We start from the raw sequence: 72,089 nt of genomic DNA on the forward strand, positions 1-72,089 counted from the left end.
ATCGGCTACTGCCGCCACAAACGCAAGTTATCAAGAATTAAGTGAGTTTGAACGTGGCGTTATAGGCGGCGGACGAGCGATGGGACACAGCATCTCCGGGGTAGCGATGAAGTGAGGATATTTCCGTACGACTATTTCATGTGTGTACCGTGAATATCACGAATCCGATAAAACACAGTTTCCGATATCACTGCGGCCGAAAAACATCCAGAAAAAATTGGACAAGCGACGACTATAGAGAATCGTTCAACGTGACAAAAGTGCAACGCTTTCGCAAAGTGCTGCAGATTTCAGTGCTGGGCCATCAACAGGTGTCAGCGTGCAAACCATTCAATGAAACGTCATCGATGTAGACTTTCGGAGTCGAAGGTCCACTCGTGTAACCTTGACGACTGTACGAAACAAAGCTTTACACCTCGGTTGGGCCTGTCAACACCGACATTGGACTGTTGATGACTGTAAACACGTTGCCTGGTAGGACGAGCTTAGTTTCGAGTAGTATCCAGTGGATGGACGTGTATGGGTATGGAGACATCTCATGACTCCATAGATCCTGCATGTCAGAGGGGACTGTTAAAACTGGTCGAGCTCAATCATAGTTGAGGCGTGTGCAGTTGGATTGAAATGAGACCCCTGACTCGTCTAGATACGACTCTGACAGTTGACACGTACGTAACCATCGTGTCTGATCGCTACATCCACTCATGTCCATTGTGCATTCCGACATACTTGGGCAATTCCAGCAGGACAATGCGCATCCCACACGCCCAGAATAGCTACAGAGTGGCTCTAGGAACACTCTTGTGAGTTAAAATACTTCATCTGGCCACCAAACTCCCCTTACATTAACATTATTTTTGAGGATATCATGGATGCCTCGCAACCTGCTGTTGCAAGAGATCTCCAACCCCTCGTCCTCTTACGGATTTATGGACCGCCCTGCAGGTTTCATGGTATCAGTTCCCTCCAGCAGTACTTCAGACTAGTCGAGTCAGTGCCATGTCGTGTTGCGGTGCTATTGCTTGTTCGCGGGGCCCCTACGCGATATTAGGCAGGTGTACCAAATTCTTTATCTCTTCATTGTAGTTCAGTTGCCCTATTATTATTGAAGATAGAAATTATCAATGTAGTTTTACGAAATTTTTAAATTACTTTCCCATGTTTGAAGTGTACTACAACCAAAAAAATTTCTTTGATCTCCATTCATTTTTTTGGTGAAGATGTGAGTAAATGGAATAATCGTCCACGGTAACTTTAAAATCCTAGACCATAGTTTTCGTTTCCTTCCTGGCCTTATCTCATGCCTCGACGTGGTCGGCATATTAATCTGGCTTTTTCTCACTATTTCTGTACTTGGCTTTCCTTAAATATTTCCTGGACAACTTCATCTTTCCTTATCAGTGAACACACGTTTCAGCACGTTTCTGTAACACGACATCTCATACGCTTCTATTACCATTTTATACGGTTTTCCCACAGTACGTGAGTTACTTCTATACAATGCTGTTCTCCAGAAGTACCTTTTCAGAAATTTATTTCCCTAATTAAAACATGTGTTGATGATTTTTACACGGAATTCCCGAGAGTGTTTCCGTTACACAAGACGTTAGCTACGATAACGATGAAAGAACACGACCTAATTAAGAGAATTACCAGAATTTAGTCAATGCGTTTGAGCCAAATGTCTGAGCAGCAAAAGTCAAATAGTCAAATTCATTTTCTCATCTTCCCCCAGGTGAAAAACTGGCGATCGGAGAAAGTGTAAGTAAATGCTTCTAGTTCTTAGACGTACAGCACAAATGAAAATGGTTTCAGTGATTTACGGTTCCGTGCTCTGTGACCGTATTCATGTAGTCCCGCATGGGACAGATTTTGTACGACTACATTGCGTAACACCCCTGATTAGTAATCTGAACGCAGGATTGGTGTTGGTCATAAAAGCGCTGCCTTCTTGCAGCAGCAAATACGTCTTTTATTGTCTGATGCAGTGTTCAGGTCATGTGGTGTTCTTATCACCGGACGTTATATAACAACATGCTCTTGACATACAATTCTCATTATTTCGAGTGTGGGAGTGTAAGTTGGAGGAACTGCTGATAACATACGCCAAGGTAAGGTCTGAGGAACAAGACAACATCATTAACTTTCTTGCTTAAGTCGGCATTTCAAATTTATATGTGGAGCTCACGTTCTTCATTTGCATTAAATAGACTTTTGACTTTGCATAGGATCCCAGCTCGTTCCTTTAACCAGACATGTTTCTCTCAATTTACAGATTCTTCCATGGGTTTTTATATTCTTTGTACTAAAAAGCAACAAATATGTTCATCACTACCCAGTATGTTAAAAAAGGTTATCACAAATTTCAAACACAGACAAGATTTAGTATTTAGAATTGCCACCACGTGCTGTGTTTCTTGTGTTTTGAATTGCAGTTATTTGCCTTACACAGTTAGTAATCTGCAGTCATGTAATAGAAAATATAGAACAGTTATTTACATCGAAAGTTTGTACTGGGAGCGTTACGTTTCGGCCTAAAATTAATTAATTCTATCTGGAGTATTCTGTGTGTGTTTATGTTTAGGTCTGTGTACTCAAACTGTTGCACTTAGGTTTCTGGTTTCCCATTTTCTTCACTGTCATTATATACAAAACGACGAAAACAACAGTCAGTGTTTTCAAAACTACAAACACAAGATTGTGGACAGCTAAAAATTTGAATGTATTCTGGATGGGATTTTTAAATCTTTCCGATGTGTGTCTCACACATTGTGTGTGTGTGTGTGTGTGTGTGTGTGTGCTTGTGTGAAGAAGACAAAAGTAATTAGCTATCCAAAGTGGCAATAAAAATTAATCCCACCAACCTTTACCATTATCCTCCCCTTCCATTACAACAGAATCATACGTAATTTGTATATAATGTTCGACAGCAGTGGTCTCAAGTGTTACATGCTCAAGTAATGGTATCCTTAAGCTGTTTCGTTTTTAATACATATACTTAGTTAAATTCCACAGTATCTTCCCATAAACTATTCAAAGTAGTCTATTGATTCAGTAAGCGGCAAAACAACGTTTTTTATTACGTTAAACCTTGCTGTTCACTCTTGGAGTTCAGTTATATACACTCCTGGAAATTGAAATAAGAACACCGTGAATTCATTGTCCCAGGAAGGGGAAACTTTATTGACACATTCCTGGGGTCAGATACATCACATGATCACACTGACAGAACCACAGGCACATAGACACAGGCAACAGAGCATGCACAATGTCGGCACTAGTACAGTGTATATCCACCTTTCGCAGCAATGCAGGCTGCTATTCTCCCATGGAGACGATCGTAGAGATGCTGGATGTAGTCCTGTGGAACGGCTTGTCATGCCATTTCCACCTCGCGCCTCAGTTGGACCAGCGTTCGTGCTGGACGTGCAGACCGCGTGAGACGACGCTTCATCCAGTCCCAAACATGCTCAATGGGGGACAGATCCGGAGATCTTGCTGGCCAGGGTATTTGACTTACACCTTCTAGAGCACGTTGGGTGGCTCGGGATACATGCGGACGTGCATTGTCCTGTTGGAACAGCAAGTTCCCTTTCCGGTCTAGGAATGGTAGAACGATGGGTTCGATGACGGTTTGGATGTACCGTGCTCTATTCAGTGTCCCCTCGACGATCACCAGTGGTGTACGGCCAGTGTAGGAGATCGCTCCCCACACCATGATGCCGGGTGTTGGCCCTGTGTGCCTCGGTCGTATGCAGTCCTGATTGTGGCGCTCACCTGCACGGCGCCAAACACGCATACGACCATCATTGGCACCAAGGCAGAAGCGACTCTCATCGCTGAAGACGACACGTCTCCATTCGTCCCTCCATTCACGCCTGTCGCGACACCACTGGAGGCGGGCTGCACGATGTTGGGGCGTGAGCGGAAGACGGCCTAACGGTGTGCGGGACCGTAGCCCAGCTTCATGGAGATGGTTGCGAATGGTCCTCGCCGATACCCCAGGAGCAACAGTGTCCCTAATTTGCTGGCAAGTGGCGGTGCGGTCCCCTACGGCACTGCGTAGGATCCTACGGTCTTGGCGTGCATCCGTGCGTCGCTGCGGTCCGGTCCCAGGTCGACGGGCACGTGCACCTTCCGCCGACCACTGGCGACAACATCGATGTACTGTGGAGACCTCACGCCCCACGTGTTGAGCAATTCGGCGGTATGTCCACCCGGCCTCCCGCATGCCCACTATACGCCCTCGCTCAAAGTCCGTCAACTGCACATACGGTTCACGTCCACGCTGTCGCGGCATGCTACCAGTGTTAAAGACTGCGATGGAGCTCCGTATGCCACGACAAACTGGCTGACACTGACGGCGGCGGTGCACAAATGCTGCGCAGCTAGCGCCATTCGACGCCCAACACCGCGGTTCCTGGTGTGTCCGCTGTGCCGTGCGTGTGATCATTGCTTGTACAGCCCTCTCGCAGTGTCCGGAGCAAGTATGGTGGGTCTTACACACCGGTGTCAATGTGTTCTTTTTTCCATTTCCAGGAGTGTATAATCCCTGGGAAAAACATGCAATATTCATTAAAAATATTTCGTTTTATTATAAGAATACTTACATAATTTATTCAATTAAAGGAATATCTCTTTTCTAGAATTTGAGGCTTCAATATTAAAACCAAGTTAACATAGTTTTCCTTTGTCTGTAGGATGACTTTTCACTTCGAGACGGTGAAGGACGTCAGTTTTTATCACTTAATCGAAAACTGTGACTCTTGTTACGAAAAGGGTTCAGTTCGTGTTTATCCTTCTGGGTGCATTCTACAGAAACATTTTAAACAATATGCAATGGAAATAAAAAATTTTAAAGTGTACCCTGATGATATATGGGTTATTTCTTATCCCAAATCAGGTCAGTCGCAAGAATAAGTTTTAACCACTACTTTAGAAGAATTACTATATCTATAACTCCCGAGAATTTATGTTTTTCACTGCACTTGTAAGGTCCACAAATGTTTCAGGAACGACGTGGACACAGGAGATGGTATGGCTCATAGAGAACAATTTGGATTTTGTGACAGCTAGGAGAACCTTGCAGCGCGACCGTTTCCCATTTTTTGAGTAAGTATTCTACGTTCTGAAGGTCGCTGCTGCTGAGCTTTCTGATTGTGACAAAGTTACAACTGTGCCTTTCGAAACTCTTGTTATGAAATTATAAGCTTTACGCAGTTCTTATTGTTGGAACGCCGTTCATTTTGATGGATCATCTGAAAAGGAGGGGGTGTAAATAGTACTTCAGTTTAAAACTTTCATTGTAATTGAAACGTGAAGCTACTTCCCATTATTATAAATCACAACATGCTTTTCTGATGACGCTTAATTGAGACACACAGCACCGCACCGGACTGGGAACAAATCGAGTGAGTATCCGAAATGGGAACTGCACGTGCATTGTGCGTTACAACACGCTTTCTCTTGTTATCTCTTATGTGGTGTGAGGAGGAGAATGATGTAGGCTGAGAAAATGTATTTCACTTCTCATTTAATCTCAGAACATGACAGAGCTTTAAATGTAGAAAGATGTGAGTTAATAACTATGAGTGGCAAAAATAAACCCATGACGTTCGAAAACTCTGATAGTAGCGTCCTGCTTGACAAAGTGACTTTGTTTTAAATATCTAAGGATATTGCTACAAAGAGATATGAAACGGAACGATCTCATAACAACTGTGGCGGGGGAAGCGAGTAATCGATTCCTGTTTATTGGAAGATTTTTTGGGAATGTGGTTAATCTGTGAAGGAGACCGCAGATACGACGTTAGTGCGACCTATTCTTAAGTACTGACTGATTGATTGGGGTTGTCATAAGTTGGTCTAAAGGAAGATGTCGAAGCAATTCAGAGGCTTTCCGTTACATTTGTTACCGGCAGTTTCGAATAACATTCAAGTATTACGGAGGGGCTTCGGGAACTTAAATGAGAGTCCCTAGACGAAAGGCGACATTCTTTTACGGGTACGCTGTTGACAAAATTTAGAGAATCGGTTTTTGAAGCTGACTGCAACACAGTTCTGAAACAGACGACATGGATTTTGTGCAAGGACCACGAAAATAAGTTACGAGAAATTAGGACTCCTACGGAGGCATGTAGACATTCGTTTTCCCTCTCAGTATTTGCGAGTGGAACGGGAAAGGAAATGACTAGCAATAGTGCAGGTTTACCTCCACCACACACCATATAGTGGCTCGCAGAATATGTGCGTCGATGTAGATGTAACTCTTGCTTCTTTTTTTCATTGTTGTTTCTTTGAAATCGTCCAACCGAAGAATTCCCGAAAACTGAAAGGGAAGCTCTTTCACGACGACCTGTAGTCTAAGCAGCTCTACTGTTACTGTGGTGATATGCTGCCGGGGGCGTAAATAATACTGATATGATTAACACGTGCACTTATACGTATACCCAATAGTAATAAAGCAGTACAGAAGGTAATGAATCACTTGGCTTTTAAATTTCTGTGGAAGGGAAGTGAGTTTACGTATTATGCAGCAAGTTAATTATCTCGACGTGGCTATTCATTCGTTGTGCGTATTTTGAGTTGCTGGAGCAATATTTTTGTTAAGCTCTTTAGCGTCTTTCCTGCATTTACCATATGAGGGCAGCGCCGTACATAACCTGGACCCCTCGCCACTTCAACAGGCTAGCCCCTCTTCTCGCGCTCTGTGTGCTGAATTAAAAATGGCTCTTGATGAAGTTGTGGAAGTGGTTTACTTTATGAGATCATATTCTACCAACTCAAGACTTTTAATGCACTTGCGGAAACAAAAATAGACTTCACAAGTAGGTCCGCTCTCTGGTTGTAGGCACCTAAGGAAGATTAATAGTATTAGCCATCTAACATTCATCCTAGCATGTTTATTGCTGTACAGACTACAAACTAATAAGCGAAGGAAGCTGTCACATCTTTTACACTCTACGATATTTTTTAAAAAAATAAGTGGAATAATCGTTTCCTCTTTCGCGTCTTGGAAGAGATTGTTTAGTGAACATTAAAACCAGAGCGTAACAACAGTGTGTGTAATCCGAAGCATTGCAGGCAAAAGATAGCGACTTTTCTTTTGAAAATCGGTTAAGTTTGGTATAAACGCATAAATATGAAATAGCTTTTCTGTTTGATTAATTTCAACTTTCTGTACCAAACGTTTGGTGGTAATGTCTCGCTTTCGTTGTATAAGGCAACCGGGTTCCACTACGCCACGCAGTCAGCTCCAGAATATGTTAGGATAACTTGTGGTTCAGTGAGCTGACCAGTTAACGCAATAACGGCTGTAAGGCGTGGACATGAACGCTAAGTGCGGTCGTAATCAGACGGTACAAATAAAGAAAATGTATCACTGTAGGTATTAATATTAAGAGTTTCTTACGTTACTGAGATCGCGTTCTCCACGAATTTTCCATGATAAGTAACTCGAAATGCCATTCGATGTTTACCGTATTCTTTTATGGAGTTACAGTACTGATAATAGTAAGAACATGCCTAACGTTAACCCCAGTCACAAGTTCATGGGGTTCCGGAAATATAACAGAGTTTAAGAATACAGAGAAAACCGTTTTCCCTTATCACGTAGTCTACAAAAATATTGTAGCGATGAAGAACATATAGACTGGCGTTCAGTCATGGTTGAATAGTTAGGTCTTTAGTTATTTAATAAGATTATAACTAACAGTGTACACCAGAAAGAGCTAAACTGGACTCAGGACATCTGTATTTGACTTATCTATGACACTTATCACATTTAAATTCCAAAAACCTACCAAAATTTCAAGATCCATATTATAGGACTTACGATACATTTACAAGACAGTGAAACAAGAATTAAATCTTGGGTACAACATTTTTGTTCTAGTGCTAATGCTTCAAACGCATGCCTATAACGTGTTAACACTCTCATGAAACGAAGGTAACACCTATTTCTCTCGTAAATAAAACGAGTGTCAAACAAGCGAGAGATTACTGTATTTTGTAGATGTTGAAAGTTCTGCATTAAAAGTGCAGTACTTCTTTGAACAAATGTGTAGGGGAAATAAGAACAAGGCACATTGTAACGATTAATAAGAATTATTTAAACAAAAATTAATTTCTTATATAACACGTGTTTAATTCTGACTAAAAAGTGTAAAACAATTTCTCCTACACCCGTACAGATTCCGACTCCATTACAGGTAGTTCTAAAAAGCTCTGATTGCAAAGCTTCAATACTTATGAAAATACCCATAATATTTATATCGAAAAACGTGGAGTGCATGCAATAGAAAATAATCGGGAGGCGAACTATTCTTGCGTCAGCTATGAACTGAGTAATGTACATTTATTATGTTGTAGGTCTTACAGGTATTTTCAGTTTTCTTCAAAATTTACAATCACTAATTTTCATAAATATCTCTACTGGGTTAGGAATATGCATGGTTCTAGGACACTTCATTTAACAAAGTTTAATTTAGAAACGTCTTATATTTAAAATTTATTTTTGTTTAAGTAATTACTTTCTGCGTTTTGCATTGTGTGTCTGACAGTTATCAGTTGATTCTGAATATTATGATGGGATTGGAAGGGAGGCATTTGTTAAAATTCAAGTTTATTTAAGTGTCTTTCCACATGGGCATTTCCGAAATAATGATCCATCAAGGAAAATTGAAAAACTTGTTTTGCTCGCATTCTGTTTTAGGAAATTTAGAATGGCCTCCTTTGTGTGTGTGTGTATGTGTGTGTGTGTGTGTGTGTGTGTGTGTGTGTGTGTGTGTGTCTTTGTGTATATGTTTCTGTGTGCGTGTGTGATTTTGGTTAATTTTATATATGTGTACATAAACACAAGAATCAGTAGCAATCTTCATAATTTGATAGACAGATCTCTGGAACAGAATAATATGATTTTAAAGTCTACAATAACAGCTCTCTCAATATCATGGGCGTACATATTACGGGAGACTACTCTCATACTTCTACATGGATACCCCTCATTCATGAAATATGTCATGTATGACCAGCACTTTAGGTTCGGTCAGGACTTGGCCGTATCACTGCATTTATTCACACTTACTTACATCTGTAATCGGATGCTCATAGCAGTTTTAAACTCACTGTTCATTGGCAGTCGCAATGTATTCTGAACTAATTGCCTGTGTAACAACCATTGTATATATTTAGGCTTCGCATAGATCATTTAGAAACATAAGGTTTTTGGTACCTGTAGGAAAGTAACATTGAGAATGCAATATATGTCTTTCAACAGATACAATTTAATTGGAGATTCAGGACGGACGTCAGAAAGAAAACTATATTAACTGAAATTCAGTATTCGATGAACTTTCGAAATGTATTTGGATTCACAGAACTACCATGATATTAGGCAGCATTCTTCAAACATTAGTCCCGTAATAGTTGAATGTGACCTCAGCGTCATGTGCATCTGAAATTACTAATTTAAGAAACAATAACAAACATTAGATAGAAAACACCACCTCAGAATTTTGTACCGTGGTTACTTCTTTTGCTACATAAAACTGGTCACAGAAAACCACCACATAAAAATTTTTTTCTGGTCATCTATCTACTGTCTGGTTTGATGCGGCCCGCCACGAATTCCTTTCCTGTGCTAACCTCTTCATCTCAGAGTAGCACTTGCAACCTACTTCCTCAATTATTTGCTTGACGTATTCCAATCTCTGTCTTCCTCTACAGTTTTTGCCTTCAACAGCTCCCTCTAGTACCATGGAAGTCATTCCCTCATGTCTTAGCAGATGTCCTACCATCCTGTCCCTTCTCCTTATCAGTGTTTTCCACATATTCCTATCCTCTCCGATTCTGCGTAGAACCTCCTCATTTCTTAACTTATCAATCCACCTAATTTTAAACATTCGTCTATAGCACCACATCTCAAATGTTTCGATTCTCTTCTGTGTTCCGGTTTTCCCACAGTCCATGTTTTACGACCATACAATGCTGTACTCCAGACGTACCTCCTCAGAAATTTCTTCCTCAAATTAGGGCCGGTATTTGATATTAGTAGACTTCTCTTGGTCAGAAATGCCTTTTTTGCCATAGCGAGTCTGCTTTTGATGTCCTCCTTGCTCCGTCCGTCATTGGTTATTTTACTGCCTAGGTAGCAGAATTCCTTAACTTCATGGACTTCGTGACCATCAATCCTGATGTTAAGTTTCTTGCTGTTCTCATTTCTACTACTTTTCATTACCTTCGTCTTTCTCCGATTTGCTCTCAAACCATACTGTGTTCTCATTAGACTGTTCATTCCGTTCAGCAGATCATTTAATTCTTCTTCACTTTCACTCAGGATAGCAATGTCATCAGCGAATCGTATCATTGATATCCTTTCACCTTGTATTTTAATTCCACTCATGAACCTTTCTTTTATTTCCATCATTGCTTCCTCGATGTACAGATTGAAGAGTAGGGGCGAAAGGCTACAGCCTTGTCTTACACCCTTCTTAATACGAGCACTTCGTTCTTGATCGTCCACTCCTATTATTCCCTCTTGGTTGTTGTACATATTGTATATAACCCGTCTCTCCCTATAGCTTACCCCTACGTTTTTCAGAATCTCGAACAGCTTGCACCATTTTATATTGTCGAACGCTTTTTCCATGTCGACAAATCCTATGAAAGTGTCTTCATTTTTCTTTAGCCTTGCTTCCATTATTAGCCGTAACGTCAGATTTGCCTCCCTCGTTCCTTTACTTTTCCTAAAGCCAAACTGGTCGTCACCTAGCGCATTCTCAATTTTCTTTTCCATTCTTCTGTATATTATTCTTGGAAGCAGCTTCGATGCATGAGCTGTTAAGCTGATTGTGCGATAATTCTCGCACTTGTCAGCTCTTGCCGTCTTCGGAATTGTGTGGATGATACTTTTCCGAAAGTCAGATGGTATGTCGCCAGACTCATATATTCTACACACCAACGTGAATAGTCGTTTTGTTCCCACTTCCCCCAATGATTTTAGAAATTCTAATGGAATGTTATGTATCCCTTCTGTGTTATTTGACCGTAAGTCCTCGAAAGCACTTTTAAATTCCGATTTTAATACCGGATCCCCTATCTCTTCTATTTCGACTCCTGTTTCTTCTTCTATCACATCAGACAAATCTTCACCCTCATAGTGGCTTTCAATGTATTCTTTCCACCTATCTGCTCCCTCCTCTGCATTTAACAGTGGAATTCCCGTTGCACTCATAATGTTACCACCGTTGCTTTTAATGTCACCAAAAGTTGTTTTGACTTTCCTGTATGCTGAGTCTGTCATATCTTTTTCGATGTCTTCACATTTTTCCTGCAGCCACTTCGTCTTAGCTTCCCTGCACTTCCTATTTAATTCATTCCTCAGCGACTTGTATTTCTGTATTCCTGATTTTCCTGGAACATGTTTGTACTTCCTCCTTTCATCAATCAACTGAAGTATTTCTTCTGTTACACATGGTTTCTTCGCAGCTACCTTCTTTGTACCTATGTCTTTCTTCCCAACTTCTGTGATGGCCCTTTTTGGAGATGTCCATTCCTCTTCAACTGTACTGCCTACTGCGCTATTCCTTATTGCTGTATCTATAGCGTTAGAGAACTTCAAACGTATCTCGTCATTCGTTAGTACTTCCGTATTCCACTTCTTTGAGTATTGATTCTTCCTGACTAATGTCTCGAACTTTAGCCTACTCTTCATCACTACTATATTGTGATCTGAGTCTATATCTGCTCCTGGGTACGCCTTACAATCCAGTATCTGATTTCGGAACCTCTGTCTGACCATGATGTAATCTAATTGAAATCTTCCCGTATCTCCTGGCCTTTTCCAAGTATACGTCCTTCTCTTGTGATTCTTGAACAGGGTATTCGCTATTACTAGCTGAAACTTGTTACAGAACTCAATTAGTCTTTCTCCTCTTTCATTCCTTGTCCCAAGCCCATTTTCTCCTGTAACCTTTTCGTCTACTCCTTCCCCTACAACTGCATTCCAGTCGACCATGATTGTTAGATTTTCGTCCCCCTTTACATACCGCATTACCCTTTCAATATCCTCATACACTATCTCTATCTGTTCATCTTCAGCTTGCGACGTCAGCATGTATACCTGAACTATCGTTGTCGGTGTTGGTCTGCTGTCGATTCTGATTAGAACAAACCGGTCACTGAACTGTTCACAGTAACAGACCTTCTGCCCTACCTTCCTATTCATAACGAATCTTACACCTGTTATACCATTTTCTGCTGGTGTTGATAATACCCGATACTCATCTGACCAGATTGAGCCTTTGCATTTCCCTTTTCAGATTTTCTAGTTTCCCTACCACGTTCAAGCTTCTGCCATTCCACGACCCGACTCGTAGAACGTTATCCTTTCGTAGATTATTCAATCTTTTTCTCATGGTAACCTCCCCCTTGGCAGTCCCCTCCCGGAGATTCAAATGTGGGACTATTCCGGAATCTTTTGCCAATGGAGACATCATCATGACACTTCTTCAATTACAGGCCACATGTCTTGTGGATACACGTTACGTGTCTTTAATGCAGTGGTTTCCACTGCCTTCTGCATCCTCATGTCGTTGATCATTGCTGATTCTTCCGCCTTTACGCGCAGTTTCCCACCCCTAGGACAAGAGAGTGCCCTGAACCTCTATCCGCCCCTCCGCCCTCTTCGACAAGGCCGTTGGTAGAATGAGGCTGACTTCTTATGCCGGAAGTCTTAGGCCACCAATGCTGATTATTTATCAAAATTTAGGCAGTGGCGGGGATCGAACCCGGGACCGAAGACGTTTCGATTATGAATCAAAGACGCTACCCCTAGACCACGGGTACTTCCCCACCTGAAAGTAACTATAACAAATGAGTATATGGTGATTAACATCGGAATGGACATTAAGCCGAAATGCGTGTTGAAAAAGGCAGTAAGTAAAAGTAATGGCTAATGAATTCCACACCATTCTGTGTTACAAATGAGGATGTATTGTATAAAATAGTGAAAAGTTTCAAATTTAATCTAACAGTCAAAATTGAAATAAGGGCCACGAGAAAGATATTTCTTGATTTCGAGGGATTCGCCCAATGTTTACCACAGGTAAGATGTGAAACTATGTGTGGCGGCTGTGATATTTGCTCCGTACATGCTCGTTAGAATAAAAATTTTCAGTTGTAGTCATTTCTAGCCATTAATCCAGAAAGAGGCCACTTGGCGAATTACTCTTCCAAACACTAGCGACAGTGTAAACATATTTTAAACGTGTCACTGCGACACTTTTTGTGTGAAATTTGTAACATTTATAAAGAAGCTTTTGGAATGCAACTGTTAAACTTTTTGTGGGTTCCTGTATATGCATGAACGATTTTGCAGGATTATATTGAATCAAGGCACTAACTCAAACGATTTTCATTATGTGCAACCTAAGAGTTTCAGATTATGTTCTCTTCAGGTCCTTCAGTTTCACAAATAGTAGCATAACACTGCAAATAATATTCACTCTGCATACTTCGTTTAAAATGGGCAGCTCAGAACAAATTGAAGAATCATTAAAAAAAAATGAATCTCTGGTTGTGTCATGCTCGTGGGTGTAAAGTGAGCATTCTTTTTCTGCTAGCCCTTTCGATTTTGAGTTCTCTATGTGCCAATAGTAGTTGCTAGCCATTTCCTTCACAACAACGTACAAGATAAACTTGTTATCAACCTATGTTCCAGTTTAGTTAGACTCAGTAACTAATGAAATAAATCAATGACTTTTTGTGATCTGAGGCTTTTTTTTTCTCTATAGCACAAACAAGGATTTGTCTCCAGGTAATGAATTTTAACAGAACTGAACCACCAATGCATATCATTGGCGGAATCACTTTCGTTTTGAAAATAAAGTATTTTACCCTATCTCTTTTGCTGCTGCTAAACAAATTTTGCATTGAATGTTTGGTTTAGGATAACTGTCCACTGATAACAACGTTTGTTTCACGGTCATGTGAATTTGAAAACAGGGAATTCCCTTCAAATGCACAGGGTTAAATGCGCCTTGCTGAGGGATCAGAAGACGTCACATCCTCTGCAAATGATCGACTGCCTGAAGCGACCTCGGTTCATCAAGAGTCACCTGCCTGTGGATCTGCTGCCTGCTCAGCTGTGGACTGTGAAGCCGAAGGTAGATCGTTTCTTCACGACGCTGGTCATCTGAAGGCCATATATTGCAGATTGCGAGCTAACATTCCAAAGATGTTCGGGCTCACATGCGGTTCCCCTTTGTCGAAATTTCTTGGTTGAAACTCGTCTAGAGTTTGAACCGCATATGTCGCATTACACGCATTAATTAGACACTTGTGACGCTTTGGTTAAATTGTCTGGCTGACGTCAGGTTTGCGAAATACCAAGTTAACGTAACATATAATAACAGTAATAATAACGTCGGGAACTAAATTAACGACTCACAAATGATGTAGGCCACACAGTTGCGTTTTGATTAGAATAATGTTTATTCAGAAAGCAAACTAATAGCGAAGGTGGTCGTATTTAGAGTTACTGTTACAGATGAGCACATATCCATTTGACACTGTTCGATCATTAACAATCTAATCTCGAAATACAAGTTATCTACGTGTAAAGTTAAGAGTTCACACCAGGCGGTCGCTGCTCACCACTCAGAGACTAAGCCCCGCGATGCAACACGACGTGAAATTTTCTAAGTCGTTTCACTTCCTAGCTGCCTAAAGACGGACCGTCTGCTTTCGCATCTCCTTTGGTGTGTCCAGCCGAACTGTCCGATTTCGCGTCTCCTCCAGCACTGTCCCTCTGCCCGTTCACGGCCGCAATTCCCGCGCGCCGAATATCCTCGCTCAACTGACTAGGGCAGTTCCCTTTCCTGAAGCCGTCCATCCGATTGGGGGCAGATTATTCTACATCATTATACATTTTAACATATTTAAATAATCAAGACTTGACCATTGTCACTTTCTAAATAATGTGATAAAAAAAATGTGTGTCAAATCTTATTGGACTGAACTGCTAAGGTCATCAGTCCCTAAGCTTAAACACTACTTAACCTAAATTATCCTAAGGACAAACACACACACCCATGCCCGAGGGAGGACTCGAACCGCCGCCGGGACCAGCCGCACAGTCCATGATTGTAGTGCCCCCGACCGCTCGGGTAATCCCGCGCGGCATAAATTAACAACAATACCCATTACATAATAAACGTTAAATTCTTTTACATTAAACCAATACAGCTTCCCCTTAGATTTGAATGCCACGGCCAGTTGCCTTGCACCAATGTGTTTTCTGATAAATAAATAAAGAATGAAAGTAACTATTACGCACTACATTTAACAACAAATATTCTACTACCTAATGATTCAATAAGGTGTCATACTGCCATCGTTCAATGCGTTTTATGTGGAGGAAATGATGATCTTGTGCTTAGATGAAAATAATGATAGTTAAAATTTACTCTACCTTTCAAAGAATAAAGTTACAGTGTTGATATTTACAATATTTGTCATTTTCATGATCCGCTTCTATACGAAATGTAGATCGTTGAGATCGACCAAAGCGTTCGGATTTTAGCATTGAGGTCTTTGTTACAAAATTGCACTTTAACAGTAAATTTTAAACTATTATAGATATGATAATATTGAAGTTTTATTGGGATCACCATGAGAATTTATGAAGCGTGGAGCATTAAAATTACTGTGGCCTCATTCCCTGGATTACTACAGAATGAAATAATTTCCATAAATTTTGCCCTTTATGGCCGATGTTAGGTCCGCCATATTTACCAATGCTATGTTTCCTCGGCCACACACGGCTTCGTCTGCTTTTCCCTAGTACGTAGGTTCTCATCTGTCTTACTCGCACACTACAGTGTTTAGGCTTCAATAGACAATAGACGCTTGTGAGTTTCCCCATCTCGTGGTGAATCTGCACTCTTTGTGGCACGCTGTCCTGGACGACAGGGTTCGTTTCACAGTTCCTGAAAGCTGACTCTTTCGGCCATATACTTAAATGAGAGCGGAATGCTCTTTAACGCACAAGATATACGTTGAATTTAGGTACACGTGAAAAATGTTTGTAAATAAGGTAACTACAAAATGTTTTTTACGTGATTTCTCTTGTCACAAGCATATTATATGAAGCACAGCAAGTACTGCTAACTAATCAACTGTGACTGCAGCAAAGGTGCATTCCCAGTTGACACGGCCTCATCGGTAAAGAAATAAGCAAGTAAGATAAACCACTGTTGCGTTCGAACCCCGTTTTGATAGATGGATTACAACACTTCATTAGCTATGCCCAAAGTTCAAAGATGTTTTATAATATCATAGGTGCAATATTTTTCTAGAATGAGATTTAAAGCTAAGAAATATGTTTCTCTGCCAGCAGTTTTACGGCTTATTGTATCACTTGCGCAAACACACGGTCCAGTCACATAATGTGACTGCAGACTGTATTCGAATTCAAGGTGCAATAACCACTCACAAACAAAAGGTCCGAGGATTATTGGTGGAGGGTCTATGAACCGAGTCGCGGGACGTAGAAAAGAATGCAGTCTCTGTAGTCAAGTGCAAATTGGGCGATTTATCTGACGTCCAAACCGGCATGTTCTCTGGCGTTCAGGATAAGTGTGGAAGCAATTCCGAAACGGGTAAGTTTGTAAACCGTTCACGTACCGCCTAGGTTAATGTATACCGTGCATGGCAATGAAGCAACTGTGGTCAACTACGGCGAAACACGTGCCGTAGGTGACAGCACTGAACGACGGCCGTACAGATATGTACAGGCGAATGGACGAGCAACTACTGCCCATCTGAACTGACGGACTACCAATAGTGTCTCCTCAATGACAGTTCAGCGAACTTCGCTACGTGTGACTTTCTGTACAGGCGCATGGCTCATGCACGCATGTTGAACTGCTGTTCATTGGTGCTGCTGGAACTTACAGCCAATACGACAGCTGGAAGTCTACTGGGTGGCAACACGTTGTTTTTTGAGATGAATCACGTTCCGTGCTCCACCAGACAGATGGCCATGGGCGTGTACGTTGTCAGACGTCTTAAAGCAAACAGCCTGCAAGCGGGATGGAGTGTTACGGTGTGGGGTATTCTGTGGGGCCTCATAATTCTGGAAGGCACAATGAATCAACACATCTATCGTTGAGCACCAGATCAACTCCTATATGTTGTTTGATTTTACTTGGAAAGACGGCGCCTACCAGGAGGACAATGAAACGGGACAATGAGTGGTTCTTGGAGCACTGGGATGAGCTTATCGTACTCCACGGCCACGAGATTCCTTCGATTTAAAGACAAACGATAATCTATGGACCATGTCGTTAGGATTGTCAGAGTCATAGACCTCAAACGAGCAACCTAGAGCAGCTGGCCAAGCTAACATAGTCGGCAGGCCTCCGCAAACCTGTCTGTACATTTCAGGACCTCACTGACCCTCTTTCTGCACGTCTCATGCTGAAGAAGGTCATCATTCTTTCCACTCACAGGTGGTCACGTTATTGTGACTGGACAGTGTGTACTTCTGTTGTGAGGTGTACCTTAACGGTGTAATCTAACGCTTTTCCTCTTTCTTCCAGATAATTTACGTTGTCCGTAATCCAAAGGATGTAGCAATTTCTTACTACTATCATCATAGGCTGATGCACGGCTACAGAGGAAACATCAAAACCTTTGTTGAAATTTTTCTTTCAGGCAATGGTAGGTAATCAATATGTTGCCTAATACTCGTATCAGCTCTACAGGGCTATTACAAATGATTGAAGCGATTTCATAAATTCACTGTAGCTCCATTCATTGACATATGGTCACGACACACTACAGATACGTAGAAAAACTCATAAAGTTTTGATCAGCTGAAGCCACACTTCAGGTTTCTGACGCCAGAGTACTCGAGAGCGCAGTGAGACAAAATGGCGACAGGAACCGAGAAAGCGTATGTCGTGCTTCAAATGCACTCACATCAGTCAGTCATAACAGTGCAACGACACTTCAGGACAAAGTTCAACAAAGATCCACCAACTGCTAACTCCATTCGGCGATGGTATGCGCAGTTTAAAGCTTCTGGATGCCTCTGTAAGGGGAAATCAACGGGTCGGCCTGCAGTGAGCGAAGAAACGGTTGAACGCGTGCGGGCAAGTTTCACGCGTAGCCCGCGGAAGTCGACGAATAGAGCAAGCAGGGAGCTAAACGTACTACAGCCGACGGTTCGTAAAATCTTACGGAAAAGGCTAAAGCAGAAGCCTTACCGTTTACAATTGCTACAAGCCCTGACACCCGATGACAAAGTCAAACGCTTCGAATTTGCGGCGCGGGTGCAACAGCTCATGGAGGAGGATGCGTTCAGTGCAAAACTTGTTTTCAGTGATGAAGCAACATTTTTTCTTAATGGTGAAGTGAAAAGATACAATGTGCGAATCTGGGCGGTAGAGAATCCTCACGCATTCGTGCAGCAAATTCGCAATTCACCAAAAGTTAACGTGTTTTATGCAATCTCATGGTTTAAAGTTTACGGCCCCTTTTTCTTCTGCGAAAAAAACGTTACAGGACACGTGTATCTGGACATGCTGGAAAATAGGCTCATGCCACAACTAGAGACCGACAGCGTCGACTTCATCATTCAACAGGATGGTGCTCCACCGCACTTCCATCATGATGTTCGGCATTTCTTAAACAGGAGACTGGAAAACCGATGGATCGGTCGTGGTGGAGATCATGATCAGCAATTCATGTCATGGCCTCGACGCTCTCCCAACTTAACCCCATGCGATTTCTTTCTGTGGGGTTATGTGAAAGATTCAGTGTTTAAACCTCCTCTACCAAGAAACGTGCCAGAACTGCGAGCTCTCATCAACGATGCTTTCGAACTCATTGATGGGGACATGCTGCGCCGAGTGTGGGAGGAACTTCATTATCGGCTTGATGTCTGCCGAATCACTAAAGGGCCACATATCGAACATTTGTGAATGTCTAAAAAAACTTTTTGAGTTTTTGTATGTGTGTGCAAAGCATTGTGAAAATATCTCAAATAATAAAGTTATTGTAGAGCTATGAAATCGCTTCAATCATTTGTATTCACCCTGTATAATGTAGTTTTACATGTAATCACTTATTTTACTCATTCGGGCAACAGAGAGTCTTCCGACTCTCTGTGCTCTAGTTTATCCTGTAGATCTATAATTTTATCTCGCAATAAATTATAGTAATCTGACTGAATAAAAAATGAGGCTTGTAGGAAACGTGATCGGATGTCAATGTAACTTCGTACACGTAAGGATCATCAGCGGGTATGGGAATGATTAGAGTTGTAATTCTCTCTGACAACTAGAATGGCCACAAGAGTTCATTAGCTTTCCTCTGTTTGGTATTATTATCCGGCCAAGTAGGAAATACAGTACTCGCCATTAAAATTGCTACACGAAGAAGAAATGCAGATCATAAACGGGTATTCATTGGACAAATATATTATACCAGAACTGACATGTGATTATATTTTTACGCAATTTGGGTGCTAAAGACCCCGAGAAATCAGTACCCATAACAACCAACTCTGGCCGTAATAAAGGCCTTGGTACGCCAGGGCATTGAGACAAACAGAACTTGGATGGCGTGTACGGGTACAGCTGCCCATGCAGCTTCAACACGATACCACAGTTCATCAAGAGTAGCGACTGGCGTATTGTGACGAGTTAATCGGCCACCATTGACCAGACGTTTTCAGTTGGTGAGAGATGTGGAGAATGTGCTGGCCAGAGCAGCATTCGAACATTTTCTGTATCCAGAAAGGCCCGTACAGGACCTGCAACATGCGGTCGTGCAATATCCTGCTGAAATGTAGGGTTTCGCAGGGATCGAATGAAGGGTAGAACCACGGGTCGTAACACATCTGAAATGTCCACTGTTCAAAGTACCGTTAATGCGAACAAGAGGTGACCGAGACGTGTAACCAATGGCACCCCATATCATCACGCCGGGCGATACGCCACTATGGCGATGACGAATACACGCTTCCAATGTGCGTTCACCACGATGTCGCCAAACACAGATGCGACCATCATGATGTTGTTAACAGAACCTGGATTCATCCGAAAAAATAACGTTTTGCCATTCGTGCACCCAGGTTGGTCGTTGAATACACAATCGCAGGCGCTCCTGTCTGTGATGCAGCGTCATGGGTAACCGCAGCCATGATCTCCGAGTTGATAGTCCACGCTGCTGCAAACGTCGTCGTACTGTTCGTGCAGATGGTTGTTGTCTTGCAAACGTCCCCATCTGTTGAGTCTGGGGTCGAGACGTGGCTGCACGATCCGTTACAGCAATGCGGATAAGATGCCTGTCATCTCGACTGCTACTGATACGAGGCCGTTGGGATCCATCACGGCGTTCCGTATTACCCTCCTGAACCCACCGAATCCATATTCTGCTAACAGTCATTGGATCTCGACTAACGCGAGCAGCAATGTCACCATACAGTAGACCGCAATCGCGATAGGCTACAATCCGACCTTTATCAAAGTCGGAAACGTAATGGTACGCATTTCTGCTCCTTACACGAGGCTTCACGACAACGTTTCACCAGGCAACGCCGGTCAACTGCTGTTTGTATATGAAAAATCGGTTGGATACTTTCCTCATGTCAGCACGTTGCAGGTGTCGCCACCGGCGCCAATCTTGTGTGAATGCTCTGAAAAGCTAATGATTTGCATATCAGAGCATTTTCTTCCTGCCGGTTAAATTTCGCGTCTGTAGCACGTCATCTTCGTTGTGTAGCAATTTTAATGGTCAGTAGTGTATAACGACCGCTGACAGCAACGGATGCTGAGCAATCACTGTGCAATCACAGAGACGTACTCCAGCGGTAAAGCGTTATCAGCGATTCACACAGGCTTGAAATGCTTGACTATGAGTTTCCATTTGGTCGACTGATCAAAGCATGCACTTTTTTGAGGAATTGGAATGTGACGTGGTTTCGGACTACGGGGGAACGTAATGGCAGGCATTATTACTGTATGAGCCGCAAAAGGGAAGATCGCCATATCGGGCGCCAATTACATCGTAAACCCTTGCAGCTGGGCCTGCTATTTAAGAAGTAAGAACTTCTTGCTAATTCTGTGTCATCCTCTACCATTGGTCAGACACAGCCACCACCCGGACTAGGTGATTACCATCTCATGCGTAGTTTCCCGTTAACACAAAGCAAACGACTGCATTTCTGTTGGTGTCGTGAGCAGGAAGGACGAAATTCTGCTGAATGCCGTCGCATTGTGTTCAGTAATGCATGACTGTTTCGCACTGCCCCTGGAAACCATATCCAGCGAGTATGGTGGCAACCTGGGGAGAGGTCCCATTCTTTTAGTGTTTTGGAGAGACACAGCAGTGTTACTCCAGTCGTCAGGATAGGGCTGCATCGGGTATGACGTCACGTCTCGACTGGTAGTGACTGAAGAACTCTGATGGCACAACGGTATGGCGCAGACAGCGTGCTTCGTCATACGTTAACTAATTCGACAGTAACCTGAGGACGTTCTTCTACTGTACAATGTTCTACGACACAAGGCATGTGTTTCTGTGAATTTTTTCATGATGTTGAGACATTGAGGTGCCTATCAAGATCTCCGACGGACCCTGTGTTACACCACCTCAGATGTCACCTCGTTTCCAGTCCCAGTATCCAGGACTAGTTACAACATTTGTTCGACAGATTGTCTCCGGAGAGATTACAACAGATATATGCCAGAAGAGGTGCAACCTCTTACTCTTTAATAGAATCTGAATTTCACTCTCTTTGTATATCCGACTAGATTTTTATTCACTGAAAGAACATCACTTACACTCCCAAACAAATAACCGTCATTTCGTTTCTCCTCCCCTTCTGCGTGCTTCACTTTCTTATCTGCTCCTGTACGGAACTGAGTCACGTGAGACGTAACACCACTTTTATTTACACATATTGAAACGAATTTCGGCTGTTTTTGATGGTTTGTTTGCTTAATACTCTTAGCACAGGTATTAACATAAATACTGAAGCAAGAAGGCTTTTTTTTCAGTTTTTAAAGTGGAATAGTATACGTTTTATAGTTGCCTTCGAAAGCACCTGCGAAGAAAGTTACATTGATATAGCGTTTGTTAATGTTGAGAATGAAAGTTGTCTTAAAAAATTCGAGAAATGTCCCAGAGTGTGGCAGATCTATGGCCGAAACACCGCCAGCAGTGTTCTCATGCTACGCTGTGTCAGAAAGTCTACTCATTTGTCTGTTTACTTGTCAGCATTGCAGGCCGCTCATTTGTGCTTCAAGATTCGTTGCGTGCAGACATGTACGCCACTGAGTAGAGGTTGTATATACTACCTTTAATTGGTGAATGTACAAGAAATGCTGTAAAAACAGTACAGCGGTATAGAGCTGCATTCACGGATCGCCAGTGTCCGACCCGCCGTGCACACACACGAATTATTAAGACGCAATAGCGTCTTCAAAAAGAGGACAAGAAAGAAGACTGCAACTGACAGAGAACGCAAAGAAGCTGTTCTGGCTACTACGCTAATGAATCCACACCGTGGTACGAAACATACTGCCTAGGAATTTGTAATCAGCTCCCTCCAGTTCCATGATTGTCCTATTATGTCTCTGCAGATATCTTACCTTCCTGTCTCTTCTCCTAGTCAGTGTCTTCCACATATTCCTTTCCTCTCTTATTTTCAGCAGTGCCTTCTCATTCCTTACCTTATCAGTCCAACTAATTTTCAACATTCATCTGTCGTACCACATCTCAAATGTTTCGATTCTTTTCTGCTCCGGTTTTCCCACAGTCCATGTTTCACTACCATAGAATGTTGTGTGCAGATAAACATTCTCACAAATATCTTTCTTAAATTAAGGCCTCTATTTAGTGCTAATAGACCTCTCTTGGCCAGGAATGTACTTTTTGCCAGTGCTAGTCTTGTTTTAATGTCCTCCTCACCCCGTTCGTCAATGGTAATTTTGCTGCCTAGATAGCACAATTCCTTCACTTCATCTACTTCGTGACCATCAATGCTGATGTTAACTTTCCCGCAGTTCTCTTTTCTGCTACTTCTCACTACTTTCATCTTTCTTCAATTTAATCTCAATCCATATTCTGTACTCATTAGACTGTTCATTCCGTTCAGCAGATTATGCAACTCCTCTTCACTTTCAATCAGGATAGCAATGTTACCAGCGAATCGTATCATTAACATCCTGTCAACACGAATTTTATTCCCACTTCTAATCCTTTCATTTGTATCCATAATTGCTTCTTCGATGTAAAGATTGTACAGTTCGGTTGAAAGACTATGTCCCTGTGATAAACCCTTTCATATTAAACTGCTTTTAATCCGAGCACTTTGGTCTAGTTCATCCACTCTTATTATTCCACATTGTACGCTCTCCCTAAAGCTTATCCCTAGCTTTCTTAGAATGTCGAACACCCTCCATTATTTTACAATGTCGAACGCTTTTTCCAGGTCGACAAATCCAATGAAAGTGTCTTGATTTTTCTTTAGTCTTGGTTCCATTATCAGCGGCTACGTCACAACTGCCCACCTGGTGTTTTTACTTTACCTAAGGCCAAACTAATCATCGTCCAAGACATCCTCAATTTCCTTTTTCATTCTTCTGTATTTTATTCTTGGCTACTACTTGGATGCATGATGTGTTAAACTTATTGCGCTATAATTCTCGCACTTGTCAGCTCTTGCCATCTTCGGAACTGTGTGGATTACATTTTTCTGACAGTGAGATGTTAAGTCTCCATACTCATACATTCTACAGACCAACGATAATAGTCTTTTTGTTGCCACTACCCGAATGAGTTTAGAAATTCTGATAGAATGTCTTAGTTGACATTAAGTCCTCCAATCTTCGTTTAAATTCTTGTTCCAATACTGGATCCCATATCTCTTCTAAACTGACTCTTGTTCCTTTTTAAAGTACAGGTCAGATGTCCTGTAGATATATGTGTCTGTAAAGCTTTGGTTTCCATTGCCTTCCTTCTCTTTGAGACCGTCAGTGTACTCTTTCCATTTGCCCACTCTCTCCTCTGTGTGTAACAATGGAATTCACGTTGCATTTTTATTGTTACTATCCTTGCTTTTAATTTCACCGAAGATTGTAGTGAATTTCGTATATGCTGAGTCAATCCTTCCGACAATCATTTCTTTTTTGGTTTCTTCTCATTTTCATGCAGCCATCTCGTCTAAGCGTCCCTGCACTTCTTATTCATTTCATTCCTACTGAACTTGTGTTTCAGCATTCCTGAATTTCCCTTAACATTTTTGTACTTCCTTCTTCCATCGATTAACTGAAGTATTTCTTCTGTTACCCATATTTTCTTCGCAGTTAGCTCCTCTGCACCTACGTTTCCCTTTACAACTTTTGTGATTGATTTCTTTAGAGTTTTCCATTCCTCGTGAATTTCATTGTCTATTGAGCTATATCTTATTGCTGTGCCTATAGCCTTAGAGAACTTCAAGGTAACTCTTCATTCCTTAGTAGTTCCGTATCCCACTTCTTCGCCTATTGGTCCTTCCTGACTAATGTCTTAAACTTCAGCCTACTTCTTCATCACTACATTGTGATATGCTCCTGGGTAGACCTCACAATCTGTGATTTCGGAAGTTCTGTCTGACCACGAGGTAATCTAACTGAAATCTTCCTGCATCACACTGCCTTTTCCTAGAATACCTCCTCCTCTTGTGAATCTTGAACAGAGTATTCGCTACTACATGCTGAAATTTATTACAGAACCCAGACTTTCTCCCCTCTCATTCCTTGTCCAAAACTCATATTCTCCAGTCACTCTTCCTTCTGTTCCTTTCCTTATAACCTCATTCCAGTCCCCTCATGACTATTAGATTTTCATCGCACTTTACGTTCTGTATTACACTTTCAGTATGCGCATATACTTGCTTGTCTTCATTGTCGGCTTGCGACGTCGGCATGTACACCTGAACATTCTTTGTCGGTGTTGGTTTACCATTGATTGTGAAAAGAAGAACCCTATTACTGAACACTTCACAGTAACACACTCTCAGCCCTATTTTTCTATTCGTGACGAATACTACTACCGTTATACTATTTTGTGCTGCTGCTGACATTTAAGTTATAGCTTCCTTACCACGTTCAAGCCTGTGACTTTCCACGCCCCGTTTCTTAGAACGTTATCCTTCGGTTGGTTATTGAATTTTTTTCTCAAGATTACCTCTCCCTTGGCAGTACCCCGCCCCCCGTGGATGCGAATGGGGTACTATTTCGGAATCTTTTTCCCAATCGAGAGACCATCATGACGCTTTATAAAGTACAGGTCACATGCCCTGTAGATACATATGCCTTTAAAGCTTTGGTTTACATTGCCTTCCTCATCCTCATGCCGTTGACCACCCACATATACAGCAACCATTATTACAGTTTCGTTAGTTGCAACGATGTAGGACATCCAGCGAAACCATACTAAGTGCTGTATCTGAAAACTAAATACAATAAATACAGTGTGACGCAGATAAAAGTTGCCTAGATAAGTCTAAGAGAAATGCTGTGAAATTACAGAAACGAGGAGCGGAAATGGACTTCTAATTATTTACAATGAAAACTACAGTGAAAAATACCTTTATACAAAATGTTGAAAGTAACTCGCTACAATATCAATACGCAGCTGCACATATTCATATACACCCGGCGTAAGGTTCGGAAAACGATGGAGTTAACTTCACGTTTCAAGTTGCCTTAACGTTTCCATACTATGTGTGAATCTGTTTCACAGACGTCGCTCTTCAAGTGTTCCTACAGTAAAAAAAGACTTCTTGTTAGATCCGGCAATCGTGGTGGCCATAAACATTTGCTCACAGTTCGTTCCACAGTGAATACATCATGGGCTCTTCCCAGTGATACCTTAGAGGTGTAGCATATTGCACCATCTTGCTGGAAGAAGCAGCACTGTCTTTCTTATCCAATGTGCTGAGCACAAAATGTATCAAAAATACCCCTATATGCAGCCGCGTTTAGGACAGTGACGTGCGTTCCTGTTGCATCGTACGAAGCACCTACTTTTTTCATCGTGGAGAGGGTGCTGACACACAGTTTTGGGGTTCTCCGTTACCCAGTACCTCGTGTTATTCAATCCACATGAGCTGAACGGCGAAACCGTGCTTCATCGCTCATGATATAATGAAAAGGGTCTAACAAACCACCGTCAATATTCTTCAGAAACCACTTTCAGTAATCTGCACCTTTCTGATTGTCATAATCCAGTAATTGCTTCACATCCATCATATGATATGGCTTGAAATTAAGACTTTTCGATATCCACCGGGGACTCCCCCTACTTACATGCGCCTGCTGGGCCAAATTACGGGCAGTTTTTATCCAGACTCTGTATTGCTCTGTATGCTGATATTCCTCCATCTGGACCCTTGACCTGAAAAATATCGCTAGTTTCCTTCATCGAACTTGTTTTCGCATATCCTTCCAAAACCTCAATTCTTTCCTCTATCGAGGCAGTCATTTTGCAGAGTTCAAAGAAAAACGTCTAACCTCACTGATGAAATAAATTGAAAAGCTGACAGAAGAATGCTAACAATCGGTTATAGTATAAAAAACTGTCCATTGCTGCAGCTGTTGATTTCTGAGTCTAAGTATTGCATTCGCATTCAGAGGGGAGGGGGCTAGTTCTAAATGCGCCACCCTGTAGTTGGAAAGTCCACTCATGTCGAAGTGCATTTTATCTGATGGAAACATATTAAACTGACACCTCTGAGGGTATTAATATTGGCGCTGGTGACAGTGACAATGAGCAAAAAATGAATTTCGAAGAACAAAGGACAACTAAAAGTATCAGAGTTTACATATAGAATAAACTACGAGTGCATACAGCTTCAGCTGAGTCGTACATGAAAGTGTAACTTCGGACTTTCAGCTCTGAACATGACCATGTAGAAAAATTGGGGTTCAAGTCGAGGGAAGTGGTTGTCGAAGTAAGGGGCATCATGTATCTAGTAGAAGTGTTCATGATGCGGAAAAAAGGTCCACTAGTGAATCAATGAATAGTTATCGTACCAAAAACTTAACGAAATATTTCTCATGATGTGCAGATGGAAGCATCAAAGTATAAGTCACACAAGACGCTTCATCCCTTTTGTTCCGTGAACGAGGTTTTCGGCAAATGACAGTAGGCTAAGGGGTACGTATTTTGGTACGTGCTAAGGAATCTTAACTCGTTATCAGTCGAGAAGCAAGTATGATTTTATAAACAGAATGATATACTTTTCTAACGGCATACGAAAGCGCTTGAAAATTCGAGTACAATGATAAAAGGCTTGTTAATTTTGAAGATCATACTCTTCTCAAAAGAATTGAACAATCTCGAAAGAACAGACACCAAGCATTCATGTAACTGATACATCTTTCTGGGCAGTGGATCCACCTTCTTCAGTGTGGATGATCAAATACGTCCGATCTCCTGTGGGAATCTCAGAGTAGCAAATATGGAGTCAATATACAGAGACTGCGAACAGGTGGCATTCGGTGTGAATGTGCTTAGGCTGTGAGGCGCGTCGAGACAGTCCGCGCAGTTAAGGTAAAGCTGTATTGCGCACGGCACGGTGGTTAACGCATCTGCCTAGGAAGCAAGAGATCCCTGGCTCGAAACCTGGGCCGGTACCCATTTCCACTGGTCGTCGCTGATTCGTTTAATGTCCCACTGCAGCTGACAGCAGTAATCCCCATCAATTTACATATACTGTAGAACTAACAAGAATTTCCTCGTGTATCACCATGTCATTTCTGCTTCAACATTCCATGAATGAAAACGTATACACCAATGAAGAGGAGTTAGAGATGTATACTTTCATACTTTATCAAACAAAAGCTGTAGCCGGATACTGCCTGACGAAAACCTGGGAACGTATGCAAATTTGTCACAGTGTTCTGATGTCCGAGTAGCTAGCACATGTAGTAGTTCCATATAAAAAACTCGTAACTATTCCTGTATCTATTTCGTATAGGAAATTCGGTCTTACCGCACAAGAGAATATCCCTATCGCACCCTCCTCACATTTAGCGGTAAGATGGCCCAGTGGCCCGTAAAAAAAGATGGTTCAAATTACTCTGAACACTATGGGACTTAACATCTATGGTCATCAGTCCCCTAGAACTTAGAACTACTTAAACGTAACTAACCTAAGAACGTCACACAACACCCAGTCATCACGATGCCTGTCAAAAACTGAACACATCTCAAGCATGAAAACAGGAGAAAGGTATACTGAACCGTGAAAAAAGAACCGAAAAAGAAACAGTGAACGGTCCAAAGTCAAAAAGTGCAACATGGTGCTAATTTATGTAGCCATGGTGTTGTGGTTATGTGGTCACCATGTTGGATTGCGTAGCTGGAAATACGTTTTCAAATCTCGCTCACCTCCTTTTTTTTAGACATAATTGTGACGTTTCTGTTCATTGTATTCAAATTTGTGCCTGTGTCGTGGTATAACGTCCGTCTGCAACGGCGAGGTGTAAGAAAGGGACGCCGGCCGCGGTGGTCCAGCGGTTCTAGGCGCGCAGTCCGGAACCGCGCGACGGCTACGGTCGCAGGTTCGAATCCTGCCTCGGGCATGGATGTGTGTGATGTCCTTAGGTTAGTTAGATTTAAGTAGTTCTAAGTTCTAGGGGACTGATGACCACAGATGTTAAGTCCCATAGTGCTCAAAGCCATTTTAAGAAAGGGACCACCAGACGTTTGTACCTCCTAGTTGTTCTGCACAAGTACCACATCTTACGACTCTTGCGTTCCGTTTTGGAAGTTTTAAATTCCTTTGTTGTAACATAGTTCACACCCGTTTATTTGTTGTTTTCGCTTCTGTGAGAGTCTATGCGGTACCTCACCTGCTCTGTGTTCATCACATTACCACGTTCACTTGCGACGCTAATATATCCTGACTACACGACTCACATTCTCTAAGCAATGCATAGTGTGACACTTGGAACACTACAGAAGAATACCAGACACGTCAATGACCGGACGGGCGGTTCATAATTTTGTAACTAAAAAAATACAGGGATTTTAACAAGGATCTCCTGCTTTGTAGTCCAACGCCATGACAACTACGACTGGGTAATTTTTTGCAATTTCCTTAATGTTGCACGTCTTGAGCTTGGACCTTTCGCTGTATCTGTTCTCCTACCTTCCTCACAATTCAGTACACCTTCTTCCTGTTTTCATGCTTGAGATGTGTTTAATTTTTGACAGGCTATCCACTGGGCTGTCTCGCCATTAATTGTGCGGGGGATCCGATGAGGAGTTTCCCTTGTTAGCGGCGTAGACCTGTCTTCCTGCATCTAACGACGAGATGTGGAATGTGAGCTCCACGTGGAGGAGTTTACACTGCAGTGGATGGATCTGGCCACATTGTTTTCCAATATCAGCGGATTTCCCAGATTCTTTCGCGAAAGGTTTCAACGCCAATACTAACGAGCGCAGTACCACTGTAAATGTTTTGCAATAGCTGTAGAACGCTGTTATGAGAAATACACGCGCCCATTAAAAAACCCTACGTGTTCAATTGTCACTTAATACCAGAGTTCAGAGCTTTATCCATAGAAAACAAGCATATTTTCGATACCTGGAAAGGTTCAGCAAATAAAAGGGGTGATATGTCTTACGTTAATCGCTCTGTATAGAGGTTGTCATGAACGGCACAACACCGAAATTGTGATTACCAAATCAAATGCTAAATTTCTGATTCCATTATCTAACATTTCATTACTCCTAGGTCACGTACTTCTCCTGTTTAATTCACACACGATGAGTGACACGGATATTTATTTCAGTGCCTTTCGGAATCTGTTGGTCTGGTTAAGCTCGAATGTGGCCCTAGGGTCAGATAAAATTCCTGTCATCTTCTATAAATAATTTCCCGTTTAGATAGCCACTCTTTTAACCATAATATATCTTTTAATCTCTAAGACATAAGCGGCGTGTTCCCGGTGCTTGACAGAAAGCATACTTCACACCCGTCGTCAAGGACAACTGAAGTGATTCACAACAGTACCATCCAGTATCGTTGACATCCACCTGATGTACAACCTTAGAATATCATCTGAGCTCAAACATAACGTGGAACCTGAAGCAAAACTACTTTTATCACGTAACATCCTGAAAGTCATGGATTATGCCTGTCAAATGGATGCAGTAGTTCTTCCAAAAACATTTGACTGGGTATCACACCAATACTTATAAATTAAAATGCGATCGTATTCTGTTTCAGACGAAATGTGTAAATGGATTAACAATATTTTGGTGGTGCGAACGCTAAATTTTATTTACATCTACATGTACATCATACTCCTAATGGTGAGTGGTGGAGGGTACTTTCGGTACCACTATCTGCTCCCTCGAACCCTGTTCCACTCGTGAATAGTGCGTGAGTAGGATGAATGTCGGTAAGCCTCTGTATTGGTCCTAATTTCTAGACTTTTCTCCTCGTGGTCAATATGGGAGATATGTGTGGGGGGAAGTAATATGTTGTCCGGCTCCTCCTGAAAAGTGCTGTCCCGAAATTTCAATAGTGATTCTCTCCGTGATGCACAACGCCTCTCTTGTAACATCTCCCAGTGGAGTTTGTTTAGAATCTCCGTAACGTTCTCTCGTCAGCCAAACGGTCCCGTGACGAAACGCACCGCTCTTCGTTGGATCTTCTCTATCTCCTCTATCAGTCCTACCCGATAGGGATCCCAGATAGATGAACAATACTCAAGAATCGGGTGAACAAGCGTCTTATAAGCCAGTTCTTTCGCGGATGAGTTACAGTTCCTTAAGATTCTTCCGATAAATCTGTGTCTGGTGTCTGCTCTCTCCACTATCTATTTTATATGGTCATTCCACTTAAGGTCGCTCTGGATAGTTACGCCTCGATATTTTACGGCAGAAGCTGTGTCCTGCCGTTTGTCATAAATAGTGTACCTGTAGAGTAGTGGATTTCTTTTCCTATGTATGCACCATATGATACATTTATTCACGCTCAGGGTCAACTGCCAGAGCCTGCACCATTCATTTATTCTCTGCAGGTCGTTCTGAAAATTCTTACTGTCTTTTGGCTTTTCTGCTTTGGTATGCGAAACTGCATCATCTGCGAATAGCCTTAAAGTGTAGCCGGTGCTTTCTACTGTATCACCGAGCGAGGTGGCGCAGTGGTTAGCACACTGGACTCGCATTCGGGAGGACGACGGTTCAATCCCGTCTCCAGCCATCCTGATTTAGGTTTTCCGTGATTTCTCTAAATTGTTTCAGGCAAATGTCGGGATGGTTCCTTTGAAAGGGCACGGCCGATTTCCTTCCCAATCCTTCCCTAACCCGAGCTTGCGCTCTGTCTCTAATGACCTCGTTGTCGACGGGACGTTAAACACTGACCACTAATACTACTCTACTAGATCATTTATGTACATTGTAAACAGCAACGATTCTATCACACACCCTGTGGTATTCCGGGTATTACCTTTACAAATTGTCGATTTAGTTCCGTTAAGAACGACTTGTTCAGTTCTGTCTGCAAGAAAGTCTTGAATCCAGTCACAGGTCAGCTCCGATACTCCGCAATCTCGTATTTTTTTCATTAAACGGCAATGCGGGACGGTGTCAAATGTCTTACTGTAATGAAGGAACACACCATCAAACTGACCGCCGTTGTCCACAGCACTGTGTATCTCATGGAGGAGCAGAGCGAGCTTGTCCAAACAGTCATCGATTCATGTTGTCGTAGCTTCAGACGTGCACCTGCGAAGTCTGATCGGGCTCTTCCTGCTCTTGTTGTTAATTGTGATATGGCAAACATAGTCAATCATAATCTCACACCTTTTACAGGCGTTGCAGTTATGTGGTTATAATATGGAATGATCACATGGCGTAATTGGCAGGCAATGTAGGATGCGGTCTTCGGTTCTTTGGGAGGATACTGGCATAAAGCGAAGAGCTACATGGAACAATGCTTGTTGTTTTGTCCTGAGACTGGTTTGATGCAGCTCTCCATGCTACCCTATCCTGTGCAAGCTTCTTCTTCTCCCAGTTCTTACTGCAACCTACATCCTTCTGAATCTGCTTAGTGTATTCATCTCTTGGTCTCCCTCTACGATTTTTACTCTCCACGCTGCCTTCCAATGCTAAATTTGTGATCCCTTGATATCTCAGAACATGTCGTACCAACCGGTCCCTACTTCTTGTCAAGTTGTTCCACAAACTCCTCTTCTCCCCAATTCTATTCCATACCTCCTCATTAGTTATTTGGTCTACTCACCTAATCTTCAGCATTCTTCTGTAGCACCACATTTCTAAAGCTTCTATTCTCTTCTTGTCCAAACTATTTATCGTCCATGTTTCACTTCCATACATGGCTACACTCCATACAAATACTTTCAGAAAAACGACTTCCTGACACATAAATCTATACTCGATGTTAACAAATTTCTCTTCTTCAATAACGCTTTCCTTGCCATTGCTAGTCTACATTTTATATCCTCTCTACTTCGACCACCATGAGTTATTTTGCTCCCCAAATAGCAAAACTCCTCTACTACTTTAAGTGACTCATTTTCCAATCAAATTCCCGCAGCATCACCCGAGTTAACTCGACTACATTCCATTATCCTCGTTTTGCTTTTGTTGGTGTTCATTTTATATCCTCCTTTCAAGACACTGTCCATTCCGTTCAACTACCCCGAATTTTTCTTATGTTTCCTTTACTGCTTGCTCAATATACAGGTCGAATAACATCGGGGAGAGGCTAGAACCCTGTCTCACTCCCTTCCCAACCACTCTTTCCCTTTCGTGCCCCTCGATTCTTATAACTGCCATCTGGTTTCTGTACAATAGTCTAATAGAGTAAAAGAATACACGTGTGACTCAGTCGAGGATGTTGATCAAGTATGTGAGTCCCATACAAACAGAACTGACGGCGATTGTCAATGTACAAAAAGAATCAGAACGAAACGTCACAGTTGTGTTTGTCTCACGATGGGGCCTCATGAAATTGCCGCCTGGATATTCACATCAACAAACCCCGTTTCAGTGTAAACACCAATAACGGATCGTTTTAACGAATAATTCCTAACTATATGGTAGGTGCTCGGGTTACATTATGCATAAAAGATATTGCTTTGGTGGTGGCATGATGCTACGGACAAAATCAAGTGTTTAATACGAGTACGATTACACTACCATGAACGTTACAAGTGTAATAGTTTGATCTTCAAGACTAACGTTCCGTTGAAACATGACAGGGTATCCATTTCGTAAGGAGGAAGAGTTCGCCTGTATATAAGGCAGCGCGTATGGTAAGGCAAGAGAAGAAATGTGTACAACACCTCTTCGTACTTGAATATCTTCGTGCAATCGAGGCAAGATCCTTAGGACTGCAAACGATGGACTGAGATAGAGCTGACAATGTAGTAGGCACCCTGCAGTGTCTCAAAGTGTGTCGACGTATTTACCGAAGTATGTGACATCGCACAGTGTAGCATTGTGAATGCTTCACTAGCAGTCAGATTATCCATCTCTTCTTCAAAACGTGCAGGATTTTTAGTGTGTTGGTCAACGAACAACAAGAACTGATGCATCCTGATATACTCAGAGGAGAGATATTGAAGTATTTCCATGGAAACGTAGGAGTATATGGTGATGATAAAAGGTTTGAATGGACTTAAGTTGATAAAGTGATTTTTTAGTTGAACTGACTATATAGCAATGTAAATGCAAAAAGTCAAGAATATAAAAGCAAAGTAAATAAGAAGGTAGTCAAGCATGCAGTAAGTTTAATAACTGGCACTGCTAAACGGAGCAAGTATACCGATTCAAAAATCCAGATACTTCTGTGATGGAGAACAGCACATGTAAGCGAGAAAGAAGTATCAGAATATTAACGTCCAGGAAGCACTTTACACAAAGAGAAACAGTTCTGTGGATAACTGAACACTGAATATAATTATGGTCAATTGTTTCATGTGAAATATACTTTTTATGGGGAAGAGGCACGAGGTTGCTAAGAAAGGAGAACGGAAGTATATGACTTTGTCATTGGGTACGGGGGATATTGAAAAGGAGAGGATGTACAGAAAGAGATTAGAATGTGGAAGTAATAACAATGTTTAATATATATAGATAAACCACAGGATGTGAAACGACAGTCTCAGCTTTGGTACAATAGCCGCAGTTATCTCCCACAGGCACAACTAGGTTCTTGCCGGAGGTGGAAACCTGCCTGTATGAATCCTGCCCTGACAGTAACCCAAGAATCAGATTTTACTTCCTACTGCAAAGGTGAAGCTAAAGCCAACATGTTTTGATGTGGTTTAATCTACTATTACAATTACGGAACAGGCTGGAAGCTTGCAACACTACTCAAATAACAGTTGTACTTGCATTGGGATAAAACTAATATGATGTTTTAGCCGTATACACAGGAAGTACAAGGGGTCGAACACTTTAATCAAGTGAAATAGGTGGCATAGAGCTCTTACTTCACTTAACTTGTATACAAGAATAAATCTGGCACATAATGGTCTGATACAAAGTCAGCAGTAGATAAAAGCATTAAGTAGTAAAGTGAGCGGAGAAGTGATGTCGTCAATTAATGGCCTGAGTGGCAGAATGTACGAGCTCAGGCTTCGGATACTGTCAGACATTCGATGTACCATCGTTGAATTGGTCAACGATTATCGTGATTCAACGAGTAAGTGCAGGATTGATACTCCTACTCTTTGGTCCGATAGTCTTCCATATGCTTTTGAAGTTTCAGCATTCAGATAATAGTAGCAAAATGGGACGTAAAGAGTTAATCCGTGTGGTGCGGTGGCTGTGCTGATGGTGAAAGCGCCTGTAGTCCAGCCAAATCGTAGTCACCAACAGAACGCATGAAATTTCAGTTTTGATACGTAGTAACAATAAAGCTTCCTAATTAATTTAAGGCTACAATTAGTTCTGATATTTAATTGTTAGTTCTTGATTTTACATTCTGTATCGCCCCCACAGGAGCGCACACCATAGTAGGAAATTAATAAGAAGGAAACAAAATTCAGTTATGATATGTCTAAGAACAGAATGCATTAAAGACTAAATTCATAGAACTAGTAAATGGAATAATAAGAGAATAAATTGTGAGCTGTAAGACTAGAGGTAAGGCAAAATTGCACAATTGTTATATAGTAACACAAACGTGCTAAAAGTAGAGAATGGTGGAAAACGTCTATCGTGCAAGGAGGACTAGAACGTACACTATTTATATATATTTTCGCAAGATATCGGAGAATTGAAACGTTTGATATGTTAATTAAAATATTGAGCAATGATAATTATCTGTCAGAAGTTGCGCTGCAAGGAGGATAATATTAGTGGCAGACTGTACGTACCACGACGTCAGAGAATGTTTATGTGACAATGAAAGAAGCTGCTACCCTACAGAAGAAGACATTCGCCGTTTTTGCCTTCTAACAGTTTTACTCAGACAGTAATCGCTCATTCTTTTTCTCTCTTCCTCCGTTTTTTTATTTATTTATTTGTCTCTTTTTTGTATAAGTACTCTATATTCGAACATTTCACAAGCGGTTACTATACTACCAAAAACTCAAACTGGCATGTAGCATCACAATCTTGGGTCGATATCTTCTGCAGCTCGCGAAACATCAGAGGTAAACTGCTTAGGTAATGTCTTAAGCTCGCAGAAAAATACACTGCTGAACTAGGACGTACGTTAGTCTATCATTTACTTTGAAATACCAGCTAAATGTATTTTAACTAGTATAACCATCAAAGGAGTTTTACATGTCTGTAATATTCTTTCAGTGGCTTATGGTCCATACTGGAGACACGTCCTAGACTTCTGGAAGCTAAGGGATGAGCCTAATGTGTTAATTAATTCCTTCGAAGACATGAAAAAGGTAAAGTACAACTGAAACACGTTTTTACTAATTCCAAAGTTTATGTAAGGTATGAATATATCCGCCGGAGTTACTGTTCTTGTGTCCAAACCACAGAAATAATGATCCCATAAAAGTGCCTGTTCCAAATTTGATAAAAATTGATCAACATGTGGTAAGCACCTAATGACACAGAAAAAATTGTTTTCTTTTTGCTTGAAATTCGTCAGTAACAAGAAATTTGTCTTGCAATACTGTTGGTCACGTCATTCGATTGCCACTCATAAAGCCAATGTTTTAACTTCGTTTATTTCTTCACCTTTCCATCCGCAAACTGCTGTCTTGATGAGTTACTACTGTCTTTTGCAAACGAATGTTTACGCTTCTACGTTAAGGAGCTAAAGTATAAATCACTTCTAGTTCTAATAACTGACACTCTATAATGTGAATGTAACTAGCGGACATTTGCATTACTGTTATTGAATAATTTCAAATAATTATTTACTGAATGTTTTTTCAATTCACAGGATATCTGCTCTGTCATCAACAAAATGTCACGCTTCCTCGGTCGGACACTGAAAGAAGATCAGGTGACGGCTTTGGCACAGTATCTGTCCTTCGAGAGCATGAAGAACAACAGCTCAGTTAACTTTCATAACACAGGGCCAGACAATGAAGTCATCGACTTTATCCGTAAAGGCGAAGTTGGCCAAGCGCCCAATGAACTCGAGCCAGACCTTATCGAACGCTTCGACGCTTGGAGTAAACGGCATTTGCGGGACACTGAGTACCATGGCTCTCTGTGATATACTTCGGCCACATGTTTTTGTAAAAACTTTTGTAGAAATATTTTTGAGAAACCTACTACTTGTTCTTTTTTCCTCTACTTTTCATACTTCCACTAGACGCTATCTCCAGCCAATATGTAAGCAGTTAGTGGTGGCATCTATACCTCCAGAATAACCCGTTCACATCTTCTTGTTCTCTTAAAAGACGAGCGTCATGTAATCGTGCTTATCTTAACAGCAGACCATTATGAGAATAATGGATCCATTACTTTATGAACCTCGATCGCCTTTGATCTTACGACGAAAACTCTTTTCACATGACAGATATATTTTTGCAAAATTTCAAGAATTGGCTAATAATTACCTTCGTTTCGCTAAAACTCCACATGTTTGTTAATAGTGGTATAATATGCTTAGTTTTTTTTTAATTGATTTTCAATTTCCCCCGAAGGGGGCGGGCCGGCAGCAGCTTACTACGCTGCTCTACAGCCTACAGACTTTTTTTAAATAAAGGAAGAAGAAAGACACAAGGAAAAACAGGCGATAAAATGGCGAGTTAAAGCGTAAAATGGCGTATAATTGTGGAAAGTTAAAACAGAAAGCAAAAGGGGGTTGGCAATGTAGATAAAAGACACAGGAATCAGACAAGCAACACAGTAGACACACAATTAAAAAACATGGCGACAGTCTGGTTTCTGTTCGCAAGTAATAAAAAGCACACCCAGCGACATTATGATGGCTGTTCGCTACACTTCCCAAAAGACACACCACGGAGCACGCACTGGAAAAACACACTGTAAAACACTGCACGAAAAAGGCGGCACAAAGATGGCACTCCCGATCCAAGGCAGATGGGGGGGGGGGGGGGGGGGACCTGGAGTAGGGGGGAAAACAAGGAGGGAGGAGAGGAAAAATCGAAAAGGGGGTTGGGAAACCAAGGAAGGAGAGGACTAATAAAGGGGGAGAAGGGCAGTCGCGAGAGGGAATGAGAGGAGGCAGAGGAAGGAAATGTAAAAGAGCGTGGGGGAGAGAAGGGGGCAAAGAGAGGGGAGGTGGGGAAGAAAGAGGATGGAAGGGGGGGAGATGGAGCCTGGGAAAAGGACAGAGGAAGGGAGGGGGAGTGAGGATCAGAGTTGATAGGAGGGATAAATGGAGGGAGAGAGGGCATCATCCAGGAGGGGGAGTTGATGGAAGCCACCTTGGGAAAGGAGATGTAGGGTTTAGAGATGGAGGGTAGGGGGGACATAACAGTGAAGACGGGGCAGGGGGCGGAGATTCGAGAGGAGAGGAGCAACCAGGGCGTGAGGGAGTTCAAGACGGCGGGAGGTGTAGAGGATGTATGCTTAGTTAACCTACCCCACCTTTGTGCTGTATACTGCAAATAAGATTGCAGAGGATTCAACGGAACACCCCGCAAAAAGCGTCCTCAACTGTAGAAATTTTATTCACATACTATCTGACCATAACACGTTGCACATATACAGGGTGGTCCGCTGATCGTGACCGGACAAAATATCTCACGAAATAAACATTAAACGAAAGAACTAGAAAGAACGAAACTTGTCTAGCTTGAAGGGGGAAACCAGATGGCGCTGTGGGTGGCCCGCTAGATGGCGCTGCCATAGGTCAAACGGATATCAACTGTGCTTTTTTTAAATAGGAACCCCCATTTTTATTACATATTCGTGTAGTACGTAAAGAAATATGAATATTTTAGTTGGACCACTTTTTTGTCTTTGTGATAGATGGTGCTGTAATAGTCACAAACGTATGGTTCACAATTTTAGACGAACAGTTGGTAACAGGTAGGTTTTTTAAATTAAAATACAGAACGTAGCTACGTTTGAACATTTTATTTCGGTTGTTTCAATATGATACATGTGCCTTTGTGAACTTATCATTTCTGAGATCGCATGCTGTTACAGCGTGATTATCTGTAAATACCACATTAATGTACTAAATTCTCAAAATGATGTCCATCAAATTCAATGCATTTGGCAATGCGTGTAACGACATTCCTCTCTACAGCGAGTAGTTCGCCTTCCGTAATGTACGCACATGCATTGACAATGCGCTGACACATGTTGTCAGGCGTTGTCGGTGGATCACGATAGTAAACATACTTCAACTTTCCCCTCAGAAAGAAATCCGGGGACGTCAGATCCGGTGAACGTGCGGCCCATGGTGTGATGCTTCGACGACCAATCCACCGGTCATGAAATAGGCTATTCAATTCTGCTTCAACCGCACGCGAGCTATGTGCCGGACATCCATCATGTTGGAAGTACATCGCCATTCTGTCATGCAGTGAAACATCTTATAGGAACATCGGAAGAACATTACGTAAGAAATCAGCATACATTGCGGCATTTGGACTGCCATAGATAAAATGGAAGCCAAGTATCATTCCTCTCATAACGCTGCACCACACATTAACCCGCTAATGCCGCTGATGTTCCACTTGTCGCAGCCATCGTGGATTTTCTGTTGCCCAATAGTGCATATTATGCCGGTTTACGTTACCGCTGTTGGTGAATGACGCTTCGTCACTAAATAGAACGCATGCAAAAAGTCTGTCATCGTCCCCTAATTTATTTAGTGCCAAGTGGCAGAACTGTACACGACGTTCAAAGTCGCCGCCATGCAATTCCTGGCGCATAGAAATATGGTACGGGTGTAGTCGATGTTGATGTAGGAGCATTCTCGACACCGACGTTTTTGAGATTCCCGATTCTCGCGCAATTTGTCTGTTACAGATGTGCGGATTAGCCGCGGCAGCAGCTAAAACACCTAACTGGGCATCATCATTTGTTGCAGGTCGTAGTTGATGTTTCACATGTGACTGAACACTTCCTGTTTCCTTAAACAACGTAACTACCTGGCGAACGGTCCGGAAACTTGGATGATGTCGTCCAGGACACTGAGCAGCATACATAGCACACGCCCGTTGGGCATTTTGATCACAATAGCCATATATCAACACGATATCGACGTTTTCCGTAATTGGTAAAGGGTAGATTTTAACACGGGCAATGTATCACGAAGCAACTACCGTCCCCACTGGTGGAATGTTACGTGATACCATGTACTTACACGTTTGTGAGTATTACAGCGCCATCTATCACAATGCGAAAAAAGTGGTACAACTAAAACAATCATATTTCTTTACGTACTACACAAATATGTAATAAAAATGGTCGTTCCTTTTTGAAAAAACGAAGTTGATATCCATTTGACCCATGACATTGTCATCTAGCGGGCCAACAATATCGCCATCTGGTTTACCCCATAAAGCTAGACGAGTTTCGTTCTTTGTAGTCTTTTCGTTTGCTGCTTATTTCGTGAGATATTAGGCACGGTCACTATCAATGGACCACCCTGTATACTTGCATCCCTATCTAATAGGTCTCTTTCGATTAGTATTATACATCACCCCCTCTATACCCTCACTCACATTTCACTGACTGATAGTCCTCTATCAGGTCAACAAAGACGATCACCATATATTCGACATTAATATCAAAAGCTTTCGTTTACATATGTGTGTCACCTGTTTGTCACTCTCTTACGCACTCCTATCGATGCTGGGACCTTCTTACATCCACAGTCATTTTTCCTAAATACTTAAGAATACAGACTGATATGTACCACACATCAACCTATGGAATCTTCTCCAAGCCTTTTCGAATGATTACAGGTTATGCAATCAACCAGACTATGGAAACTCCTTCTTGACTTAGTAATTTAAATGGTAGGTGTATCAAGAAGCGAAACCAGCCTGGACAGCAGTGATGTTGAAGCGCTGCTTCCGTTACGGGGAGGTGCACCGGTCCCGTGTCGAATCCGATCAGCGGATTAACGACGAGGTCTGTGCGCCGGCCAGCTCCTTTTTGACAGTTTCCCACACCCCACTGCGTGATTACCGGGCTGGCGGCCAAGTCCCATTTCAGTTGCACCATTTCTAGGCATTTAGAAAACATAAATATCTGAATAACACTCCACGTAGACAGCTGAGGTAAAGCTACTCCATCCCGGAGTTTTACAGGGTGAAGAGAGGAAAGGTGTCCGGCCACCCCTTGAAATAGCACGTAAAATATTTAATTAGTTACGCCGCCCCTGTCCCGACGCGGGACAGTGGCAAAAGAGAAAGAAGGAGAAGTGAGTTAAGAGCGGAAGAATTTCGTTCTTTTCCTATCTTTTGCGTTTCGAGATGAATGAGACCTAGAACGGGAGTACTCTTTAAGGGAATAATACTGTCGCGTAGAGTGGCCGCACGGTTTGAGGCGCCATGTTACAAAAAGCGCTGCCGTTCCCGCCCGAAGTTCGAGTCCTCCCTCGGGCATGGGTGTGTGTGTTGTTCTTACAGGGTGTCCAGATAAGGGCTCCCTGGTTTCAAAATTAAATATCTCGAAAACAAAGATCGATAGAGGAATGCAGCAAACGGTATGTTTATTGTGAAAGCTGTAAGAAGTTTATACAGCAGTTTGAAATAATAGTTACAAAAGCTGCTAACAGATGGCGCTGTACGCTGTACATCTCATATCAGCATACATAAGTGAAATAATCGTATGAAAACAATCTTTGCAAACAATCACATCACAATGTTTTCAAAATGTTCACCATTGGCACTACAGAGGTGGCACAAACAAAGAATGAAATTCGCCATCATATTTCGTAGTGACTCAACCGAAATGGATTCACATGCCACAGAGATCGCCGATTCAAGCTCGTCCAGCGTGGCGGGATGCTTTGGATAGACCATGTCTTTCGCTGTGCCCCACAAAAGAAAGTCACAGGGAGTCAAATCCGGCGAAAATGGAGGCCAATCCATGCCTGCAGCGGTAAATTTGGGATATTCCAAAGCATTGACTCGATTCCCGAAGTATCACTCAAGAAAGCGAAACACTTGTTCGGTCCGATGTGGTCGGGCTCCATCTTGCATAAACCATTCAGTACCTGGTCGATCCTCTAACGCTTGCTGTGTGGCGACAAATTGTTCCAAAATTGCGACGTAAAGTGCACCAGTGACCGTTTCTCGAATTAAAAAGGGGCCAATAATGCCTCTGCTGCATACTGCAGCCCACACAGTATCTTTAGGAGAATACAGGGGTTCCGCTTCACACCAATATGGCTTTTCGGAACTCCAAAATCGCCAGTTCTGCTTATTCACGTATCCATTCAGGTGGAAGTGTGCTTCACCTGTAAACCAGATGCAGCCAAAATCAAATCCTTCACTATCAATCATTGTTACCACCTGATTAGCAAAGGCAACCCTTTGTTGCACATCTCGTACGGGTATGGCCTGGTGCGTTTGAATTTTGAATGCAAACATGTGTAGGCTCTTTCTCAGTATTTTCTGCGTGCTGGAACGCTTCAAACCAGTCTCACAAGCAATTCTACGGACGGATGACATTGGATTTCGCTGAATAATTCCAGAAACTGTGGCGATATTTCCAGGCGTAACTGCGGTTTGCTTGCGGCCAACATGCCCCACTAGATCATCAGCTACGCTGCCTGTTCGTTGAAATTTTGCGAAGAGCGTACGAATGGTTTTCGAATCGGGTCCTTTTGGATCATTAAATCGCGCTTGAAAACTTCGCCTTGTTGCCGTAGGACTCTCTTCTAACCTGTGGTACTGTAGCACCAGAAAAACGCGTTGTTCAACGGAGTACATGGTTTTAATCTCTTCCTTCGGTACTCTAACCTCCTTTCACGTTTCAATAGTGAAACTTATCGCTCTGGGCTTTGGATCACTATTTATACTAGGCATTACGTATGGCGATTATAGCGCCATCTGTTAGCAGCTTTTGTAACTATTATTTCAAACTGCTGTATAAACTTCTTACAGCTTTCACAATAAACATACAGTTTACTGCATTTCTCTATCGATCTTTGTTTTCGAAATATTTATTTTTGAAATCAGGGAGTCCTTTTCTGGACACCCTCTAGCATAAGTTAGTTTAAGTGGTATGTAACTCTAGGGACCGATGACGACAGGAGTTTGGTCTATTGGGAATTCACACGCATTTGAACCTATTTTTGAATAATATGGACTGCATCTTCTTCTTAATCAAATGGTAGAAAAATTATTTGGCTTTATTATGTGTAAATTGCTTTCTCAAGTATATCTTCGTTGATCGTCATCATTGTAATTGTCATTCTCTAGCAGAAGCGATTACAGATAGTACATTGGAGTGTCCATAAACCCTCTCCCTGTTACTGTAGTATACGAGATAGCCAGCACACCTGTCAGAAGTTGCTGTTCTATGTCACGTTCCCAGTGTGTTCTCTGTGTGGTTTCTATGGACGATTTGTATTCGGTGTTTCAGTGATCTCACTCCTCGTAGCCTAAACATCTTTAATATAATTTACGCAGTTGTTATACACTTACCCTAACAGCACCTGATGGTTCTACCACAATGTATAAATACCGCCTTCGGCGAAATTCGCGCAGCTTGTGCATTTTGTGTGACGGTTTCTAGTGGATGTTGCAAGAAATATTCGCCACTCTGCTCTCCCCGGCATTTAAAATTTAATTCAATCATTAAGTCTCTTTACATCTAGCGTTTTAAAATTATTTCAACGACATTCGAGCATTTTTCTCATTTCCTTTTGATCTAAACTAGCACTTTGCGTATATGTAATAAAAGCTGTATGTCCTCTACATGTACCAGATTGAACAATTTCCTCTACTGAAGACTTCCAAAATAACGACGATGTTCGATGATGAACTATTTTGATACACTGCAGGACAGCCAACACCGTTTAGCCCATGGAGGTTTGAAATATCAGTGTCATCTTGCATTAGGATTCCACGTTCATCCATCGTTCGACTACGTCACAAGAGATCTTTAGCATCCGTGGATATTATCTGTGGCGAAAGCAGAGTAATCAAAAGACGGAGAATTCTCATCAGTAAGCCGAGTCAAACAGGCTACATGTAGGCTACTTGTATTTCAGATGTAATGTTCCCTTTTTTAAACAAGCACTCAACATGAAATTTGTAGTATTTTAGTATCTGGCAGTGGAGATGTGTTTCCTCTAATGACGTAATCTAATTTTTTCCTGACTAGTTTTTACACATGGTTTTGGCAACGTACGCTTATGTCACACTTTACACACATCTCCACCTAGCACTTTTCTGTCCATAATCAACAGTCTTCTACCTCTGTTCACCTCATCGTTCCTCTGCTCTCTGTCCATCTCCTCCTTCTCCCTCTGTCCATCCCCCCCCCCCCCCTCTCATTCTCTTTCTATCCATATTCTCCTGCTTGTTGTCATTGTTCATTACCTCTTCTCCCCTCTCTCTGCTCTGCCGTAGTCGTGTGACACTATAATACATATGTGCTACCTAACATTTTCGCGCTTTGCGTTTATTGTAAATATGATGTACTTCTTCCATTCTGCAAATTTTTAGATACTGTGTTTTAATTAGTAATGTTATATGTGCTGTAAACTACACTCTTGCTCTAAATTAAGGATGATGCTGATACATGGTGAAACATCGCTCTGGTGGGCGGTGTGCAGGCTTAAATCACCTCGGGGTATGACCATGCGGTGCATTTGACCTGCGGTCGTCGCACGGTGGCGCTGGCAGCAGTTCACATACGCAGAGGTATGTTGATGCATGTCACAGTACTGAGCAGCTAGGAAGGGTGCAGACGTTTTCATACGTGCTAATGGTGACTGTGTGTTGAAAATGGCTCAAAGGACATATTCAGGACTTTATGAGGGATAGAATACTAGGGCGACTGGAGACTGGTCAAACACAGTAGATCACAGCATGGGCCCTCCGTGTGCCACAAATTGTGATCTCGAGATTATGGCCACTCTTCTAGCAGACAGAAAAGTGTCCAGGCGCTACAGTACAGGACGTCCACAGGGTACAACACCACAAGAAGACCGATATCTCACCATCAGTGCCACAGACGGCCACCGGTTACTGCAGGTAGCCTTGCTCGAGACCTCACCGCAGCCACTGCAACAGTTGTCTCCAGACACAAGTCTGCTGACGACTGAACAGACATGGTTTATTCACCCAGAGACCTGCTAGGTGCATTCCACTGACTACTGGTCACAGGAGAGCCCGTAAAGCCTGGTGTAAAGAACACAGTACATGGTCATTGGAACAGTGGTCACAGGTTATGTTCGCGGACTAGTCCACGTATAGTGTGAACAGTGATTATCGCCGGATTTTCATCTGGCGTGAACCAGGAACTAGATACCAATCCTTTAATGTCCTTGAAAGGGGCCTCCATGGAGGTCGTGGTTTGATGGTGTGGGGTGAGATTATGATTGGTGCACGTACACTACTGCGTGTCCTTGACAGAGGAATTGTAACTGGTCAGGTTTATCGGGACGTCATTTTGCATCAGTATGTCCGCCTTTTCAGGCGTGCAGTGGGTCACACCTTCCTCTGACGAATTTTAACGTACGGCCCCACCGAGCTTCCGTCGTGGAGGAGCACCTTCAAACAGAAGATATCAGGCGAATGCATATTCTCCAGACCTAAACCCCATAGAACACGTCTGGGATGCTATCGGTCGACGTATCGCTGCACTTCTTCAAACCCCTAGGACTCTGCAGGAGCTCCAACAGGCACAGCTGCAGAAATGCTCGACCATCTGATCCAGAGTATGCCAACCCGTTGTGGGGATTGTGTCCGTGTTGATCGTGATCATATCCCATATTGATGTCGGGATACATGCGCAGGAAACAGTGGCGTTTTGTAGCACATGTATTTCGGGACGGTATTCTCAACTTATCACGAATACCGTGACTGTGTCGTGTGTGTTCCCTATGTACCTATGCTATTAGCGACAGTTTTGTGTAGTGCAATGTTGTGTGGCACCACATTCTGCAATTATCCTTAATTTATGAGGCTGAGTGGATATGAATTATTTTTTATCCAAAAAATGGTTCAAATGGCTCAGAACACTATGGGACTTAACATCTGAGGTCATCAGTTCCCTAGAACTTAGAACTACTTATACCTAACTAACCTAAGGACATCAAACACATCCATTCCCGAGGCAGGATTCGAACCTGCGACCGTAGCATTCGCGTGGTTCTAAACTGTAGCGCCTAGAGCCGCTCGGCCACCCCGGCCGGCTTTTATATCCATTCTGGGTTAATTCGGTTAGGGAAACTTAAAAAAAGCAATATCGTTAGCTGGGAGTAAAGACCTGTGGAAGAGTGCTTTCCCTGGACTCGAATATGACGTCACAGCAGAGTGTTCAGGAGACGTACTTGGGTGCGACACGTAAGAGATAACGCACACAAATGGCGTGCACTGTGTGGCCTTTGTGAGAAACAGTTTTTACTGTCGACACATCAGTAGCATGATGGACAGATGTAAAAGGGTCCATTAACATCAAGATCCTTTTCCATAAATTATCATTGCGAATCAACACGTGTCCGCAATATTACGTGGAGGACTGGGATAGTTGTAGACGGCTACGAAGTCGATGGCTTGATATCCGCAACGCATTGTGAAGTTGTATTATTTTAGTTCACGTTAGAAAACCTGTGAGACATTACGCAGTGGCATAATTTGAGTGACATTACTTGAATAATACGAAAAACTAGCGAAAATTGTAAGTACCTAATCTTGCTTGCCCTCCTCAGCGGTAAGAAGATCCGTATCGTAGATGCAACAACAACGGATGGGTCTCTGTAGAAAGACCAACGTTTGGTTTCTGAAGAGGGGAAGCACCATTTTCAATAGTTGCATTGGCAGCAGTCTGGATGAATGACTGTACTGGCCTTGTAACAACAGCCAAAATGGCCTTATTGTGCTCGTACAACTAACGGCTGAAAGCAAGTGGAAACCACAAAATGGTTCAAATGGCTCTGTGCACTATGGGACTTAACATCTGAGTTCATCAGTCACCTAGAATTAGAACTACTTAAACCTAACTAACCTAAGGATATCGTACACGTCAATGCCCGAGGCAGGATTCGAACCTGCGACCGTAGCAGTCGCGCGGTTCCGGACTGAAGCGCCTAGAACCGCTCGGCCACAGCCGCCGGCTGGAAACCACAGCCGTAGTTATTTTCGAGAGCATGTACCTCTCTTATATGGTGAAATGTTGATGGCATCCTCTTTGATAAATTATTCCTGAGGTACAATAATTCTTCGTTCACCTCTGCCGACAAAGACTACTCAGGAGTCCGTCGTCATCAGAAAAAATAACACTGGCGTTCTACGGATCGGAGAGTGGAATGTTAGATGTCATATGGGCAGATAGGTTGCAAAATTCAAAAAAGCAAATGGATAGATTGAAGTAAGATACAATGGGAATTAGTGAATAAGCTACTATGAACAGCAGAGTCAAAGCATTATCGTAGCTAAGACAGACACAGAACCCACATCCAACACAGTAATACAAGTTTATATGCCAACTAGCTCCACTGATAATGAAGAGATTCAAGAAAGTATTGATGAGATACAAGAAATTATTCAGGTACTTAAGGGAGACGAAAATTTTATTACGACTGGAATTCAATATTAGGAAAAGGAAAAAAAGGAAGAATAGTGGGTAAATATGGAAAGCGGGCAAACAATGAAGGAGAAAGCCACCAGGAAGAATTTTGTCACTGAACAGAATTTAATCACCACTAACATTTGGCCTACGATTCATGAAAGAAGGAAGCATACGTGGAGGAGACCTGGAGATATCAGAAGCTTTCAGACTGATTACGTAATGGTAGGACAGCGACGTTGGATCAACATTTGAAATAATAAGAATTTCCAGATATGAACGGTGGCTTGAAACTGAAGAAATTATAAAAATGTAGGTGATTAAATAGATGGGCTCTGGATAAGTTGAAAGAAATGAAGGTTGTTGAGATTCTAAGAGCATTTGGCAACTGTTGACGTAATACAGGGAGGCAGTACAGCAGAAGACGAATACGTAGCTTCAAAGATGAAATAGTGAAGGCAGCAGAGGGTCGAATAAGTAAAAATACAAGACCTAGTAGAGATCGCTTGGTAACACTACAGATAATGAATTTAACAGATGGAAGGAGAAAATATAAAAATGCAGCAAATGAAACAGGCGGACGAGAACAAAAGGTATTGGCAGGAAGCGTAAAATGGCTAAGTAGGAATTGGCACATACCAAAATTAAGGGTTTAGGGGAAATATTGACACAGCCAAAAAGAAAACTGAAGAGGACTTTACCGAAAAGAGAAGCAACTGTATGAGTAACAAGAGCTCAGATGGGAAACCAGTTGAGTCGAAGGAAGTTAAGTATCCTGCTTCATCAGCTATGTTTTCCTGCTTCGCAATTTTTTTTAAATTTCTTTTCTAAACTGTGATAATGACAATATGATAGCGTACCTAATACCCAGTGAGTCAATAGTAATTTCAAATTCATAAATAAACTGGTTTGCACTGAATTTCATTGCTCATTACATATTACTTGCTAATATATTTGCAGTGTACTAATTAGTAAACTGAGAAATGTTGTTAAATATAAAAGATGTTAATTTAAAAGGTTCATACAATACGTCCTTACACATTTAATGAGCGGTAGAAAACATATTCTGCATAATAACGCATATCGTTTGAGAGTATTATCTCCAACTTTTCGGAAAGGTATCTAAAATGATAAACATTAAACTTTAAACCATTGCTAACTGCAGTTACAAATTAGGTCTAAATTATTCTTACATTCCGAACCTACACAGTGCAATTTGGCTGATTTCTTTTGTTCTATTTGATAAGCTGCATCTGCTAATTAATTCATCAATTAGAAAGTTCAGAATATTGAGATTTATAAAACATTTTATTTAAGATGGCTGTCATAAATAATAAGGTAGGAAATCGTATTTTTCATAGGTTAAACTATGTGTGCACCTAGAATGTCTGCGGTCTGACAGTCTATGGTTGAGAGTAAAGGGAGCAACACCCCCTTGTCGTAAGCAATGTTCTGTAGTTCGATAACTAACATTCTGAAAAGTTCACATATATTGCCTAAAGTTAGTTGTTTTCACTCCTGGATTTAATTCATGACTTCTGTGACAGTACTTACTAATTAATTCTGAGTGAGAACTTATTAGAGGGACATGTTAATTGTTGACTCCTATGTACAGAGACTGGTTAATAGGGCACTGTTGACGGATTGTATGAATATTTTTGTGCAGTATCTTAATCGTTTAGAGTTCACTAATAGTATATGAGGACAGTGATATGGTGAACCGATATGTAAAACTTTTGCCACATGTGAATCATTTCGAACCACTTATCTCTGTTGTGTGATTTCTGCACTAGTACACTTTAGTAGTCTATGTAACGTGCAGTAGACAACAATGTGCTTTCCTTTAATTCGAACTATGTGTGAGTCCCGAAACTGGTGATATCAGTGAACAATTCTCACTAAGAGTGCAATTAATGTGCTTTAAATCTACCTCTTATGGAGTATCCGTAGAAATAACGCCTTTCAGCCAGTTTTGGAACAGTGCAGTTACCGAGAAGAACAGAAGTGGCTTACGCAGAAGGAAACAGGCATGTTCCGATTTATACCGTGAGGTTCCTGAACACTCTACACTTTTCACTTGTAAACACCGTGTTAACTTGTTGTTGTTGTTGTTGTTGTGGTCTTCAGTCCTGAGACTGGTTTGATGCAGCTCTCCATGCTACTCTATCCTATGCAAGCTTTTTCATCTCCCAGTACCTACTGCAACCTACATCCTTCTGAATCTGCTTAGTGTATTCATCTCTTGGTCTCCCTCTACGAGTTTTACCCTCCACGCTGCCCTCCAATACTAAATTGGTGATCCCTTGATGCCTCAGAACATGTCCTACCAACCGATCCCTTCTTCTGGTCAAGTTGTGCCACAAACTTCTCTTCTCCCCAATCCTATTCAATACTTCCTCATTAGTTATGTGATCTACCCATCTAATCTTCAGCATTCTTCTGTAGCACCACATTTCGAAAGCTTCTATTCTCTTCTTGTCCAAACTATTTATTGTCCATGTTTCACTTCCATGCATGGCTACACTCCATACAAATATTTTCAGAAACGACTTCCTGACACTTAAATCTATACTCGATGTTAACAAATTTCTCTTCTTCAGAAACGCTTTCCTTGCCATTGCCAGTCTACATTTTATATCCTCTCTACTTCGACCATCATCAGTTATTTTGCTCCCCAAATAGCAAAACTCCTTTACTACTTTAAGTGCCTCATTTCCTAATCTAATTCCCTCTGCATCCCCCGACTTAATTAGACTACATTCCATTATCCTTGTTTTGCTTTTGTTGATGTTCATCTTATATCCTCCTTTCAAGACACTGTCCATTCCATTCAACTGCTCTTCCAAGTCCTTTGCTGTCTCTGACAGAATTACAATGTCATCGGCGAACCTCAAAGTTTTTATTTCTTCTCCATGAATTTTAATACCTACTCCGAATTTTTCTTTTGTTTCCTTTATTGCTTGCTCAATATACAGATTGAACAACATCGGGGAGAGGCTACAACCCTGTCTTACTCCCTTCCCAACCACTGCTTCCCTTTCATGTCCCTCGACTTTTATAACTGCAATCTGGTTTCTGTACAAATTGTAAATAGCTTTTCGCTCCCTGTATTTTACCCCTGCCACCTTTAGAATTTGAAAGAGAGTATTCCAGTCAACATTGTCAAAAGCTTTCTCTAAGTCTACAAATGCTAGAAACGTAGGTTTGCCTTTCCTTAATCTTTCTTCTAAGATAAGTCGTAAGGTCAGTATTGCCTCACGTGTTCCAGTGTTTCTACAGAATCCAAACTGATCTTCCCCGAGGTTGGCTTCTACTAGTTTTTCCATTCGTCTGTAAAGAATTCGTGTTAGTATTTTGCAGCTGTGACTTATTAAGCTGATAGTTCGGTAATTTTCACATCTGTCAACACCTGCTCTCTTTGGGATAGGAATTATTATATTCTTCTTGAAGTCTGAGGGTATTTTGCCTGTTTCATACATCTTGCTCACCAGATGGTAGAGTTTTGTCAGGGCTGGCTCTCCCACGGCCGTCAGTAGTTCCAATGGAATATTGTCTACTCCGGGGGCCTTGTTTCGACTCAAGTCTTTCAGTGCTCTGTCAAACTCTTCACGCAGTATCATATCTCCCATTTCATCTTCATCTACATCCTCTTCCATTTCCATAATATTGTCCTCAAGTACATCGCCCTTGTATAGACCCTCTACATACTCCTTCCACCTTTCTGCTTTCCCTTCTTTGCTTAGAACTGGGTTTCCATCTGAGCTCTTGATATTCATACAAGTCGTTCTCTTATCTCCAAAGGTCTCTCTAATTTTCCTGTAGGCGGTATCTATCTTACCCCTAGTGAGATAGGCCTCTACATCCTTACATTTGTCCTCTAGCCATCCCTGCTTAGCCATTTTGCACTTCCTGTTGATCTCATTTTTGAGACGTTTGTATTCCTTTTTGCCTGTTTCACTTACTGCATTTTTATATTTTCTGCTTTCATCAATTAAATTCAATATTTCTTCTGTTACCCAAGGATTTCTACTAGCCCTCGTCTTTTTACCTACTTGATCCTCTGCTGCCTTCACTACTTCATCCCTCAAAGCTACCCATTCTTCTTCTACTGTATATATTTCCCCCATTCCTGTCAATTGCTCCCTTATGCTCTCCCTGAATCTCTGTACAACAACAACAACAACAACAAAGTGATAACCGATAAACAATGATTACTGTAATTGACATTGTTTAGAATAACGAACACTGAACATTAACAGTGCACAGTGTTCATAAACATTGATTTTAGGATTATTACGGCGGTATACAAGAGAAACTGCTAACAGTAGACGCAGTTAATGTGTTAAGATACAACAACCAATCAGAGTACGAGTTATGTGCCGGCGTCATACGTCGCTACACAACAGCTGGTCGTTGGGATGGGTCTAGTCGTCAAAGCAGCAAGCGACTGAAGAATATCGTCTCATCGGCACCTAGCGGATTAACATGAATCATCAACAGATGACGACACGGTTACGGACGACACCGGCTGGTAATCGGCTCAAGTTCTTCGCAATTTGCAGCAGAGCCAGAGGCGGTAGCGGAAATAGTGTTAAGGTAAGTGTTTTAGTTTTCCAGTGGTAGTTTATCTTTGTCAAAACGAATGGAAAGGAGAGAAAAGACGAAGTGTTTGGTGGTGTGGAACAGTTACTGGACGTTAAATAGGAACGTTGTGACCAGCGTTTCACAACAAGGAGTATGAATTAAATTATATATATAATAACATGACAATAGTTAAGACTGAACCATTAGATGACTGTGGGTTTCGATTTCGGCTACGTTTAACTTTGTACCGCGAAACGGACAATGGTTCATTAATAGATTAGATGTCTAGGACTTCAATTATTGAACATGATGTTGACAAAAAAGGTGGGCAGGGAGCAAGAGTTATAAGTAAGGGAGAGCTGAGAGAAAAGAGCAATCAGGAATCTATATACAGCAAGGGCTAGTGGTAATGAGTTGTTGTTCAAAGCTTTGAGTGAACTATGTAAACTATTGGTTGATGACATTAAAGAAGACAGAGATGGGATAAAATCGGACTTGAGTACCAAAATATAAGAAAGCAATATTATATAAAAAATGAAATGAAAAGAGGTATCTGTAATAAAGATTAGATTTCAATTGTAAAGTAAGAAATTGGTGTAATTAGTGCTCGTACTTTTAATTTAAACGAAAAAGGTAATGTTGTACGACTTTAGTTAGAAGGTAGAATTGACAAGGTATCTCAATATGAGAACTAGAAGTGTAAATTGGTAAAGGATAATTGTACTACCAATCATATTATGTGAAAGGATGGTGGAATTTGATGAGCAAAAGTGTGATAGGAACTTAATGAAATCCAAGAAATTTTGTTCTGACGATAGGGAATACCTTGAAAGTCAAATTACCCCAAATTGAAATTGATTTGCAGGGTGAGATATAAGTACTGGCTTTCGGAATCGGAGGATAAGTGTGTGGCTGCAATTTGTAATAGAAAAGGCTAATGGGGAAATCGATTCTAAATTTGTGGATATGAGAAAGAAAGTCATCGTGGTAAACAGTGTTTCACATGGTGAGTATGCTGTGTGTAGGGTAAATTTGTCTGTGAGTTGTAAGAAATGTAATGATTTTGAACCATGTGGCACAGTCTTAATTTCATTGGAGAATTTAACAGCTTGCGCGATGTATGGACAGATAGGGAAAAAAACGTCTTTTGTGAGGGAATTTCTAAAAGAAGACTCATATGGTAGGGCAGCAGAGGTGGCTAAATCTTGTAGTTCTTGGGACGGATTCAAGTTATTATTTTTGAAAGAATATTGGTCTACAGATAATCAATACACCATGCTAATCGATTTAGGTCAGGTGAAAAATATGATACTGGGAGAGACACGAATAAAGGGCAGTAAGTTATGGAATGTGGCTAGGTAGTGAGGTGTGTTTGAGGATGGATTTGGAAAAGAGAGAATATTTTTTGGAATCAAGAAACTTTAATTTGGATGTTAGACTAAATACTTGCTGAAACATGAATAGAGAACTTAGATATGGAGTCTTCTGACCTTTCGTAGACACACTACCCAGCGAACGGTGCCCTACCCTAGGTGGGTATTTCGATTCTTCTTTTCCAGGACACTCAAATTACCAGTAACTTGTTTGTGCTTTCGTATTTTTCTTTTTTTTTTTGTTCGTCGTCTATCTCGGGTTCAACGCCAGATATTATGGATCCATATAGCTTCAGTGACATGTGTTCTGCTCCCAAAAATCAGGGGTTCTGCTCCCAAAAACCAAAGTTTCTGCTCCTCAAAAATCAAGGCTCTGCTCCCTGAAAGTTGGGGTTCTGCTCCCCAACTGATGGCTGTCTTGTAGCATAGTTGCTAAATCTATCATTTGGCGAATACCATGTCAAGTTGTCTTTCTCAAATTTTCCTCTTTGGAACAATTGTCGTACTTTGTTCACATGTTGCTGCCTTGAAGCAACTTCATACGTGTTTTCCATAGCCAGATTCGTCTGCTTGTTCAGGAAGAGAGATAAACTTTTGTACAGTCCATTTTCAAATGCAGTGGATAGAAGATTCATCCACCTTGACACAATTAAGAAAGTTTGGTGGAAACATGAGTGACAACAATTTGCTCTATGGAGCATCGATAGTGGGGTGGGATCTGGAATGGCGGCGAAGGGGTGAAGTGGACTGCAGTAGCCGTCGTGGTGTTGTGGACCACTGTGGATGTGGCGGGGACGGAGCCTCTCCATCGTTTCTGGGTCCCTGGTTAACATACAATACAATATAATATGAGATCTGGAATAATCAGTGAGCATATATTTTGTAAAGAACTGGTATAACAACAGTACTGAAAGGAGGGAATATAATTTAGAGTGTATTTATAATTTTAAGTGCAATGTTTATCTTTAGAGTAAGTGGTTATAAAAGTTAATTTGTGTCAGAGTCTTCGTAATGCAGAGATTTTATTTAGTGAAGAGAAAAAAAAATTTCTTAAAGAGCATGTGCCTGTGATTGTGTTTGGAAAGTAATGAGATAGAGAGTTTTCTATGACTTTAAGTCGCAATGATGCGTCATATGACAGAGTACAGTTATAGAAGAGGTAATTACTGAATGTCTATTAAGTGAAGAAGAGTGAAGTTCTTCTAAATACAATAATGGGAAGCTACTGTCATGTGTCATTGTTTGGAGTATTTTGGCAAGAAGCAAGGCAGGGGGTTTCTTCCTTAGTTGATTAAGTAAGGTAACAATGAAATAAAGTGTTAGTGCTACACAAAGAGATAACAGAGTGATAAAGTAACAATGAAATGAGGAATATGATGTAATGAATTGACATGGTGTGAACTAATAGACATTTGTAAATTTTAAAGGTGAACTCTAAACAGAAGCAGAGTAATGTAGGTGTCCTGGTGTGCTAAACAACGTGTAAGTAAATTATGTGGCTTGTGTAATACTAACATTGGAGTAATTGAGTGAATTTTCAGGGAAGTAAGAACAATATTTTGATACCAATTTAAATACCTTGCTGAGAGTAGTATTGCACTGTGTTGATAATGAATATGTGTTTAGATACAAATAATTTTTGTTAAAAAAAACTTAAGAGATTTTTGCCATGAAAGGGACAGTGTGTATAAAAAAAGACTAAGGATATAGATCTGACATTAATTTTTAGAAATGCTGATTGGACTCTGAAAAACTTGACTGGGCAAGTTTTACTTTCAAGTTCATTAAACTAAGATGAGTAATTAACTAAAAGAACAGAATATTAGGAAACAATTTCCACTTTCTTTGAGTGATTCGACATAAATATGTTATGGTTTACGTCAGTAGTAAGTTAAAATATGAAAATGTGGGCAACAATAATATTCTTATTCAAGAACATTTTCACAACAAATGTGTACATTTTAGAACTGTTTGCCATGTACAAAATTTGTGTTACAGTAATATGTGATTATGTACTGATCAGAATTTTTCTGTCATGTACAGTGTAAAAAACAAAATTGACATTAATGGCGTTTTTCTTACAGCTTTAAGTGAGTAGCATGGTGATAGATACTGGTACAGCCAGTCAGTCATGTAACTTGTGGTGGGATTTGGTACAGGCAGCTGAGTCTGTTAGTGTTTCAGTGGAAATGGTAGCTGCAGTGGGTTTAAGTTGGAGAAACACTAGTGATAAGAAGGACTGTGAGTCGCTCATTGTGGATGTGATGCTGTTTCTACATGTTTTAGTAATACATTGGAGAAAATTGTGGCTTTACGTCAGTGTAGTCAATATGACATTTGGTATTATAAGGTACACTTAAATGTCTTCAAAAAAATTTTGTGCTTTATGTATTTTATTACGTTATCACTGTGTGGCCAGCCAGAGTATTTAAAATTTTTTGTTGGATGTAATTGATAAAAAATTTGGTTGGTAATATCCTTTCAATATCTCACTTGATTATCTTTAACTGTTGGTTAATGAACCATTGGATTCCTCATTGACTTATTTTCCAGTACTCTCAGATCAGTCAATGATGGGGAGTGATTAGACAAAGCATGTTTATTATGCAGTGTGATCTGCTACATATCTCTACCTCCAAACATTTTCTAAATTTTTTCTAAAGTTCCCAGAGAGTGCATAGTAATTTAAGGTTCGTAAATAAGTTTAGTTCCACTGAATTTCACTGCTGATTGCATAGTACTTGATAATACAGTAGCACCAATAGAATTAGTTATCTCAGCAATTTTATTAATTGAAAAATGTTATTAGTTGAAGAGGTTCCTACAAACTAACCTTATATTTTTAATGAACAGTAGGAACTATATGTCGGCATATTAAACCCTGTCATTTGAAAGTACTTATCTAAGTCCCTTCTGTAAGGTATCTACAATTGTCCAAAACTAATTATTATCTGAATTAACAACATTAAAACTTTACACCATTGCTAACTTATTTCAAATTATGTCAAAATTATTGCTACACTCTCAATTTCAACATTATAAATTATCTAATATTCTTTATGTTTTATTTGACATGTAGCAGTTGTAAATTAATTCACTAATCAGAAAGGTCAATGTTTTGAGTGTCATAAAATCAAATATTTTATGACACTCAAAATATTAGGTTTACGATGGCTCCTGTCAATAATGAGCAGTATGCAACATTCTTTTCATAAGTGAAAAGGTCAATGTTTTGAATGTCATAAAATCAAATATTTTATGACACTCAAAATATTAGGTTTAAGATGGCTCCTGTCAATAATGAGCAGTATGCAACATTCTTTTCATAATTGAAACTGGTAGTAGTAGTAGTAGTAGTAGTAGTAACTTGATTCATCTGTTGATCTCTTTTTACCAGTATATAGGACATGTCAAAGTATTTACAAATTTAGACTAATTTAAAGTAATTTACGGATTTCTAGTTAGAGACAATTATTAGATTTACTTGTGGAATACAATACTGTTTTTACAAATAACTTATTAAATAATGTAATGACATACTCATATCTCACTATCAGTCACTGCACACACTATACACACATTGTTTGATAGCACTTCGCTCAGAACACACACAAACACACACAATTGATCTCTGGGCCACATTCTGTAATACAACTTCCCATTAAAACTGAGTCAGCATACCTCTATAATGAGTGAGATATTGAGCTCAGAAAGAGGAAGAGGTGTTAGTGTTGTGATATGCATAGCTTGGGGTTAAGGGAAAAACATACTGTGAAAGTGTTATGTGGAATGTTGGATGTTTTATAATCATTATTATTATTCATTTGTATAACTGTTTTTACCAAACCCCTACTTTGTTTTGTCTAAGTAGTCTTCCAATGTATATAATGTATTACATACAGGTACTTTTCAGCTGTCTTTTTAAGAAAAATCTTTTTTGCTATTTCTTTAACCTGTTTTGCTATTTTGTTGTACTGTTCTATTCCTTGGTAGAGAATGCTGTTTTGAGCTTTATGTCTATTTTTTCTTGGTAAATGTAGGCTGAGTCTAGCTCTTGCTCCATGGTCATGAGCAGAGCTGTTTGTGCAGTACTTACCAATGTTATTTTTGATGTGAAAAAGTGACTTGTAAATCTATTCACATGGTGCAGTTAATATCTCCAATGTTTTGAACAGATCTTTACAATGAGTTTGACTACTGTTTTTGGTTATTATTCTTATGGCTCTTTACTTAAGTTTGAAAATTGTGTTCACATTTTGTGCATTTGTTCCCCAAATCAGGATGCCATAGCTAAGAACTAAGTGTACGTATGAATAGTATATAACTAAAAGACACTGAATGTTACACACTTATGATAGCGTTATAAGAGCATAATATGCTGATGGCATTCTGTTTACAAGTACCTTTGAGCGTTCATACCACTTCAACTGATAATCAGTATTCATTTGTAGAAGTTTTGCATTTGTGACACAGTCTATAGAGGTGCCATCTATATTTAATTTAACATTTTAATTTTCCCTCTTCAAACTGAAATTCATGTCTTTAGTTTTCTTTATGTTCAATATCACTTTGTTGCTCATTGACCAATCGTACACTTCCTTGAGAGTATCGTTTGCTTTCTCTGCGAGGAGTTCTCTTGTTTTCTCAGTGTCTATAATATCACTGTCATCAGCGAAGGGAATAGTTTCACCATGAGTAACACTACCGGGAAAGTCATTGATGTATATCAGGAATACTATTGGTGCAAATATGCTACCTTGTGGAACCCCTGTATTAATGTATTTTCGTTCTGCTATGTGTTTTACTAAATATTTAGATCTATTTGAATTATGTGTTATCTCTGCTCTTTGTACCCTATCTGCTAGGTATGATCGAAACCAGTTATTAGCTACCCCTCTTATTCCTAATGCTTCTAATTTATTTAATAGAATCTTGTTTGGATTGTATCAAAGGTCTTAGAAAAGTCCAAACATATGACCATGACACAGTCATCATTATCAAGACCAGCAGTTGCAACTTTTGTGAATTCTACTATGGCTGACTCCATATTTTTGCCACTTCAGAAAGCAAACTGTGATTTGCTTAAAAGATTGTATCTATTCAGGTAATTCATTAATCTGTCTTCCATAACTGCTTCTATTACTTTTGAGAATGGTAACAGCTGGGAAATTGACCAATAATTTTCTGTTTCTTCTGCATTACCTCTCCTAAGCAAAGGTATAACTCTTGCATGTTTTAACTGCTCTGGAATCGTCCCTGATGTGAAATATTCATTCATTACATTTGCATGGTTCTAGCACATATGAGGTCAGGGTATCTGTCGCTGAGAATAAAGTTAGCAACAGCTATGTCTCTGGTCGTGAGCAATGTCATGTAGCCCCGTAACTAACATTCTCAAATATTCTCAAATAAGGCATACACTTCGATTCTCCACTGGTGGGTTTCATTCATGACTTCTTTGACAGTACTTACTGATTAATTCCAAGTGAGAACTTACTATAGAAACACAATGAGTATTGGCTTCTATGAACAATGACTAATTGCAGGGCAGTGTTGACAGACTTATTGTTTACATTGTGCTCTATCTTAATTGTTTCGAGTTCCTTAAAAGTTTGCCACATGCGAAGCGTTTTGAGCCACTCGTCTGTGTTGTGTGATTACTGTACTAGAACAATTTAACAAGCGATAAACTAGTGTATTAGGTAACAATGTAATATCTTTAATTCTAACTATATATGGGACCCTAAACTGGCCACATCAATGAATAACTTACACCAAGGGTGTAATTAAAGTGTTTTAAATCTACCTCTGGTCTCGGTCACAATACTGGAAGGGAGAATTAGTAGAAATAAAATACTTCAGTCAGTTTTGGAGCCCATCCATCTACCGAGAGCAACAGAAGAGGCTTATGCAGAATGAGGCTGGTATGTTAGAAGTCCTGAGCAAAGAAGAGAAAGCTAAATGTTGGAAGGAATGTAGAGAGATTCTATACAAGGGAGAGGCGCTTGAAGACATTATTATAGAAAGAGTTCATAGAGAAAGACGTGATGGGAGATATGATACTGACAGAAGAATTTGATAGAGCAGTGACTGACCTAAGTCGAATCAAGATCCCGCGAGTAGACGTCACCCCTTCAGAACACAGCCTATGGAGAGTAAGCGATAGCAAAACTCTTCCTTTTGGTGTGCAATATGTATGAGGCCGGGGACATACTCTCTGCCTTCGATTATAATATAATAATTCCAATTTTAAAGAGGTAGGTACACACATATGTAGATGTTACCGAACTTCCAGTTCAGTAAGTCATGGTTACGAAATACTAATACGAATACTTCACAGAAAACTGGAAAAAACTGTTACAATTCAATCTCAGGGTAGATCAGTTCTGATTCCTGAGAAATGTAGGAACTCGCGAGGCTATAGTCAACCTACGACATATGTTAGAAGCTAGATTGGGAGAAGGCAAATATACGTATACACCATTTATAGGTTTAGAGCAGAGTTTTGAAAATGTTGACTCCAAAACTGTCTTTGAAATTATGAATTCAGAAGGGTTAAGATACAGGGAGTGAAAGCCTATTTAGAGCTTATACATAAAACAGACACCTCCAGGGGCATGAGAGGGACTCAGTGTTTGAGAAGGGAGTGAGGTGGGGTTGTAGCCTATTCACGATTCCCCGATATTATTCAATCGCTAAAGTGAGCAACCAGTAAGGAAACCCAATATAAAATTTGGGGTTGAATTTAAACTTCAGGGAGAAGAATTATATCTTTGATGTTAACAATAACTTGTAAGCGCAGCTGAACATAACGGACTGCCTTGAATAGGAGCTAATAGACGAACATCAATAAAAGCGAGGCAAAGATATTGGAATTCAGTCGAAATAAATACGATTGTTCTGAGAGAGTAAGGTTAAGAAATGACAGACTTAATGTAGTAGACGAGTTTCGTTGTCAGGGTAGATAAATTACTGATGAGGCCAAAGTAGAGAGGATATAAAATGTAGTCTAGCAAGGACAAGAGATGTGTTTCTCGAGAAGATAAATTTGTTTACATCTAATTTTGGTCTAAGTATTTTGAGCCTTTTCTGAATGTATTTGAGTGGAGTATAGCCACGTGTCGAAGTCAAAAACGGCTGTAAACAATTTAGACAAAAGTACTTATAGAATACAATAGGGAAATGTAGGTGGGGGGGGGGGGTTAGAGTCGTAGAGTTAGCATAGGTATTTAATAATATTCAGAGGCGACATCATTCTTGTTAATTGAGTAAAGATAAAGTAAATTAAAGTATTTCTGGCAACCGCGAGTGAAAGAAAAGAATACATTAAGTTCATATGTTTCATGTTTGTGTCTATTATGATGATCCTATTGTGTGCTGGCGTCGTTCTTGTTTTGGTGATTTCATTCTGTTGAAACCCAAAAGCTTATTTGAGTCCGTAAATTTTATACTAAATGTAGTATTTTCAAAGCACATAGTTTGCCAAGTCCCTGAATCTATTGCATGTAAGTAGAGGCTGAACTTAAGTTGCGAAAATTACTGTCGTAACCAAGAGCTAACTCAAATCAGTCGTTTACAATTCATTACCGAGTCTAAACATCTTCTCCAATTATCTGAGTATTAGTGATATAAGAAAGCTTCCTTTTCATGTATTATTATTTCGTAACGTGTTGTGCTTTAAGAAACGTGTCAACCTCCTGTTTCCGCACATACAGCTAATTGGTTACGTATTAATTGCTGTCTGCTTTATCGATGAGACAGCTGACAGTGCACTTTTGAGCTGGCGACAATATTAAATTATTTCACTATTATGTCAATCAGATTTGTTGTGGACTCTTTAAGTTTCGTAGTTTATGTAAATGGTGGCAGTTTATTACGTTTTAAGTAAAAATACTGATAAGCAGAAAGTACTCCAGTAGAATTGGTTGTTCTTTGAGTAACTTGTTGTTCACGTCTGTCCACTAAGCAGTCAAATTTTCCTCTGAGTCAATAGCCTCTTCAAGACTAAAATTCATTGGGCATGCACGATCACAGTCATAATATCGCATTAAGCAATTAGTATGGAGGAGGGTAAACCTGCCCCGATATATAACACCTCGAACGCATTCCGATACTACCCTTCCAAAATACAATGGTTCTCCAGGGCAACCGAGATATAAGACAGTACCAAGCCTTCTCACACCAATCTCCACCTCTGTTGTGGGTTTCTGTCTCCACCTCAATAAGTGATTCTTACACACAAAGTACTTCCTTAAAGACAATAAGTAGTAAGTGTTCAATGTATGGTTGGCATTGATCTAATGGTTTAGGAGGAGATATCGAACATAATACACCACTGGCCATACACCACTGGCCAAGAATGAATGCAGATGATAAACGGGTATTCATTGACCAAATATATTATGCTGGAACTGACATGTGATTACATTTTCACGCAATTTGGGTGCATAGATCCTGAGAAAACAGTACAGAGAACAACCACCTCTGGCCGTGATAACCGCCTTGACATGCCTGGGCATTGAGTCAAACAGAGCTTGGATGGCGTGTACAGGTAGAGCTGACCTTGCATATTCAACACGATACCACAGTTCATCAAGAGTAGTGACTGGCGTACTGTGACGAGCCAGTTGCTCGGCCACTATTGACCAGACGATTTCAATTGGTAAGAGTTCTGGAGAATGTGCTGGCCAGGGCAGCAGTCGAACGATTTCTGTATCCAGAAAGGCCGTACAGGACCTGCAACATGCGGTCGGGCACTATCCGGCTGAAATGTAGGCTTTCGGAGGGATCGAATGAAGGGGAGAGCCACGGGTCGTAACACATCTGAAATGTAACGTCCACTATTCAAAGTGCCGTCTATACGAACAAGAGGTGACCGAGACGTGTAGCCAATGGCACCCCATACCATCACGCCGGGAGATACGCCAGTACGGTGATGACGAATACACGTTTTAGTTTGACGATGTCTACTATGGAAAGATGGTAGTTACTGTTATTCTGAAGAAGGTTGGGTTATCCGACTGAAACCTAGGTAAATTATAGGCAAACGGTGCAACAGAGGCTGTTAATTATGAAAATTAAAATTAATATTTACACAGTTGCCGACAGAGCAGCGAAATGTTGAAGATATTTAAACACTCTTTTGCATTTCAGAAGAATGACAAGACCTCAAGTGTATGAAACTCTCTAAGAACTGCGAGGCACCGGATATTTTCTAAGCCCAAAACTATGCCAACTAGCCAGTCATAGCAATACAGGGTACACCTTATAACATCACTGAAAAAAAAATTGACCACCTTGTCTTCATTCCCAGACTTGAATACTTGCAACTCCGTCACCCATTACAAACAGTCAATATTCAGGCTGTCACACAATTCAATCTACATTCATTCTCATATCCTACATCTTACGTAAAATCCAAAACTAGAGGAGTGTGCTTGAAGGAATAGTGCTTCTGATGACTTAAGAAACTGGGTTGGTACTACGTTTAATCTATACACAATAGATTATTGAAATATTTCTGCAATTATCAACGACTATGAACGTATAACTCATCAACCATCACACATAGTACAACACTTTGGAATTATTTCCAGGTGTCAATTGGAAATCATGTCAATACAGTAAGTTACAATACAAACTAATTAATTGGAATAATAGGATCTAACTAGCTGTGGTGTCCTTAAAATCACAGTAACAGCACCCAATTTATGGTTAGTGCCTCGTTAAACACTAACTAGACACGTAATCTTAACAAATGAGGTACACTTCTTCTCTTTCAACATTTATATCTTGTGTTAAATACACATTGATGGTGACCACGACAAAGAGTGCCTAATGTCTAATGAGAAACATGTAGAGACATTCTAAATAAATTGATCGATGGAATCTGAAATTTGTCATTCAGTAGCCCTTTTTGATTCCTGTCGTATATCTTCCTGTTATTAATTTAATAGAAATTGTACTTGCTAATTAATCTATTAAATAATAGTTAGACCATATGTGGGTTAACCTACGTTATTTAATTTATGATTGTTAGTATACAGGATGATTATGATTAAAGTAGAACTTTCAAAACGCTGTAGAAATAACACCATAGATCAAATTGTAACGGAATACTATCGAAAAAGCGGGAAAACGTATGGCAGAAGAAAAAAATTGTGTGAAAAATTGATCAATAGATGGCACTGTATATGTCAGAATACTTAAATGGAAACACCTGTCACGCGCACGACCCATTGAAGTTCGCATAAACACGCCTGGTATATGGCTTTTCCTCCTTTCGCGTCTGCGACGTTCGCCGTGACTGTCTCAATGTAGCATCGTACTCTGTTTGTAAAGCTGTATTACAAGAATGATGACTGCGCACACGTCGCTCTGCTGAATTTCCTACCACTGAAGGGCTTCAAAAAAAGGCATTAGTCCGATGACGGCTGTGGGTCTAAAGAAAATGATTCGGAAATTCGTAAGGACGGGTTCTTTTGGTGTGCAACCTATTACAGGGAGGAAACGAACTGATTCGACGTCTGTGGAAGCAGTGGCCACAGCAATGCAGGAGGAGACGAATGGTGGTGTACAGACGTGTAGTGCACGGAGAATTGGCCGAACGTTGGACATACCCGTGACCACGGTGCGTAAAATCCTATGAAAGATCCTTCTTTGCTATCCATTCAAATGTACCCCTATGCACGAGTTGCTTCCTGTTGACCTGCCAGCAAGAGAGACCTTAGCTTTAGAATTCCTTGCTCGCATGGAAGTGGACAATGATTGGCCGTGGGAGATGTAGTGGACAAACGAAGTCCACTTCCATCTGACAGGATATATCAATAGATAAACTTGTCGAATATGGGAAACGGAAAATCCGCACACAAATCAGTCAGAACCACTTCATCCTGATAAGGTCACTATGTGGTGCGGGTTTGCGGCATCATTTATCATAAGGCGATATTTTTTCGAGGAGACAGTTGCTTCCACTCCTGTTACCTGCACCGTCACTGGCAAGCGCTGTGAGTGTCTTTTGCGCAACCACGTCATTGCAGCTCTACAACAGCGTCCAAGTGCGGATGGGATGATTTTTATGCAAGATGGTGCCTCTCCGCACATTGCAAATCCACTTAAGCAGCTCCTGAAGGCCAATCGGGAAATGCTATAATTATCAGCTGCCATTTCCATACAGCCTGGCCGTCCCTGAGACCAATAACCTCGCTGTTTGGTTTTTCCCCCAAATCAAACTAATCCAATCCTGGCCGTCCCGTTCATCTGACCTTAATCCGTGTGATTTCTGGCGATGGGGCTATCTGAAGGATGTGTTCAGTGTTCCGACTGCAAACTTAGCTGCACTGAAGGCACGCATTGCGCAATACATTCTGAACGTGACCACGGAAACACTTCGATCAATTGTGGATCATGCTGTTTCTCGATTTCACCTTGTTGCAGAAAACGGTGGACAGCATACTGAACATGTTTTGCGCCAGTCACATGTAAATTAATAACACGATTTGATTTTCATAGAAGCTTTTTATGCGGTTTTTGGCCTCCGGAAAATTAAAAACTGATGTGGTTGATGATTTTTATGCGGTTTTTGACTTCAGGATAAACAAAAACTGATTTTTCCCATCCTATGTGATACGACCTTCACGTGGTGGATGGACTTACGTAACTAACAGTATCACTCCTGTACACCCATGCACACTGGGTAGTACAGCTTCTTTAACGTCAGACGGACACTTACGCATTGTCGTATGATTCATTTTTCGTTTGTAGTCGACCACTTCTAAATGACGATGCTTAAAGCGCCATCTATTGTTACATTTTGTAACTTTATTTTTCTTCCCCCTTCTCCGATAATTTCCCGTTGCAATTTGACGTTATGCGGACCAATGGTGTTATTTATACAGCGGTTTGAAAGTGGATCTTTAATTATAATCACCCTGTTTGTATACAAATCTTAATTTGTGACGGTACGCACAGCTACGCCATACTGGTACCTCTGACAAAAAGAAATCAGCACACGAGGTTTTGAGATGTGGTACTATAGAACTATTTCGGTGGTTGAGGAGATTTAAAATAAGTCTAAGGCTGAAATACAGCCGTTGGGAGGTCTCAGTTCTGAACCCCATTACATACATCGTGTGGTGAGTGTAAAAATAGTTTTAGCCCATACCTATTAACTATCTTACACATTCGGTTTTTAAAGTTACTGTCAAATAGATAACTAGCTTTGAGGTACTCACAATGGTTGTTTGCATATTGTTGCCCCTATTGTGGAATGAGAGCATCATTAATATCAGCACCAAGGGCTCGTGGCTTTAAAAAAATCCTAGGTTTCTGAGTTGTTTGCACACCTCGTCATCCTGAGTAGTCCGTGGCAAGTAGATGGCAAAACGCGGACTTCTAACAGCTGTCAATGTCTCCAAGTTACCCACATGTCCTGATTTGTTTATGCCTGCCTGTGTGCGCCACATACACACACGTCTGACTGCCACGTGTGACAACTTGTCACGACATAAATTTATGAATCTTAATATATTCGCATAAAACTTCACCTTCATCCGATGATTAAACCAATCAAAAACAGTTTTACTGTAAAAGTTGGACAATATTACAGTCTAGGCTGTTATTTATGGAAGTAGAGTATGCATAGAATTTGATGTATGGTGGAGGTGCATTTTCTTCAGCAGCCACTTCTTCAATTGATGGCTTAATCGTCACCGAGATATTAATCAGTAATAAATGCGTTAAAACATTCGGATGCTTACTGTTTGTGATATCACCTACGTCAACCTGTTTACTGGGTTCGTGCGACTGACTGCAATGCCTGTTGCAGCTTTTCCTGAGAGCTGTCATGTAGCGGTCACTGCAAAGAGAAACTTTAATGCTTCTCCTCCGTAGATGTCGCGCTGTTGCTGCTAAGGCCTGATACCTTGTACAGCGTTGGAGGTGAGGAAGGCCGGGATTGTGCTGTGCGAGATGTGTGGCTACCCTCTGGGGCATTAATAGGGGAAGTTAGGTCACGGGCCGAGGTGTGGATCTGCCCATGCATTATTCACGCCTCTCCCTAATGTATTATTCTTCTCTCGGCACCTGCTCCGTGGACTGCCCCGTATACATGAAGCAGAATTGGTAACAGATGGCCATCGTGTTGCATGGTAGCCGGAATCTCTTATCTAACCGGGCGATATTCCCCAAGGAGAGCACCAAAGTGGGATGTGGTGGGTGGGGGGGGGGGGGGGTGCAGGGGAGATGGTGGTGTGGTGGGATGGCAGGATGTTTCTCTCGCAGTGCGGCAACTAGAGGCGAAGACCAACTGGGACAAACTCTGCTGTTCGCTTCCGTACATGCTCACACAACAGTTTAGAATGATAATGAGTAACATTATACATGGATATTTTGTCTCAGTTATTACACTCGTGCAAACAGCAAGGTACTTCAGCATACTAAAAATTCGTGCTTCATACTCTTTCTTAGGCTTGTGGTAGTTTTAAGCAATAAAATATTTGATCGTTGTCGATACTTTCACTATTAGAAGTGCGGGTGACTTCTAATGCTGAACTAAACCCCGTACCAGAACTTACGTTTTCATTACAGAATTTGAGGATGAGTGCAGTACGAATCGATAACTGCTGCTTCGCGAAGACTGTACATTTACACCTAAACCAGTTTAACGTTATAGCAACTGAGCAAGTAAGGAAATTCGTTACATATTGCATAGATCATCTGAACGATACTTGTTTCAAAATGATGAGGAATCAGGCACATTACAAGCTATGTATACGTGATCAGAGTTAAACTAAATTAACGCAGTATTTCTTACTTCTAATCTTGTAAGTTAGATATAAAATTTGCTTTGTTACCTGTCAGATACTTAATGATATTGGGAAAAAATTAAAATATTTTGTTCCTGCATATTGGACTCCTTTCTGACCCTCCAGCTTTAATAATGCTTGATAAAAGTAATTTTCACTTCTAGTAATTGTAGTATTAGTAATTTTCGCCTCACAAACATTAATATACGCTCAATAGTAAACGCCTGATGGCCTAAAGTTATCGAACAATTGTAAAGTAAAAGAAATGAATCATCGCATAGCAGCGACAGAATCTATTATTCTTTATCTTTGCCGTTCTTGCGCGGTGCCAGTAAATCTCTATGTACATGTATCGATTAATGGTATAAAAAAGAATTCTGTTGTTTCAAGACAAATGAGGCTTTTGGCGCCTCACCTTTTACTGTTTGTATTCCATGAGAGGCGGACGCGGACTTGCTGCGTTCCACAACTGTATTTTATATTTGATGTGAAAATATTGAGTGAATATGCTAATTGTTATTTTTTCCAATCAGAAAAGATGTATTTTCTTGTAACTGATATCGAACAGACAGCATCAAGAGGACATTTTGACTGTTATGTATAAAGTATTTAACCACAATGGTCATCTATTGTAATTTAATTTGAAAAGGTACGTAGGATTAAAAGAAAAATGTGTTAAAGATAAATGTGCTTATTTTCGTAAATTAACCTTGATGAGTCCATCTCCTTATTTACTTAACTGTTAATTATTTTGTGTTACTTCATCATCAGAAATTACGATCACGCTGATGGGCCGAACGCAGCATGAGGCAGAAGGAACATTATCTTTTTCCTATTATTTCTGATCCTACTTTTTTTTTAATTGTGTAGTGTTGCATTTCTTTTAAAGTCTATAAATCTTCTGGTCCCTTAGTGTTGATCCGGGTATGACTACATCGCTACTATAAAAATGCACAGAAATGATAATGTTTCTTCCGAGCGATCTCAAATATATATATATATCAATATGCTGCTCTTATTCAGGTATTTAATGGTCAACATATGTTATTATAATAGCGTAATAAATCCCTGATTCTGTTGCCAAGTGGCCCACCAAAATATTCACTTTTTCGACATTAAAAAATAAAGTAACAGTTCTTTTTATTTTCGTCCCCCAAGAGCAACGCTACACTTGGCGCCCGAACAGGGACTTATCAAAAATCATTTCATGTATGTGTTTATTAATTTTTCAGTGCTTGTTCTAGTAATTGTTTCATTTTTTCATGTGGATGCAATTCAACCGAGAAAGAGAAGTGGGAAAACCTTTTAATTAATTCAGAAGAACGATTGATGAAATTACCAAAAGCGCGAGTATCCAGCTGTATCATAATCAAGACAGCCATAGTAAGTCAAATTTTTATACGCAGTAGCCAAACTTTCGTAGTGACGTAGCATCTTTCGAGTTGATCAGAACGTAAACCTGTCTTTCCTTGCCTTGAAACAGCTTTATTTCAATTTGTCCATAGTCCATTCTTACGTAGTTAAATTCAGTGAAAGTGTAACATTGTTGTCAGTGCATAAAAAAAAATTACGATATGGCGGATAACTATGCTCAAAACTGGTAAAACGTGTGATATTTCATTTGTTTGTAATTAGTAGGAACCATCTTGTCTTCTTGGCGTAAATGAACGTCAGTTGTTACCCAGAGTTAAAATTTTATCTTAGGTCCCAGTAAGCCATAGCACTACGTCACAGACAAACGACTGACGGCAGTGACAAACAATATCTGTAGCATTTTGACGTTTGACAAATAATTCATGAACATGGCTGACGGTAAACAGCGGACACAAACAGAAGCAGACGACACCGGTGATGCGAATGGACCTCACTATCCTTTACGATCACGCGCGATAGGTACACGAGCGGAGGCAGAAGCAGCCTCGACCCAAGTTTTAGAAGCTGGTCCTAGTGTGCAAACTATTCCCGCTTTTGAAAAAAATGACTTGGCTGCAATGATCGAAGCAATAATGGAACGCAAGTTCGAAAGTCAAAGACAGAGGCGCAAAGACAGGAACGTGAAAAGCAGGAAAAATTAGATGAAAAGGCCCGCGAAGAAAAAGAGAAGGCCGAAAGACGGCATAATAAAAATCAGGTCCTTACAAATCTGTGCAACTCAGTAAAAGAAGACATAAATTCAGTAAAAACAGAAATAAATTCAGTAAAAACAGACATAAATTCAGTAAAAACAGATCTGCAAACGGAGATAAATGACCTAAATACACGGTTAAATTCGGTAAAGGCCGAACTAAAGGCAGACATAACAGCTGATTTAAATACCCTGTTGGGTAATGTCCAAAGCCAAATCAGTAGTCAGATCACGATCATGAGGCTAGAAATTGACACACAAGTAGAGTCAAAAATAGAGGATATTTCAAAACGGTTAGATGAAAAAATCGAAGCAGCCAAGAGAGAGATAAATTCAAAAGTGATAGAATATCAAAAACAAGCTGCGACCTTAAAAGAAGATTATACTGCAATCTCTGATGAGGTCAAAGGAGTTAAAACCGCAGTAGACACGATCGAGAATGTTGTTGATGATCTTTCCAAACAGATTGAGACTCTTAATGTAGAGGATCAAATAAAGAATACTGTGAAGGCACATGCTGAAGCATTGTCCGACCACTACCAAGAGTGGATTAAAAACAAAGACGGATTCATAGAAAATAAGGTCAAGAACGAACTCAGGGAAACTGTCAAAAACGTGGCCTTTGAAATATTGGCAGCCCCTGGAAAAACAGGAGACACGGTGATGTCAGAATTAGGCCAGATAAGACGAACGTTAGCTCAAGATTTACCTGAATGGCGTCAACAGATAGTTGATGAAGTTCGTACACTAAAATGTCAAGTTGAAAATTCCCCACCTCCCGTGTCAGGAAACTGGAATAATTCACCACGAAGTAATGAACAACAGCAGGTACATTACCGTTCACCATTTGATAACGCTCAAACTCATAGTTCTATAGAAGCACAAGTTAACCATGGTACCAGCCCACCCACTTTGTCAGTTTGATGCAGGAGGAAAGCGTGATCAAACATCGTATTTTTCCGACCTTTCACCCACAGAAAAGAGAAATTCATCCTATAGTGTTCCTCCGAAATTTTTCAGGAATTTTCCCGAATAGCTGGAGTGACCGCCAGCGAATTCAATTCGTTAGTGGATTTATCGTAGGCGATGCTGCCTTATGGGGAACCGAAATGGTCGACTCTTGTAAAAGTTACAAAGAGTTTGAACAGATGTTTTTAGCTAAATTCTGGAGTTCTGGTGTGCAGCAGCGCCTGAGAAAAGAGGTTTACAACGCCGAAGTGTTTAACAGCAAGCGCAAGCGCGGTAGTTTGAGAAGATATTTTGAAAAGTATTTAGCGAAAATCAAGTTCTGGGATTCGCCGATCACCGCCAAAGACGTTATTATGATTCTAAAAACTAAGCTACCGATTGCGATCAGAGAAAAGTTAGTAAACGTGTTTGAGGACGATACGGACACTTTCCTATCTGTGTTAGACTCGTTAGATCTGATTTACGAGGACGCTAGAGTTGATGTTGGCAACGCCCACTTCAGTGCAGGCGGCCAGCACAATACAGAATACGTAGGCAACAATGGTGGCCGAGCGAAAGCGCGTCACAGCGACAACCAGTACCAACCCCACAACGGTTTCAAAAATAAACACACTACGTACTCCAACAGCAAATACAAAAATAAGTACAATAACGGCCAGAGATACAATCGAATATATAATTCGTCACCATCTCAGTACGAAAATGCACATTATAACACACAGCCCCAGCAATATGGAAACACGCAACCGATCAACGGGAATTATCAAAACGATCAGTCTTACGATTCAAATCGACAGCGGAAAAGAAGTAAATGGTATAATCAAGGTGGAGACCAATGTACACCTTTCACTAACCGTTACAATCAACACAAGCCACAGCAAAATACTTTTCAGCCACAAGCGAACGGACCTTCGGGAACTCTGAAGCCTAAATGCCCGCACAATACGCCAGGACAACAAGATCCATTTCCAACAGAGTTCGTACCACAAAACCAACACCAGTTCCAGACGGAAGAAACTTTAAGAAATATAAATCAGCAGGAAAGTAAGCGTCGAGCGGAAAATTAAAAGCAGCACCTTTGAGCCTCATAGAGGATGCTGCAGGTTTGAATGGGGGCACCCTGTCCTTTTGTCCACACGAAATTAAAGCAATTAGGTATGACAAAAGAGACAAACTTACCGGATGATCTAGTAGCAGACACTGAGACGAAAGACAATGATGACGTATGGGACGAACAAGTTCAAGCTTCCATAAGAGTATCAATTGCCAACATACCAGTAACAGCCATTGTAGATACAGGAGCTAATATAAATGTCTTATCTTTATGTTTATTTAAGCAAATATCCTCTGTATGCAAAGTTTTATCACTTCCAATTCAAGGTTGCACCGTATCGGGAGCAATTGGTCCACTAACACAACGTTAAATCTTCAGACTCAGCTTCAAATCCAGATAGAGTCTATTTCAGTAACGTGCATTTTTCTTATTGTAAAAACCTATCAGTGCCATGTATCCTGAGTATGGAATTCTTGAGGCAGACGAAAGCTAAAATTGACATCGAGTGTGGAATCTGTACTCTAGTAGCGAGCCAGCAACAAGTAACTGTAAATTTGTTAAGAAGTAAGGTGAAGACAAACTTTGGGGTGCTTCAAATAGAAGTACGGCAATGGACTAAAAGACAACAGTACAGTCAGACAGAAAACATGACAGATCTTGAAAGTGTTAATGACGATGAGTATAAAGACCTAATTCCCGGTCTGAATGAATTATACGGTAAAGCTAGTGAGTCCATTGAATTATCCAAACAACCGAAGAATGAGCTTTACAATTTGTTAAGATTACGTTCAAGTATTTTCTAAGAAACCTGGACTAATAAAAGGCTTTGAATATCGAATGGATGTCCTGCCCCATTCAACCTACTGTAGAACAAGCTATTCCATTACCATATGCGAGACGCGAAGCTGCCAAGTGCGAGATCAAGAAAATGTTACGCTGGAATGTGATAGAAGTATCTCATTCACCTTATTCGA

At 40.8% G+C, this 72,089-nt stretch overlaps 1 protein-coding gene across 1 annotated transcript; it reads left to right on the top strand.

Annotated features, from left to right (window-relative positions):
* The first annotated feature begins 4,839 nt into the window (after nucleotides 1-4,839).
* On the top strand, nucleotides 4,840-36,739 carry LOC126485024 (luciferin sulfotransferase-like). The gene is made up of 6 exons (XM_050108629.1): nucleotides 4,840-4,903; nucleotides 5,013-5,112; nucleotides 14,027-14,165; nucleotides 17,604-17,724; nucleotides 35,860-35,954; nucleotides 36,461-36,739. Exons 1-6 carry the CDS (start codon nucleotides 4,840-4,842, stop codon nucleotides 36,737-36,739), a joined length of 798 nt encoding a protein of 265 aa, XP_049964586.1.
* The last annotated feature ends 35,350 nt before the right edge of the window (nucleotides 36,740-72,089 follow it).

Source organism: Schistocerca serialis, chromosome 6 (genome assembly GCF_023864345.2).
Source record: "Schistocerca serialis cubense isolate TAMUIC-IGC-003099 chromosome 6, iqSchSeri2.2, whole genome shotgun sequence".
In the NCBI taxonomy this organism is placed as follows: Eukaryota; Metazoa; Arthropoda; class Insecta; order Orthoptera; family Acrididae; genus Schistocerca; species Schistocerca serialis.

Excerpts from the sequence above, each read along its gene's own strand:
- LOC126485024 (XM_050108629.1), top strand. The coding sequence starts at position 4,840 with ATGGAAATAAAAAATTTTAAAGTGTACCCTGATGATATATGGGTTATT. Across the intron at positions 14,166-17,603 it reads TGTGGACTGTGAAGCCGAAG|ATAATTTACGTTGTCCGTAA; the intron begins GTAGATCGTTTC and ends TCTTTCTTCCAG. Across the intron at positions 35,955-36,460 it reads CCTTCGAAGACATGAAAAAG|GATATCTGCTCTGTCATCAA; the intron begins GTAAAGTACAAC and ends TTCAATTCACAG.